Source organism: Coregonus clupeaformis, chromosome 14 (assembly GCF_020615455.1).
Source record: "Coregonus clupeaformis isolate EN_2021a chromosome 14, ASM2061545v1, whole genome shotgun sequence".
Lineage (NCBI taxonomy): Eukaryota > Metazoa > Chordata > Actinopteri > Salmoniformes > Salmonidae > Coregonus > Coregonus clupeaformis.
The window spans coordinates 37,627,821-37,699,909 of record NC_059205.1 but is presented as its reverse complement, the minus strand read 5'-3'; the positions used below and the strand labels follow the sequence as shown (position 1 = coordinate 37,699,909).

General features: G+C 42.0%; 1 protein-coding gene across 1 annotated transcript; it reads right to left on the bottom strand.

Annotated features, from left to right (window-relative positions):
• Window positions 1-26,860: 26,860 nt before the first annotated feature.
• On the bottom strand, window positions 26,861-59,379 carry LOC121580939 (cadherin-10-like). The gene is made up of 12 exons (XM_041896154.2): window positions 59,287-59,379; window positions 50,189-50,533; window positions 37,237-37,531; window positions 36,887-37,006; window positions 35,822-35,995; window positions 34,445-34,632; window positions 32,594-32,850; window positions 31,733-31,869; window positions 31,425-31,546; window positions 30,631-30,748; window positions 30,069-30,320; window positions 26,861-28,592 (listed from the first exon to the last, which is right to left on the bottom strand). Exons 2-12 carry the CDS (start codon window positions 50,414-50,416, stop codon window positions 28,093-28,095), a joined length of 2,391 nt encoding a protein of 796 aa, XP_041752088.2. The 5' UTR covers window positions 50,417-50,533; window positions 59,287-59,379; the 3' UTR covers window positions 26,861-28,092.
• Between the last annotated feature and the right edge of the window lie 12,710 nt (window positions 59,380-72,089).

Here is a 72,089-nt window from a genome sequence, read left to right as displayed (position 1 = left end):
CACTGGTCATCCCCAAAGCCAACACCTCCTTTGGCCGCCATTCCTTCCAGTTCTCTGCTGCCAATGACTGGAACGAACTGCAAAAATCTCTGAAGCTGGAGACTCGTATCTCCCTCACTAACTTTAAGCGTCAGTTGTCAGAGCAGTTTACCGATCACTGCACCTGTACACAGCCATTCTGAAATTAGCCACCCAACTACCTCATCCCCATATTGTTATTTATTTTGCTAATTTGCACCCCAGTATCTCTATTTGCACATCATCTTTTGCACATCTATCATTCCAGTGTTAATACGAAATTGTAACTATTTTGCACTATGGCCTATTTATTGCCTTACCTCCATAACTTACTACATTCGCACACACTGTATATATATTTTCTGTTATATTTTTGACTTTAAGTTTTGTTTACCCCATATGTAACTCTGTGTTGTTGTTTTTATCGCACACTTTGCTTTATCTTGGCCAGGTCGCAGTTGTAAATGAGAACTTGTTCTCAACTGACTTACCTGGTTAAATAAAGGTGAAATAAATAAAATAAAATAAAAATAAATACAATTGGTGTCCTTTAGTAGTGGTTTCTTTGCAGCAATTCGACCATGAAAGCCTGTTTCACGCAGTCTCATCTGAACAGTTGATGTTGAGATATGTCTGTTACTTGAACTATGTGAATAATTTATTTGGACTGCAATCTGAGGTGCAGTTAACGCTGATGAACTTGTCCTCTGCAGCAGAGGTAACTCTAGGTCATCCTTTCCTGTGGCGGTCCTCATGAGAGCCAGTTTCATCATAGCGCTTGATGGTTTTTGCGACTGCACTTGAAGAAACGTTAAAAGTTCTTGAAATGTTCCGTATTGACTGACCTTCATGTCTTAAAGTAATGATGGACTGTCGTTTCTCTTTGCTTTTTGAGCTGTTGTTGCCATAATATGGACTTGGTCTTTTACCAAATAGGGCTATGTTCTGTATACCCCCCCCCACCTTGTCACAACACAACTGATTGGCTCAAACACATTAAGAAGGAAATAAATTCCACAAATTAACTTTTAAGAAGGCACACCTGTTAATTGAAATGCATTCCAGGTGACTACCTCATGAAGCTGGTTGAGAGAATGCCAAGAGTGTGCAAAGCTGTCATCAAGGCAAATGGTGGCTATTTGAAGAATCTCAAATATAAAATATATTTTAATTTGTTTAACAGTTTTTGGTTACTACATGATTCCATATTGTCACGATCGTCGTTACAGGAAGCGGACCAAGGCGCAGCGTGTGATACAAACATGACTTTATTTTAATTAAAGTAACGAACAAAACAAAACACGACTCGTGAAGTCCAACGGTTAAACATACCGAAACGGAACAAAAACCCACAACACCCAAAGGAAAACATACAGATTAAATATGGCTCCCAATCAGAGACAACCAGCCGACAGCTGACACTCGTTGCCTCTGATTGGGAGTCATAGAGGCAAACATAGAAACAGAACAACTAGAATACCCAACATAGAAAACGAACACATAGAATGCACACACCCTGGCTCAACATATAGAGTCCCCGAGCCAGGGTGTGACAGTACCCCCCCCCTAAAGGCTCGGACTGCGACCGCGTCTAAACACCCCAAACAGGGGAGGGCTGGGTGGGCATTCCTCCTCGGAGGCGGCTCCGGCTCCGGCTTTGACCACCACCCCTCCATACTACCCCGTGGCGCCCCTGGTCCGGTCTGACCCCGCTGGCTGGATCTGGACTGGACATTGACGGGGCGGATTGCTTACGCTCCGTTGTGGAGCAGCTGACCCGGTCTTACCAGGCTGACGACTCGCACCCCTGGCTTGGTGCGAGTGGCAGGGAACAGGCTGGACCAGGCTGGCGACTCGCACCCCCTGGCTTGGTGCGAGTGGCAGGAACAGACCCGGGCCGGGCTGGCGACTCGCACCCCTGGCTTGGGTGCGAGTGACAGGAACAGGCCGGGCCGGGCTGGCGACGCGCACCGTAGGTTTGGTGCGAGTGGCAGAAACAGGCCGGGCCGGGCTGGCGACGCACACCGTAGGTTTGGTGCGTGGAGCAGGGACAGGCCGGGCTGGGCTGGCGACGCACCCCGTAGGCTTGGTGCGTGGAGCAGGGACAGGCCGGGCTGGGCTGGCGACGCACACCGTAGGTTTGGTGCGTGGAGCAGGGACAGGCCGGGCTGGGCTGGCGACGCACACCGTAGGTTTGGTGCGTGGAGCAGGAACAGGCCGGGCAGGGCTGGCGACGCACACCGTAGGTTGGGTGCGTGGAGCAGGAACAGGCCGGGCTGGGCTGGCGACGCACACCGTAGGTTTGGTGCGTGGAGCAGGAACAGGCCGGGCAGGGCTGGCGACGCACACCGTAGTTTTGGTGCGTGGAGCAGGGACAGGCCGGGCTGGGCTGACGACGCACCCCGTAGGCTTGGTGCGTGGAGCAGGAACAGGCCGGACTGGGCTATGGAGACGGATAGGAGACCTGGAGTGAAGAGCTGCCACAACCCGTCCTGGCTGAATGCCTACCTTCACACACTCTGTGTGAGGCATCAGCACAGGACGTACAGGGCTGTGTACCCGTACTGGCATAACAGCACGTGACACTGGCGCAGGATATCCGGGACCGAGGAGAGGCACTGGAGGCCGCGAGCGCTGAGCCGGCACACTCCGTCCTGGCTGCATGCCCATCTTCGCACAACACGTGCGGGGTGCTCGCACAGGACGTACCGGACTATGCCGGACCACTCGCGGCACAGTGCGCATCTCCGCATACCGTGGAACCTGCCCAGTCTCATGCTGCCATGCCTGAGTACGGGGAGTTGGCTCTGCTCTCCATCCAGGCTCCGCCAACCTGCCTTCTGGCCCCCAAAAGCCGGTGGCCTCCTCTCTTAATCTCCCGATTCGCCCTGTGGCAGCCTCCTGCTGCCCAGTCGCCCATGCCGTGTGCCCCCCCCTAAAAAATTATTGGGGGTGCCTCTCGCCTTTCCGATCACGGCCCGGTTGACGCCGCTTCTCCACTCCTGCCTGGGTCTCCCCCTTCATCGCCTTCCGGTACCGGACGGCCTCCTCCTCGGTAATCTGCCCCCAACCGAGGAGGACATCCACCAGCGTCACCTCCTGCGTGTGTTCCTGGACACGCTGCTTGGTCTTTGTATGGTGGGTTTTTCTGTCACGATCGTCGTTACAGGAAGCGGACCAAGGCGCAGCGTGTGATACAAACATGACTTTATTTTAATTAAAGTAACGAACAAAACAAAACACAACTCGTGAAGTCCAACGGTTAAACATACCGAAACGGAACAAAAACCCACAACACCCAAAGGAAAACATACAGATTAAATATGGCTCCCAATCAGAGACAACCAGCCGACAGCTGACACTCGTTGCCTCTGATTGGGAGTCATACAGGCAAACATAGAAACAGAACAACTAGAATACCCAACATAGAAAACGAACACATAGAATGCACACACCCTGGCTCAACATATAGAGTCCCCGAGCCAGGGTGTGACACATATGTGTTATTTCATAGTTTTGATGTATTCACTATTATTCTACAATGTAGAAAATAGTAAAAATAATGAAAAACCCTTGAATGAGTAGGTGTGTCCAAACTTTTGACTGGTACTATACATACATACACAGCGCATTCGGAAAGTATTCAGAAACTTTGACTTTTTCCACATTTTGTTTTATTACAGCCTTATTCTAAAATTGATTTAAATTGTATTTTTTCTTCATCAAGCTAAACACAATACCCAATAATGACAAAGCAAAAACAGCTTTCTAGAAACGTTTGCAAAGGTATTAAAAATAACAGAAATCACATTTACATAAGTATTCAGACCCTTTACTCAGTACTTTGTTGAAGCACCTTTGGCAGCGATTACAGCCTCGAGTCTTCTTGCGTATGACGCTACATGCTTGGCACACCTGTATTTGGGGAGTTTCTCCCATTCTTCTCTGCAGATCCTCTCAAGCTCTGTCAGGTTGGATGTGAAGTGTCGCTGCACAGTTTTTTTCAGGTCTCTCCAGAGATGTTCGATCGGGCTCAAGTCCGGGCTCTGGCTGGGCCACTCATGGATATTCAGAGACTTGTACCGAAGCAACTCCTGCATTGTCTTGGCTGTGTGCTTAGCGTGGTTGTCTTGTTGGAAGGTGAATCTTCACCCCAGTCTAAGGTCCTGAGCGCTTTGGAGCAGGTTTTCATCAGGGATCTCGCTGTAATTTGTTCCATTCATCTTTCCCTCGATCCTGACTAGTCTCCCAGTCCCTGCCGCTAAATAACATCCCCACAGCATGATGCTGCCTCCAGACGTGACGCTTGGCATTCAGGCAAAATAGTTTAATATTGGTTTCGTCAGACCAGAGAATCTTGTTTCTCATGGTCTGAGAGTCTTTAGGTGCCTTTTGGCAAAAACCAAGCGGGCTGTCGTGCCTTTTTCTGAGCTCTGTCAGAGTGACCATCAGGTTCTTGGTCACATCCCTGACCAAGGCCCTTCTCCCCCGATTGCTCAGTTAGGCTGGGCGGACAGCTCTAGGAAGAGTCTTGGTGGTTCCAAACTTCTTCCATTTAAGATTGATGGAGGCCACTGTGTTCTTGGGGACCTTCAATGCGGCAGACATATTTTGGTAACGTTCCGCAGATCTGTGCCTCGACACAATCCTGTCTCGGAGCTCTACGGTAAATTCCTTCGACCTCATGGCTTGGTTTTTGCTCTGACATGCACTGTCAACTGTGGGACTTTATATAGACAGGTGTTTGCCTTTCCAAATCATGTCCAATCAATTGATTTTACCACAGGTGGATTCCAATCAAGTTGTAGAAACATCTCATGGATGATCAATGGAAACAGGATGCAACTGAGCTCAATTTCGAGTCTCATAGCAAAGGGTCTGAATTCTTATGTAAATAAGGCATTTCTGTTTTAAAAACCTGTTTTCACTTTGTCATTGTGGGGTATTGTGTGTAGATTGATGAGGATAATAAAAAAAAAAATCCATTTTAGAATATGGCTGTAACGTAACAACATTTTGAAAAGGTCTAGGGGTCTGAATACTTTCCGAATGCTCTGTACTCCTGAAACAGTAGGGGCTATAATTTATTTTTGCAATGCAGCTTGCGATTTCATCTAGCAGTGGCTAAAGTTAGCTGAAGTTGGTAAGTTGGCTGTAAAAAATATAAAAATAAAAATAAAGATAGTTTCTCCTGGCCCATAGACTACTTTCAGGGTGAGGAAACATTTAACATTAAAGTTGTAAAACACTAAGCTTCCCCTCTTAACATTGAATTCCAGGGAGGACTCCGTGTCCTCTCATCATCCATACAGTCTCAGTACCATACCTGCTGAAGGGTATAATTCAGTGGCAAATCTAAACGTGAGACAGTGTTTGTCACCCAGCTAGCACATTTGGTTCCTTGGAAGTTGTGGGAATGTAAGTGTTTCGTTTCCCATTGGTTCTGTGAACGAAGCCATACATTTCCTGACCGGTAGAACTGAACATTTTCTAAATGTTCTGAGAACGGAAGTGAACATTTCACCTGTTCTGGGAATGAACATTTTTAGGTTGCAGAGAGGTTCTGAGAACGTTTTAGTATGGTTCTCTTTAAGTTTTCCTGGGAGATTTTATTAACGTTCTGTGAACGGAAATTATAGGTTATTTTGATTTTTTTTAAATACGTTTCTTAACTTTCACTGAATGTTTCAGTAATACTTTCAATAACACTGCTAGCTTAGTTTTGGTGAAAGGTGCAATATGCAGAAATCGCTCTGCCATTTCCCATTTGCTAATATTTGAATAGTTTGCCTAATTTCACTTTATGTGACAAAACAAGCAAGTGCAGAGAATCATTGTACTATAAACCGCTGTGAAATATATTTGCAATATCCAAAAATATTGTATTTTCAGCTGTTTGAAGCTGGTGTATAGAACCGAAAGTAAAAGACGTAAAAACAACACTTAAGAACGGGAAGCATAGAAATAGCACACATAGAACCGATCTACAGCTTCTTAGACTTGCTTTCAATGAGAATGACAGATCTTTAATTAATCATGCAAAAACATTTCTTTTTTATTGTGGCACAGTGTCAGTGAGACTAGAACCTATGCTCTTTTGTTATCTAACCATGAAATTAGTCCACTGCACCACCAGGATGGAGCTAGCATGCCATGGTTTTTTAACTCATGCAAAGGTGTTCATTTTAGTCTATTCAAACAAACCCCATTTCAAAGGAAACAATTACTCATTAAGATCAGGTGTGGCCAATTAGTGGGCACGGCCAACACACCTGAACACACTTAAATAGAACCATGAGGAAACCTGCAGAAAATATGCTCCTGTACTGAAATTCCCACAGAAGAACATTGTTTGTTGATATTTTCTGAACGTTCTGAGAACATGACTTGAAATTGAACCCTGCAGAAAACATTATGCTGAAGTACTGAAATTCCCACCTAAGAAACTCAGAATATTATATGCTAGCTTGGTATCCTGTACCATTCACACAACATAGTGGGAAGGTTGTATGCAAAAGAACACTAGGACAACCACGCTCTCACCAAGCTCTATGTGCTAGCTGGGCAACTTCTCGTGGCACTAAGAAGCTCTCTCTAGGGGGTCTGTTTCCTCTTATCCTCGCTCGAACGCTTTCTCCTCCACACTTATCTGAACTGCTGAACCTTTTATAGACCTTTGTTCTCTGCGAAAGCATATTCACTACATTCTACTCTGCTAAGTAATTCATTTCAATTACTGTATAGAACATGAAAGCAGGAAAAAGTCAATTCTTATTTTTTATGTCCCTAATTTCCATATGCGGTTGATGTACGGATTATGGTGTGCTATGCGCTCTCATGCAGCAGATGGGGGTGTTCTGTGTGCCATTCTAAGCTTTTCTCTAATAAAGAGAGCAGAAAAAGCATTATTTGATTCAATTAATGTTATTATTTTCTTAGAAGGTATTCAGTGCTCTGTGAACAGTGCTCATATATCGGCTATGTGGTGGACTAATGCTTTTATCAGAAAGTGGATAAAAGGCTTGAGTTCTACAGTTCAGTCATGTGTGTTCTCCTGGACTCAGTTGTTGAAATTGCAGCATATAGAAGTGTACTTGGGTCATCCTTGGTGGGTAATTTGACAGGATACAGCGTCACAGAACATTCAATAATCTCTCCACCACAGAACATTCAATTATCTGCTGAAGGACACTCTTGGTGAGGACACATCCTGTCAGCTGGTTTAATAAAACCTCACAAACACAATGCACCCAACTTCGTCATCATGCTGTATGTTAAATTGACATTTCAATACTATGAGTATTTGAAATTAATGAAAGAAACAAATGTATTAGTTACAACCCAACTGCCCTCAGTGGTAGGCCTAGTCAAAGCAACAGTAGGCCGTGTGATGGCGGGATATGAGAAAAGAGCAAGTGTATTTCAACATCATTAAATGCAAAGTAATAAAAGGCTAATATGGCATATTTTTCTGAGATAAACATAATTCTAGAAAAATTATAATGAATCACTGCTAGTTGACCTGTCATGGCCTGAATTTTCTGAGGATATCCAAGAGCTTAATATAATTTCAGAGGAAAAATGCGCCTTAAGATGCTTCTGTCACTATAGTGTACATTATCACCAACATCAATTGCATCCATACTACAGTATCAATATGTGCAGAGGAAGGGTGAGCCTGCAATCTCAACATAATGTCCCCCCCCGGGGTAGGTTCCCAAAGGTAGTCCGGCCATGTCTTTAAAGCATCGTTAAGTCATGCGGTGGGGAAGATTGGAGACATCACGCCCTTGCAAACAGCTGTTTAGCCTCTGGCTACATCACCCTTGGCTATCTGCTATGGTGGAAGCTATTTCTATTCTCTGTATGTGCAGAGAGCTAAACTGTTGAATTCTGCTCCTGCAGTAGTCTGGGCTGCATTATTCATTTTCAAATAGATTCTTGGGAATACTAGTAAGTGCTTTAGATGGTAGTGGTACCACACAATATGTGGTAGATAGGCTATAATTTTGACCATATGAGCTCTTATTCATTCCTGTTCAAGTTATGTTAGGCCTATATTGATCAAGTGCTCTCTGGTGATCTCTCTAGCTAAGAGCTCAATATAGACGGCCGTTGAAACCGTCTTTAGGAAATATTCATATTCAATCATATTTTTTATACAGCACAACTGTCCTGGAATGGTTATACCAAGTTAAAACAGTATCTGTGATAATGTCCTTGAACAAGACATTTTCATCAAGATGGCTGCCCTTCATCATATAGTCTCAGGGGTTTTCCGTAGCCTACCCTCCCTCAACTACACATGAAAGTTCAGACCACAATTTCTCTCATTCTCCCTGCAGCTAGGCCAGCTGTTTCCATGCTGTGTGTAAGTGTGACGAGATGATCGATTGTAAAAAGATGAAAACAGTGGAGCATGTTGCCTGGTGCCAGTTTGGTCCCTAAGGGACACGGGGCGGCACAGCGAAATGCCACACTAAGACAGGTTGTGATTTATGTCACATTGGAGTGGATGCATAGGTGTGTGTATGTGTGTGTGTGCCTGTGTCTGTCTTTGTTGGTGTCTTTTTCTTAGTCTTTGTGTTTATACTGTACTGTATGTGTACAGTAGAACTGTAAAGATGCATTGTTATTAGCCCCACTCCCTACCCACCTCCCTCCCAACTCACCGAAGATTGATAGATACCTAGCTGGCCAGCTGGAGCAGATACACCCCCTGCTCTGCTCAGGTGACAGAGGAAATACATAACACACAGGACATCATTTACACCTACAGTATTGACCCATCAGATCCCCCTCAACTGAAGCATGATTAAGGTGTTCAAAGACCAGGGCAGGGCTCTCACAGGGAACAGCTGGGTGGTAATCTTTGTTTTTATCTCTCTCTCTAACGTAATCTGGTGGACTCTCTTTCTCTCTCTTTGTAATTGTATTTCTCTCTCTCTCTCTCTCTCTTTCTCTCTCTCTCTCTCTCTCTGTCAGTGCCATGTTGGCTCCCAGACAGATAGATTTGTCCCCCTTCCATTTCTCTGTTCCCTACCCCATGTTGTTCACATTTGAGCTGCCTGTGGAGCTCTCTCCTGTATCGTCAATCAAACACTTCATCCTAATCTTTAGACCATGGATGGACAGGATTTGAACACAGACATTTTTCACTGCCTACCAAACAATATGAAATCAATTTTTCAGATTTAGTGTGTCTGAGGATCAAAGTCAGACATGTAGTTCTAGTTTTTTGTCCTAGTTTTTCTTCTGATGCAGACAGTCATGGTCAGAGGGAAAGGAAGTCTGTGATTGACTATAATACAGGTGTACGATCATCATTAGATCACTCTTTTGTTGCTGAGAATTTTCTTGCACGGGAGGAAATGCAGATGAGCTTCATAATTTACATAAATTCACTAAGCTCACGCTTAAACATGGTTACTGCATATTAACAGTATTTCACTTTTAATGAAGCACGCTTTCAGCCAGCTAATAGGCTGGTTGTTAAGAGCATTGGACCAGTAAACGAAGGGACGCTGGTTTGAATCCCCGAGCCGGCAAGTTGGAAAAATCTGCTGTTCTTCCCTTGAGCAAAGCCGTTAACCCCCAACAACTCCCCGGGCACCGATGACGTCGGTTAAGGCAGCCCCCAGTACCTCTCTGATTCAGAGGGGTTGGGTTAAATGTGGGAGACACATTTCGGTTGAATGCATTCAGTTGTGCAACTGACTAGATATCCCCCTTGCCCTAACCACAATCAAGCAACATTATGGACTAAACATTCAAATCCTGTTGCTGCAGGATTATTTTGCTGTGACAAAATAGGTCAAATTAAGATGCTACACCTGTACATACTGCCTCAACACTCCAGACTCCACTTCTACTCCCCAATCCGCCACCCACTACCCACTCTCTCTTACTGAGACTGTGTTGAGTGCTTGCACTCACCCATTAAATAAAATTGCAATTCATGTTGCAACCATTTCTATTCTAAAGCATATTCAGAACAGTTTTCCAGGCAGCCGACCAAGCCCATCATCACACATCACATAGAAATCCATCATTTTCATCTATCTGAAGCACATTTCTTGTCAAAGGGGACCCTTCAGTGGACGCTTTACCATTCCAAGCCACTAGACTCTAAATGTATTTTTATATTATATTACAAATATGCAAACATATACATGCAACAAATATGACCAATCAGTCTAAACTAATAGTGAAAGGCACAGGCACCATGTTAATGGAACGTTCCATCTTGGAACTCTGGAGTAGTCCCTGTGTAGCTCAAAAAAACATATTTTACTGTGAATTATACATACAAACAGAAATGTTAATCATGGTCCTCTGTAGCTCAATTGGTAGAGCATGGCGCTTGTAACGCCAGGGTAGTGGGTTCAATCCCTGGGACCACCCATACGTAAAAATGTATGCACATATGACTGTAAGTCGCTTTGGATAAAAGCGTCTGCTAAATGGTATATTAAGATAACCATCCTCTCTCTAGATCTCCCAGTCCTTTATCTCCTCTCTTCTCTGCAGCACTTCTTCTTAGACCAGCAGATCACACTGCCCTGTAGCAAGTTTGGGATATTATGAACAGCATGCAGTTGAACATCTGTAGAAGAGTTTGTGGCAAGACGGCAGACTTCAACTGTTATTCTAAATTGTAGAAAAAAATTGTTAGTTTCACTTTGTGAACTAGAATGTATTGTGTGTGGCACTATGCCTCAAATCCCTTTGCATTGATCTCCCTTGGTGTTTGATGGTTGAATGTCCCTCTAAGATCAGACCCCCCTTCCTGAAACCTTGATCAGGCTGCCTATCATTCCAGATGAGAATATATCCTAACTTTGATCTGCTTGCTCCTGAGACTCCATCCACACTTTGATCTATTCCCTGTTAACGGCACAGACAATAGTAGATGACAACATCCCTTCCAGAGTAGAGGGAGGAGAAGTGAAGAGTGAGCCATCTATGCATTATAGTAGTATAGAGGGAGGAATGAAAAGAGCAGGAGTAGAATAGAGGTGAATGGTAAAAGCTCTCCAGAGTCCGATAAAACTTAGAAAGGGCTAGGTTGTGATGAGAAATTGGCATTCTGCTCCTGCTCCCCCCCAGGTTGATCTCTCTATATCCCTCACATCCATATTCTTTATGTTTTTTTGCTGGAGGAGGAACGGCCTACTCATCTTCACTCGGCCTCCATAGGTGTGAATTGGTGGCTCCTATGAGAATAGAGGTGCATTTCACAACACACTCTCTCTTCTTAACTTCAACCTCTATGAGTTGGCTTGTTGCTATACAAAATGCCTGAAAATAGGAATTTGTAGATTTCAAGGAAACAACATGATCAAATTGACAACATTATCTAAATAGCACATTTAGTGTAAATTATACTTAGTTGTGTTTACCCGCTTGGTGGAAACAACGTAAAGCAATAGTATTTACTGTGCATTCATAACTAGCAAGCTAGAGTATGACTACCCCTTTATAAATTAATAGGCCTACTAGTCTCTTTTCATTCATCATTCTGTAGTTCAACCTCTCTCATCTCTCATTCTATTTGTAATATCCATTAGAAAGACCTGAATGAATGTCTGTATTGTAGATTTTTGAATAGGGTTATTCATTCACCTTTTATTCTCCAAGCAGGTACTCTGTGCTTATCAATCACCCGTCTCTCAAAACTGAATAGATGGGCAAACGAGAATAGAGAGGGCTTTTTCATGGTAAAAGGGCTTGGATTAATCAGACTAAAAATGTTCAGTGCAACATCTTATATTTCTCCATAAGTGGGACCTGCAGCTGAAAAGCATCATAACATGGAACCTATCCAATAACTCCTACGACTCCCCTATCCTATCCCAGAGGCTAGGAGAGGTATTCTAGATCAAAGTCACCCAGGAATTAAGACTATGGTTCCACTTCTCTCCCATTATAACCTCCCAACCCACACTCCCTCCTGGACCTGGACCTTGCCTCATCCCAAAGATTGGGTTTAGCGTTTGCGTCATTCTCCAAAAACAACAAACACATATTTATTTTTCTCTGTGTTCTACTCTACCTCCCCACAGCTCAGAGAAAAACGTGGTTATTTTTTAAATGTTCATATTCATTCATTTTTGGCTCACATTTTTAATGATATCTCTTTCATCTGGGGAGTTTTCATGTTATGTTTTTTTAAATCTATTATTCTCTCTGTTGCATCACATCACTCCTAATGATCTTGTTCGTCTTTGGAGAGGGCACATTTGAATATACTGCCTTATTCAACTAGATTTCATTAGTGAATATGGGACAGTCATATTGATGAAAGGTGTTATTTCCTTGTTGGTCATGGTGGCAAACCAACTATGTTAAATCAACACCCACAGAGAGGGGTAGAGATACATTAAAAGTTATATGAATTCTAAAGTCATCACATGACATCAGGATTAGCCAGAAAGAAAGAAGTCTAGATTCTGAGGCCCTTCTTACCCCCATCTTGTCAACAGTTGAAGAGGCGGCCAAAGGATTATGTTCTTGAGAGTTACCCATAATGCCGCTGGTCAGGAAGTACCCGATGGCCTACTCTCGACAGCCTTTAAAGGTAAGAACACAGGCATCTTCTGAAGCAGCTGAATAAAGCCCTCAGCGCCCCACGTTGAGGGTCCTCAAGGAAGACACTGACTGAGGAGGCTAAGGAGGTCATCAGCTCTCCAGAGTTTTGAGACAGAGAAGAGCTATGTTCGGTGTGGTGGTTTGGTTGAAGTACCTAGAAGAATTCTTAAAGGACGGACAAAGAGGGACTTTAGTTTGGAGTGCCATTAGTTGTCTGCTGCTTTCTCAGAGAGTGCACGCAGTGAGAGGGAGAAATGTGCTCTGACTTGGGGCCTTAGCATGCATGTTACCACCATGTGGGCATCTTGCGAAGTTAATTATAATCCTCCAGTGAATATGTTTCTCTCCTATCCAGATTATACTAGTTTGGTTTGTTTGAATATTTATAACCAACAAAAGAAAACAACATTGCTATGCGACTAGTGTCACTTGCCATTAAATCCGGTGTTATTTTAATGCAGAAAGTGTCGTACCACAGTATGCCAATTATGATCAATTTCCATCTCACACTAAAGCTTATGTCAAATTTATGTTGAGAGTGAGCGACATTCAGTTGGAATATATGATTGCTAGTCTGTTTATACTGGGTCTCAAGTAAGTGTAATACATTTTGTTCCCAACAACTAATCTGGCTAAATTAAGCTTTAACACTAGAAAAGCCGAGAGCGTCATGTGGATGCAAAACAAATTTGCAAATTAATTTTTTTTGTATTACCCTTACAGCCAATAGTTCATGGTAGAAGCCTAAAGATTGTTGTAATGGATTGCTACATTAAGATTTGCCTCCTTTAAGAAATGGAGGATAAAGTATAAATAGGTTGCTAGGCAGGTCAAAGTGGGCCCCTCCAGCTTAATCAATGAAGCTCTCGTCGTGAAGATCAGTTAAGTGGCCCTAATGGCCACACATGCTCTAACTTAAAAGGGCCGTGTCTCCTGAAAAAGATTAGCAATCCTGTTTGTACCCGACGTTCAATATGTTTTTTAGAATTGTTCTCCCATCGAGAGAGAGAGGGTTCTATTTGTAGACCAACCATGCAGAAAATGTGACACTTTCTCTCCTTCCTTTCTCAGAATTGAGAATCCAATTACAAAATAACTATGTTACAGTAAATGGGGTTAAAATTTCATTTTATGTACTTAAGATGCTGTGTTTTAGATTTACACATTAAGCGAAAACAAAAGTAATTCAATCAACAGTGTGTTTCCACATATTGATTCATTGATTAGAAATGTCATTCATCTGCTAATTGATCAACATTATTTTATCAATGAAACATAGTCAAGAATAGAATAAAAACACATTTCAAAACCATAAGTATGAAAAGGAAAGAGCAGCTTCCAACTTGAGGAATAACTAATGGAGATGGAGTCTCAGCTTTTAGATATCCCTCTGGAATACAAAGTGGGCTGCTCGCTATTCGTGTGGATGCCTTTTGAGACTGTGACCCCTTCCATATCTCCTCTACGTACCCTGTGATCTGTGCTCATCCCCTTCGCTTCATTGAATTATACATATACAGTATGTGTGTGTCATCTGTGCCATTGCTGTACTGACCTAAAATATCAATAGCATTAGTGTTGTTTTGACAGGACTGTTAAGACCGAAAATACATTTTACAGTGCCACATTCTGGTTTTGTTTGGCAATATCTCTGTATTATCATAGAGAGAGAATGTTCTCTGCAGACTAAATGGAACATGAAGAGAAAAACAAAGACACAATGATGAATCAATTCTGAGGACACTTTTCTCTTGTATCATCAAATGAATTAATTTTTATGACTAAATAATATTTGTACTGAGGCCAACAAGGTTACCTTTGTGAAAGATGGTCCGAGGCAAACATGGCAATTATTTGTTTTAGGATTGGTCTATGTGGAAAGTCCATCTTCCAACCCATTGGAGAAAGATGTTAGCACATTCAATGTGTTTAGTTTGATGGAGAACCCTGATCTGTTCAGACAGAAAATTGTGTTTGCTCAGTGATCTTGAAAGAGTTCAAAAGTTGAAGAAGCACCTCATATGGCACTTCTGTGGTCAGTCCACACACACCAAACCATGTTTATATTGATTTGTCCCTGTTTTACCCATTTACTGTATGCTCCAGTACACATTCACAACACAATACATGGCCACCAGCCTGCTCTCAAACACATATGAACTTCAAAATGAGCCCAAGATGGAGTGTGTGCCACTTCTTAAAATGGTGTAGACAAATACACTCAGTGTATCAGTGTTCCCTGGATGTTAACACACTGCAGTCAGTGGCTGCGTGTTCGGCTAAACAAGTGCTAAGCCTTGACAGTATTCTTGTCATGCCACTACATATACACAAATGAGAAAAGAACCACTGCAAAGTGCTAGACAACCCATGCCAGACATGATTTTGAGAGCCAAATGCCATACGTCCAACCCTGGGAGTTTATCATCTTATTCCACATAGATTTGGGTCCCAGTAACCCTAATCCAGCTTCCCTATGATTGACTGTATGTCAAAGTTTGAAAGTCTGAATGTCAACAAAATAGGATTTTACCACAGCTCTCTATTTGGAACTTAATCAGTATGTTATGTTTACCAAAACACAATGGAAATTCATACCAGTCAAAGCTGTTTTGTAACTACTTTGAATGTTTTGACAAATTCAGTAACATCTAGGAGACCCAATCCTTTATCAAACGTGACAAGCCACCCTGCTCTTCAATTTGGTGTAATTACCAAACCTTACTTGCTTCATTTAATCAGAATGCACAGACAGATTTGATTTGATCTCATTTCAAAGCTAAGTAAAATAAAAAGCTGTGTGAAATTGAGGAGAAAGACTGTTGAGACAGTGGTGTTTTAGAGAAAGAAAGGCATAACCAATATTAATTAAAGTAATCCATCAAATGTAGCCAACATGACAGTGCCTAACAATCCCTCTCCTTGGATGAGCTTCCATCCATAAGCTCCTGGCGAGTGATAACTGTGTCAGTCATAGAATTGAAATGCTCGTCTCTCCTCTCCCTGAGTCCTATTTCTATTTATCTTTGCAAAGTCACGTCATTCTTTTGCAGCTGTGACAATACAATGCATAATGGATTTCATTGTGAGTTGTTTAAAAGCTAAACTAGTCACAGGCAGCTTAATCTGAGGCTCACTCGGATGAGAGTGAACACCAAAACATATACAGCTTTCTCTGGCCCACTCAGCCTGTCAAAATTGAATGTGAACTAGATGTGTTATAAATGCAAAATAGATCTCAGCTTTTTTAATGTTTCAGTCTCCCTAACAAAGCCAAAATATGAACAGGGCAACCATGCTGAACACACTTAAAATACATTCTAAATAGCTTTTTGAAGACAAAAATAACACTCTACCAACAGTCATAGCACTTTATCACTATTTAAACCCCCCAAAATAACCCCCCAACTGTGTAAAACCTCACTGTACGGTATTAGTTTATTATTCCATGTTTCAAAAGGCCCATTGGAACCAAAACCTTCTGCCAATCCTATTGAGACTGGCGATTGATAGAGAACAATGTTGGAACCCATAGTTTGCAACCACATAGAAGTCACTTCAATAGTAGTCTCCTTTCTTTCAAGAAATAATAAAGAATTCGATGGCAAACCATTGACCGTATGTGTGTGAGGATCTGAGGACTTTTGCATAATAAAATCAAGCACTTAAACACTTGACTACTTTGTTAATACATTTGAAATGAACAATTTGGTGTAAGGTGATGGCTCCTCCTGGAGTTCTGAAGAGAATTATGCAAAGTGAACTTGCAAAGTCTAGTGATCAGGCAATTGTTCATGTTCAAATGTCATGTATGAAAATGTATGCACTCACTAACTGTAAGACGCTCTGGATAAGAGCGTCTGCTAAATGACTAAAAAGTAAAAAAAAATGTTTTTACTTTACTTTTTCACACAGGGGAATTGGGTGTTGCATAACTTTGTTTATGAAATAAATATGTAATTGTTGTGTTATTTGTTCACTTATGTTCCCTTTATCTAATATTAGGTTTTGGTTGAAGATCTGATAACATTCAGTATCACAAATATGCAAAAGTAGAGAAAATTAGAAAGGGGGCAAATACTTTTTCATAGCACTGTAAGTATTCAGACCCTTTACTCTGTACTTTGTTGAAGCACCTTTGGCAGCGATTACAGCCTTGAGTCTTCTTGGGTATGACGCTACAAGCTTGGCACACCTGTATTTGGGGAGTTTCTCCCATTCTTCTCTGCAGATCCTCTCAAGCTCTGTCAGATTGGATAGGGAGCGTTGCTGCACAGCTATTTTCAGGTCTTCCAGAGATGTTAGATCGGGTTCAATTCCGGGCTCTGGCTGGGCCACTCAAAGACATTCAGAGACTTGTCCCGAAGCCACTCCTGCATTGTCTTGGCTGTGTGCTAAGGGTCGTTGTCCTGTTGGAAGGTGGACCTTCACCCCAGTCTGAGGTCCTGAGCGCTCTGGGGCAGGTTTTCATCTGTACTTTGCTCCTTTCATCTTTCCCTCGATCCTGACTAGTCTCCCAGTCCCTGCCACTGTAAAACATCCCCAAAGCATGATGCTGCCACCACCATGCTTCACCTTAGGGATGGTGCCACGTTACCTCCAGACGTGATGCTTGGCATTCAGGTCAAAGAGTTCAATCTTGGTTTCAGTAGACCAGAGAATCTTGTTTCTTATGGTCTGAGAGTCTTTAGGTGCCTTTTGGCAAACTCCAAGCGGGCTGTCATATGCCTTTTACTGAGGAGTGGCTTCCGTCTGGCCACTCTACCATAAAGGCCTGATTGGTGGAGTGCTGCAGAGATGGTTGTCCTTCTGGAAGGTTCTCCCATCTCCACAGAGGAACTCTAGAGCTCTGTCAGAGTGACCATCGGGTTCTTTGTCACCTCCCTGACCAAGGCCCTTCTCCCCCGATTGCTCAATTTGGCCGAGCGGACAGCTCTAGGAAGAGTCTTGCTGATTCCAAACTTCTTCCATTTAAGAATGATGGAGGCCACTGTGTTCTTGGGGACCTTCAATGCTGCAGAAATGTTTTGGTACCCTTCCCCAGACAATTCCTTTGACCTAATGGCTTGGTTTTTTGCTCTGACATGCACTGTCAACTGTGGGACCTTATATACAGTGGGGGAAAAAAGTATTTAGTCAGCCACCAATTGTGCAAGTTCTCCCACTTAAAAAGATGAGAGAGGCCTGTAATTTTCATCATAGGTACACTATGACAGACAAAATGAGAAAAGAAATTCCGGAAAATCACATTGTAGGATTTTTAATGAATTTATTTGCAAATTATGGTGGAAAATAAGTATTTGGTCACCTACAAACAAGCAAGATTTCTGGCTCTCACAGACCTGTAACTTCTTATTTAAGAGGCTCCTCTGTCCTCCACTTGTTACCTGTATTAATGGCACCTGTTTGAACTTGTTATCAGTATAAAAGACACCTGTCCACAACCTCAAACAGTCACACTCCAAACTCCACTATGGCCAAGACCAAAGAGCTGTCAAAGGACACCAGAAACAAAATTGTAGACCTGCACCAGGCTGGGAAGACTGAATCTGCAATAGGTAAGCAGCTTGGTTTGAAGAAATCAACTGTGGGAGCAATTATTATGAAATGGAAGACATACAAGACCACTGATAATCTCCCTCGATCTGGGGCTCCACGCAAGATCTCACCCCGTGGGGTCAAAATGATCACAAGAACGGTGAGCAAAAATCCCAGAACCACACGGGGGGACCTAGTGAATGACCTGCAAAGAGCTGGGACCAAAGTAACAAAGCCTACCATCAGTAACACACTACGCCGCTAGGGACTCAAATCCTGCAGTGCCAGACGTGTCCCCCTGCTTAAGCCAGTACATGTCCAGGCCCATCTGAAGTTTGCTAGAGTGCATTTGGATGATCCAGAAGAGGATTGGGAGAATGTCATATGGTCAGATGAAACCAAAATATAACTTTTTGGTAAAAACTCAACTCGTCGTGTTTGGAGGACAAAGAATGCTGAGTTGCATCCAAAGAACACCATACCTACTGTGAATCATGGGGGTGGAAACATCATGCTTTGGGGCTGTTTTTCTGCAAAGGGACCAGGACGACTGATCCATGTAAAGGAAAGAATGAATGGGGCCATGTATCGTGAGATTTTGAGTGAAAACCTCCTTCCATCAGCAAGGGCATTGAAGATGAAACGTGGCTGGGTCTTTCAGCATAATATAATAATAATAATATGCCATTTAGCAGACGCTTTTATCCAAAGCGACTTACAGTCATGCGTGCATACATTTTTGTGTATGGGTGGTCCCGGGGATCGAACCCACTACCTTGGCGTTACAAGCGCCGTGCTCTACCAGCTGAGCTACAGAGGACCACGCATGACAATGATCCCGAACACACCGCCCGGGCAACGAAGGAGTGGCTTCGTAAGAAGCATTTCAAGGTCCTGGAGTGGCCTAGCCAGTCTCCAGATCTCAAACCCATAGAAAATCTTTGGAGGGAGTTGAAAGTCCGTGTTGCCCAGCGACAGCCCCAAAACATCACTGCTCTAGAGGAGATCTGCATGGAGGAATGGGCCAAAATACCAGCAACAGTGTGTGAAAACCTTGTGAAGACTTACAGAAAACATTTGACCTGTGTCATTGCCAACAAAGGGTATATAACAAAGTATTGAGAAACTTTTGTTATTGACCAAATACTTATTTTCCACCATAATTTGCAAATAAATTCATTAAAAATCCTACAATGTGATTTTCTGGATTTTTTTTTCTTCTCATTTTGTCTGTCATAGTTGACGTGTACCTATGATGAAAATTACAGGCCTCTCTCATCTTTTTAAGTGGGAGAACTTGCACAATTGGTGGCTGACTAAATACTTTTTTTCCCCACTGTAAACAGGTGTGTGCCTTTCCAAATCATGTCCAATCAATTGAATTTACCACAGGTTGACTCCAATTAAAGTTGTAGAAATATCTAAAGGATGATCAATGGAAACAGGATGCACCTTAACTCAATTTCGAGTCTCAGAGCAAAGGGTCTGAATACTTATGTAAATAAGGTATTTCAGTTTTTTATTTCTAATATATTTGCAAAAATGTCTAAACACCTGCTTTCGCTTTGTCATTATGGGGTATTGTGTGTATATTGCTTAGATTTTTATTTATTTAATCCATTCTAGTATAAGGCTGTATCGTAACAAAATGTTGAATAAGTCAAGGGGTCTGAATACTTTCCGAAGGCACTGTATATAGATATCTAGCTGTCAGGAAAAAACATATCCAAGGTGATTCTCTACATAAATAAAAATAGGTATACTGCTATAATGCCAGTGAGATTAAATGCATTCAGGTCACAAATCAGAGAGGCATGAGAGAGAGAGAGGGAGGGTTGTTCAGGATTTATCCTCACATGACAGTCCCATTAATGATTAACGGAGAAGAAATGGCTAGGCCCAATAAAACTCTCCTGGCAATGCACTGTTCTTTTAGCAACACAAAATTACATCTCTTATCACTAATGCTGGTACTAATGTGATATGTTGGCTAGAGTTGATGTGCTTTTGGCCAGCTCATTGTGTTGCATGGTATTTAGCTGGTGGAAACTGATGTGGGTCTCTTTCTCCTTTTAGTTCCTGGCAGATGTTGCAAATGTCTGGAGCTCCTATGGGTATGGAAAATGTGTTCAAGAGATTTCTATTAACGCATCACACAACATGTATGATGACTATGGTTGGCTTCTTTGTAGTTGCTGATGCCATTGACATGCCATGTTATCTTCTGTTTTTTAGACTTCTGAATTTGAACCCAATTCCTGAACAGGGTTTGGGAGTAACTGATTACATTGAATCAGTTACATGTAACGAATTACAAAAAAACAACTAATCTGTTACGTTACCAGCAAAAATATTGTAATCAGATTACAGATATTTTTGAAAAACTAGATTACTTCTTGGATTACTTTTCAATTCAAGAAAGGATGTTTGCGGAAAATAATACCTTTCTGTGTTCTCAATGACATTCCATTCAGCATTGGAATGTCACGGATGCCGCCGAGGCTGCTCCTCCTCCTTGCTCGGGCAGGCTTCGGCGTTCGTCGTCCCCGGAGTACTAGCTACTACCGTTTGATGTTTTCGATGTTTGTTTTGTCATGTCTAGTTAGTGCACCTGTTTCGTATTCTGTATTGATTATGTCACCTATAAGTTCCCCTATGTTATGTTTGTATTTTGTGTGTTATTGTCCGCCTGTCATGAATGTATAGGTTCGGTACCTTGGCATTTCGTGTGATTTTACGCACTCGCGTATTTGTTTCGCCACTTGTGTTTTTGAGGTCGTTTATTTGTGTGTACCTATAGAGGTGATTAGTAAAGTCGTCCTGACTTATTTCTCTGTGTCCTGTGCTTGACTTCACCACCGCATCCACATCAGCACATTGACATGGAAAAAGGCGCAAGTTTAAGTTTGTTCCACCTGAGCGAGTCCGACCACAAGTCAGAGATGACTACGATGACAAACCAAATATGTTTGATGGATCCATTTTGTCTTCTTCTAATGCCTCTTAAGGGGAAAGTAATCCAAAAGTATCTGAAAGTAATCAGGTTATGTTACTGAGTTTGGGTAATCCAAAAGTGATGTTACCGATTACAATTTTGGACAGGTAACTAGTAACTGTAACGGATTACATATAGAAAGTAACCTACCCAACCCTGTTCCTGAATGACAACTAGCAACAATAATTAAAACATGAGCAGCACATGAGCAACATATGGTTCTCGGTTGAATAAAATTATGCTTTAATCCATTGTGATATTTTCAACAATGGAACTGGCAGACTAACTGCCAATGGTAACATTTTCAGCATTGGCTGTTCATCTACAATTGGATGAGGCAAATTTAGCCAACACCATCAAATGAGGTGCTGTCACAAGTATTTACCGAATGGGAGAGAGATGGCTTGTACAATTCAATGAACAGGCATTGTCTTAAATGTCACCTTCTGCCTCACATCGGATCTGCTGAACCTACAGTGGGGAGAACAAGTATTTGATACACTGCCGATTTTGCAGGTTTTCCTACTTACAAAGCATGTAGAGGTCTGTAATTTTTATCATAGGTACACTTCAACTGTGAGAGACGGAATCTAAAACAAAAATCCAGAACATCACATTGTATGATTTTTAAGTAATTAATTTGCATTTTATTGCATGACATAAGTTTTTGATACATCAGAAAAGCAGAACTTAATATTTGGTACAGAAACCTTTGTTTGCAATTACAGAGATCAGACGTTTCCTGTAGGTCTTGACCAGGTTTGCACACACTGCAGCAGGGATTTTTGGCCCACTCCTCCATACAGACCTTCTCCAGATCCTTCAGGTTTCGGGGCTGTCGCTGGGGAATACGGACTTTCAGCTCCCTCCAAAGATGTTCTATTGGGTTCAGGTCTGGAGACTGGCTAGGCCACTCCAGGATCTTGAGATGCTTCTTACGGAGCCACTCCTTAGTTGCCCTGGCTGTGTGTTTCGGGTCGTTGTCATGCTGGAAGACCCAGCCACGACCCATCTTCAATGCTCTTACTGAGGGAAGGAGGTTGTTGGCCAAGATCTCGTGATACATGGTTCCATCCATCCTCCCCTCAATACGGTGCAGTCGTCCTGTCCCCTTTGCAGAAAAGCATCCCCAAAGAATGATGTTTCCACCTCCATGCTTCACGTTTGGGATGGTGTTCTTGGGGTTGTACTCATCCTTCTTCTTCCTCCAAACACGGCGAGTGGAGTGTAGACCAAAAAGCTATATTTTTGTCTCACCAGACCACATGACCTTCTCCCATTCCTCCTCTGGATCATCCAGATGGTCATTGGCAAACTTCAGACGGGCCTGGACATGCGCTGGCTTGAGCAGGGGGACCTTGCGTGCGCTGCAGGATTTTAATCCATGACGGCGTAGTGTGTTACTAATGGTTTTCTTTGAGACTGTGGTCCCACCACTCTTCAGGTCATTGACCAGGTCCTGCCGTGTAGTTCTGGGCTGATCCCTCACCTTCCTCATGATCATTGATGCCCCACGAGGTGAGATCTTGCATAGAGCCCCAGACCGAGGGTGATTGACCGTCATCTTGAACTTCTTCCATTTTCTAATAATTGCGCCAACAGTTGTTGCCTTCTCACCAAGCTGCTTGCCTGTTGTCCTGTAGCCCATCCCAGCCTTGTGCAGGTCTACAATTTTATCCCTGATGTCCTTACACAGCTCTCTGGTCTTGGCCATTGTGGAGAGGTTGGAGTCTGTTTGATTGAGTGTGTGGACAGGTGTCTTTTATACAGGGAACGAGTTCAAACAGGTGCAGTTAATACAGGTAATGAGTGGAGAACAGGAGAGCTTCTTAAAGAAAAACTAACAGGTCTGTGAGAGACGGAATTCTTACTGGTTGGTAGGTGATCAAATACTTATGTCATGCAATAAAATGCAAATTAATTACTTAAAAATCATACAATGTGATTTTCTGGATTTTTGTTTTAGATTCCGTCTTTCACAGTTAAAGTGTACCTATGATAAAAATTACAGACCTCTACATGCTTTGTAAGTAGGAAAACCTGCAAAATCGGCAGTGTATCAAATACTTGTTCTACCCACTGTATATCCATTTAGAAATGAATCCCTTCTCTCTAAATCAGGTTTCCAGTCCTGAGATATCTCCAGATCTCAATCCCAGACTGTCCTAACTAGGTAATGCTGGGACAGAGCCAGAGTGAGTCATTTGGCAAGATTACAGTAGAGTAGGCCATCGGTACTGAAATGTAGCCAGTCTGAGAAAGATAGTATTGTTAGCCTGGTGGAACCAGCCTGATTGCTGTATTCACCATTCCACACTGGGCTTATCATTCTGTTTAATTGTATGTGCAGTAAGGGCTGGATTCAATCCATAGTGCTGAACATCTGCGTTGTAGCGCGGTTAAAATGTAACAGTAATTCTCGATTGAGCCAACATATGCAGCGTTTACCGTGAATGCAGTCTCTGCGAATGCGGAAACATTGCCTTTAAATTTCAATCACTCTATAACGCTGATCTTCGGCTCTACTGATTGAATCCAGCCATAAAACAGAATTGTGAAAGTGATCAGGCTGATTCCTGCAGGCTATAGTGTTGTCGCTGGGTTACCTCTTAAATATAACTACATGTAATCTAAAATGTAATCCACAAAAGTAATTATTTATCACGAGAGGACCCTAAACAATAACTAATGCTGCATACTACAAGAAAGGTTAAAATCTCACCTTTCTGTTAAATTTTATTATAAATTCCTGAGATGTAGTCACTTTTGAGGACACAAGCTCAAGTACACAGTACAAATATGATACAAATATTAAAACATTACATTTTATTATGCATTTCCTATTAAACAAAACTGTATGAATAATGCTTAAAATGACATACGCTTTCTAAATATAGTATAATCAAATTATAAAACCACTAACTAGAAGATTTCACCTTCCTTATACCTGTAAAATACATATTTGTATGTTTAGTGTTAGTGATAATGTGCATATTTTCTGAAGGTCTCTCTTGATCAAAACATCTGTCCCCCCCATCATATTAATCTTGTCCATCTATGACAAAGTGTTTTTTGTTTTAAATTATTTTAGATTAATGGCTATACATCAATCTCTGAATGTGCTATAGTGATGAAACCACTCTCCCCTGCTGCGCTACGATGTAAGGATTGCAGGCATGTGCTTTATGTAGGGGTCAGCCAGGAGTTGATTGACAGTTGGAAGAGCGATTGAAATGGTAGGAGGGACATCCCAGCTTCAAGTGGTTGCAGATTTCACATCCTACATCACACAGGCACAACAAATATACTACTGTGTCCGTGGGAACCAGGGCTATCCATTTCGATCTACGGTGTCCACAGATCGATTTATAAGCGAAAATGTTGGTCGAAACCGGTACCAGAACCACTCACCCCTAAACAGGGAACTTTACAGCTAAGAGGTGTTAATGAAATAAGATTAACATTTCTTTTGTGGTTTACTGGAAAAGTTTATTATGATAAAATGTGACAATTGTTAATACATCATAGTATGACATGTACTGTAGCCTGTAGTGCCAACATACAATTGTACACCTTCAAAAGACATCAAAAACAGTGATATTGGTTGGACGCTTGTGTTTCAAGAATATTAATTCAGCATGTCCTATAAATATATATATATTTTTAAATCACAATATAAAAAGCAAAGTAATACATCATGAACATCAGCTACGCTCCAAAATCACTGCAACAAAGCACTGTTTCAACCACAGTATTTACCATTATTTAGTCAAACAATTTTACTGAGAAAAGTCCTAATGTCAAATCAGAATGATGTACCCCCTCCCAAAAAAAAAAAATATCCGCCAAACATTTAATGTTGAAACACAGATCAGCTGGAATTGATCCTTTTGTATCCCGTCTTAACGTCTTTAATGTTAAAGTTGTTTTGGAGTGACTGCTTATGTTCGCTTAGCTACTAAGTGTGATGAGTTCAGAGAGTGAAAAGCATCATCATCCAATATTGGCACAGAGAGAACAATTAGCCAACATATTATGGCTAAATGAAATATTTACGTCAGATGCTTTTTATAGTTTTGGTTCATTTCAAAGGTGTTAGTTAATTCTTAATGTAAACACTTTTTGTCTGTAGGTATAAGCTATACTATGAACACGGAAAGGTAAACTGTCTGCCTTTCCATGTCAATCAATCTCCTTCTCCGCTGTTGCTCCAAAATGACCTTTTCAATGGCTTTTTAAGATCCATATCTAATAATAACATGAAGTAATCTCTCCCCACCTAAAGATATACAGTTGAAGTCGGAAGTTTACATACACCTTAGCCAAATACATTTAAACTCAGTTTTTCACAATTAATCCTAGTAAAAATTCCCTGTCTTAGATCAGTTAGGATCACCACTTTATATTAAGAATGTGAAATGTCAGAATAATAGTAGAGAGAATGATTTATTTCAGCTTTTATTTCTTTCATCACATTCCCAGTGGGTCAGAAGTTTACATACACTCAATTCGTTTTTGGTAGCATTGCCTTTAAATTGTTTAACTTGGGTCAAACGTTTCAGGTAGCCTTCCACAAGCTTCCCACAATAAGTTGGGTGACTTTTGGCCCATTCCTCCTGACAGAGCTGGTGTAACTGAGTCAAGTATGCTTGGGGTCATTGTCCATTTGGAAGACCCATTTACGACCAAGCTTTAACTTCCTGACTGATGTCTTGAGATGTTGCTTCAATATATCCACATAATTTTCCTTCCTCATGATGCCATCTATTTTGTGAAGTGCACCAGTCCCTCCTGCAGCAAAGCACCCCCACAGCATGATGCTGCCACCCCCGTGCTTCACGGTTGGGATGGTGTTCTTCGGCTTGCAAGCTACCCCCTTTTTCCTCCAAACATAACGATGGTCATTATGGCCAAACAGTTCTATTTTTGTTTCATCAGACCAGAAGACATTTCTCCAAAAAGTACAATCTTTGTCCCCATGTGCAGTTGCAAACCGTAGTCTGGCTTTTTTTATGGCGGTTTTGGAGCAGTGGCTTCTTCCTTGCTGAGCGGCATTTCAGGTTATGTCGATATAGGACTCGTTTTACTGTGGATATAGATACTTTTGTACCTGTTTCCTCCAGCATCTTCACAAGGTCCTTTGCCGTTGTTCTGGGATTGATTTGCACTTTTTGCACCAAAGTACGTTCATCTCCAGGAGACAGAATGCGTCTCCTTCCTGAGCGGTATGACGGCTGCGTGGTCCCATGGTGTTTATACTTGCGTACTATTGTTTGTACAGATGAACGTGGTACCTTCAGGCGTTCGGAAATTGCTCCCAAGGATGAACCAGACTTGTGGAGGTCTACAAAATTTTTTCTGAGGTCTTCAGATTTCTTTTGATTTTCCCATGATGTTAAGCAAAGAGGCACTGACTTTGAAGGTAGGCCTTGAAATACATCCATAGGTACACCTCCAATTGACTCAAATGATGTCAATTAGCCTATCAGAAGCTTCTAAAGCCATGACATAATTTTCTGGAATGTCCCAAGCTGTTTAAAGGCACAGACAACTTAGTGTATGTAAACTTCTGACCCACTGGAATTGTGATACAGTGAATTATAAGTGAAATAATCTGTCTGTAAACAATTGTTGGGAAAATGAGTTGTGTCATGCACAAAGTAGAGTGCACAAAGTGTCCTAACCGACTTGCCAAAACGATAGTTTGTTAACAAGAAATTTGTGGAGTGGTTGAAAAACGAGTTTTAATGACTCTAACCTAAGTGTATGTAAACTTCCGACTTCAATTGTAACTCCCTTAACTCTCCGTATGAGACATACTGTATTTAGTCGTCCTTTCAAAAGCTGTTGAATAAGTACTTTGTGACGGCACTTCATATCCAATGCTGAATCTACATGTTGTTTTAGCTAACCAAATACATGACTCAGATATTGTGTTTATGAATGATTGTTTTCCTTGGTAAGTACTATTATGTAAGATAATACGAATGGTATGTTCATTCACCTTGAAGGCTTTTTGTGCAGACTTGGTGTAAGTAAGCCATATGTGTGTATATTGTTGGAACAATCACATCTAGTATGACTATGATTGAATGACTGATGATGGATTATGTTGATGTTGTCAGATGTTGCTGAAATTCACTGTAAATCTTGGAGCATCGTTCCTCATTTCCATCCATTTCTTCAGTCATCATGTACAGAGATAGATACATACAGTCCTTGTGTCAAATCATGTCTTCAGAGAGTTGCTTTTGGATAGTGAACTGTCTGTGTAACAGAAAGCTTGATAGAGGAATAGAGTATAAGTACAGAGTGGCTGCCCATTCTTCAGTTCCGTAAACATTCATGAAGCAATGTTTTATTTTGGTGCTGGGCTTTCCTTCCTTTCGAAGAATTTGGACATTTCAAAAGAAGGTGTGAAGAATATCTTAAGAGATGTTCAATTCCAGTTCCTTGTTCCTGGAAAAGCAAAGTTCCATTTCACTAAAACACTCAGATATACCAAGTACAACATACTGCACTTCAGTAACAGTACAGAGGAACTACAGGAGATATCACTTAAGAATACACGGAAGTATTCAGAGAAATGTGTAATCAGTGTGTCCTTCCAATGCAGCATAGAAACACAGACGTAAACAGAAATAAATGTATCTATTTATAGTTTGTTTTGACATTGAACTTCAGATCTTAACTTCAACTCAGAGACTGAAGTTCACCATCTCTTCAATGGTCAGCTTTGCAGTAAAACTGTTTTTTTAAATCCACACAGCTGCATAGTTTCTGTCTGGTCTGGCCATCAGAAAGAACTATGGCCTATTGAGTTAGAAGGAATAAAAGGGCACTTTGTAAAAAACACAGCTGCAACATCCTCTTTTCTGAGAAGACAGATTACAGTCAGAGTTCATAGGTCATCCTCCTAGCTCCCACCCAGAAACAGTTCAGGTGGTGTGTTAGGATTCACGGTCGCTGTCCTCAGCCCCATACATGTCAGCCAGTTTCCTAAAGCGGGGCCCCCAGTCACTGAGGTAGTTGTAGTCCTGGTCCCCTTCAGAGGAAGCTGACCCCAGGGAGCTGAGAGACTCTGCCACTGAGCTGGTTCCCTCATAGGCATATGTGGCCAGAGAGTCATAAGGGGGGGCAGTGGGGTTACTGTCGTTATCCTGCACCCGCTGGTTTATGAAGTCCCGTACGTCTTCGTTGTCCCGCGACGGGATGGCTGTCCGTCTGATAGGGGGGTACAGAGTGTCCGAAGGGATGATGTCCCGCCTCTGCTTGCTCTCCTCGATGGCCTCGGGGTTACGCAGAGCCCCGATGTCGAAAGCCTGGGTGTCCTCCTCTCCACCCCCCTCGTCATTGTAGCTGACCACGTTGTCTCGCACATCCTCTTTAGAGATGATCAGAGGCTCCTTCTTCTTCTGTCTCTTTAGAGCAGCAAACAGCACTATGATCACTGAGAGACAAACAGGGCGAGAGAGACAGACAGGGAGAGCGAGACAGATGGACACAGAGAGAGAGGGAGAGAGAGAGATGGGGATAGAGAGAGTCGGAGAGAGAGAGTCAGCGCTAGAGAGAGGTTTGCTGTTCAGGGCTGGTTGATTTCATATTATCTCGCTGCTCATGCTGCAGTGAACACTGCATTAGAACACGACCTGCTTCATGCATCCACAGCCCAGTAACAATTTAGAAACGACTGCAGTAGAGATGCTGAAAAATGTTTCAATTCCAACATCGCAATGAGATTGCAACTACTAAGTTATAAATAACCAAGAATGGTGCCACGTTTAAAGCTACAATATGTAACTTTTTGGGCGACCCGACCAAATTCACGGAAATGGGTGTTATAGATCTGTCACTCATTGAATGTAAGTCTAAGAAGTGGTAGATCTGTTCTATGTGTGCTATTGTCACGCCCTGGCCTATAGAACTCTAGCTAGTTTGGTCAGGGTGTGAATATATTCTAGGTTTTGTATTTCTATGTTTGGCCGGGTGTGGTTCCCAATCAGAGGCAGCTGTCGCTCGTTGTCTCTGATTGGGGATCATACTTAGGCAGCCAGTTTTCCTGCCTGCATTGTGGGATTTTGTTATGTTCATGTTTAGGCTTGTGTGTTAGCCTTTGGACCGTCACGGTTAAGTTTGTTGTTTTGGTTACTGTTTCGTGTGTTTATTAGTTAATAAACATGTTCGCCGTTCACGCTGCACCTTGGTCCATCCCGTTCCTTAACGTACGTGACAGCTATTTCTATGCTTCCCATTCTTTTACTTTTGGTTTTGTACACCAGCTTCAAACAGCTGAAAATACAATATTTTTGTTTATTGTAAATATATTTCAGAGCGGTTTAGATGGTACAATGATTCTCTACACTATAATTTGCTTATTTTGGCACATAAACTGAAATTAGGCGAACTATTAGTATTTTAGAAACTAGGAAATGTTGGAGGGATTTCTGCATATTGCACCTTTTAATAAATGTATTCCCATTATATGTAGTTAACGGTGCTGACGTAATATATATTGGGGTAATTGCATGACATATTTTATTAAAGTAACTCCTGGTGTATGAGGTTAATTTTACTGCCAGTCCTGTTGAATTACTATCTTGTCCACAATCTCAATCCCCTCAGACTTGTTTTGATCCTCTCTATATAAACACTTTTACTGTAGACAGCCAAGAGTGAAATAGGCTATCTACTGGGAAATGTAGGGCTTTTCTTAGATGCGCCTGTGTGTGTGTGTGTGTGTGTGTGTGTTGTGTGCCTTCAGGTAATATACAGAAGGGGCAAATTGAACTACACTATAACCTGTGGAATTTCTTATTAAATACATATTTTCCATACAGTTTCCACACAATAATATGAATGACTAAATTGGAGATGGAGATGGGTCAGAGACTGATGGACGGACAGACACACAGACAGCTATACTCACTGAGGAGGATGATGACACACAGCAGGATAGCCACCAGGGCCCCGGTGCTGAGTCCAGCTGAGCTGGTCTGGGCCTCGGCGTTGCACAGCTCCATGTTGCCCTCGCGGTCGCAGGTGCACACGCGCACCGTCAGCGTCTCCGTGCTGCTCTGAATGGGGAAGTCCCCGTCCGTGATCACCACAGGAACCAGGTAGACGCTCTTGTGCAGTTGGCTGTAGCTGGAGCGCCGGGTTAGGACCCCAGCTGTGTTATCTAGAGAGGGAAAAAACATACATTTAACGTACATGTTAAAGACTGATGTAACAGCCACATTATAATATATACAGTATGTTATGGCTATTATATGTAGTCAGCATGGGTGATTGTTTAAACACAGACTGAAGAACTGAAAGTATGTTCCTTTGTTCATCACATGCTTTACTGTCTTCCAGCCTGGTTCATTAGATTAACCATAAGGTGCCGTAAACATGTATGCGACTAGGTATTATAACTAATTCACTATAATATCAGGCGATTACTGGTGTGATAGAGACCCCAAAATATCCTACAGTACAGTACTCACCTCCATTGTCTTTGACTGTGAAGTTGCCTCTGTAAGCCCCCTCCATAGCCAGACTGAAAAAGAACTTGTGTCCACCCACCGGGTCATCCACATCCACAGCACTCACCGTCTGGATCTTCTGTTAACGGGATAAACAAACAAATTGATGAAAACAAATAATAATCTGTGTTCTCTGATTAGTAATAACAATTCATATGGTAAGGTGCTCTTTGGTTCCCCAGGCTTGTGACATTGGAGGACAAATTGGAGGCTAAACTTCTAGGATATAGACCATCTATATAGACCAAACAGATTGATTTGTTTATTTAATCGATGGCATAAATAAATAACCATTGTGGAAGATCTATTGTGGATGATTTTATTGAGTCCTCTCAAGGGACCTTGCGTGGTAAACAGGAGCGCAGCAAACACAAACACCTCAGTGAAATTATGATTATGAATAATGACAGAGGGATGACGGAGGGATGAAAGGCGAGGGAGTAGAGGAGCAGACGTAGGGTGGGCACCTATTTAAACATGCCTTTGATGTGTGACAGCTACTGTCACCTGCCTTGTGCTGCCATGATAGATTATCTCATCAGCCGCCACCCAAGTAGACCCCAGAGGACTGCAGTACTCATCATAATGCTTTATCACCATTTGCATACATGTGGTATTCCTGGGCATATATTGTAACCTATTGTAGCACCTCTAGATGTTACTAGAATATGGACGTAATTATAGCAGCGAGAATAATGAATTCATGGCAATCACTATCTATCATTGGACGTAAGTGGAGGATCCGTGTTCTGTACCTGTCCAGCCTTGGTCTTTTCACAAACAAATGTCTCGTAGAAAGAGGCGAACGTGGGTGCGTTGTCGTTGACATCTAGAAGACGGATATAAACAGGCACCCGACTGGTCTGCAGAGGTTTGTCTGTGTGTAGAAAACATACACATCACAACAATTATGTATAATAACTGTAATAAATAATTATGTGTAATTTTAGTTTTTTGATGTTTTAACAAAGGACAGAATATAATCATTGAACTCCATAGCCTTGGTAGAATTGTTTGTATTGTGAATTCATGTGCATGATAAAGTTGCCTGAGAAAGACTTACTGAACTCTGTTGCGATAACAGAAATGTTGTGCCAGGCAGCTTCTTCTCGGTCAAGAGGTCTTATGATAAATATGGACCCATTCCCAGAATGCACGTTGAAAAGCCTGTCTAGATCAGTACGACGATCAATGGAGTACCTGTAAAATATTGATATAAGATCGAATAAAAGCATGGACTATTTTCTTCCATTCCCCTACAACCTCTATTGCTGTACTTGACAACCCTTTTGCACGGAATTAGTCTCATACTTTTTAAATCCATTCATAGCTTTCCTGCCCTCTCTGTGTATTCACGAGATTAATCTGAATACTGCACACTCTGAGGATCTGCCCTAAACAGACAATGGGACTTATATCACTCTATTTTCATTCCTCTCTTCTTTACCCTGACTGGCCTGGAGGGAAAACAACCCTGAACAGAGGCACAGAACAGAACAGACCAGCCCTATCAGTTTGATCATCCAGCGGATTACGCAATGATCTAATTAAATGTATCCTGGAATGCCCTTTCAGTGTATTTCCATGAGGAGTGGTAATTAAGGGACTTTGGACATTGATAAGAACTCACTAAAAAGTTTGTGCGTGTGTGTGGAGATGAGCAAAACACACACCTTGTCCTTCACACCTTAGTCTTTCTATGGACACAACGTATTCTCGACTCCAAATTTAATGAGATGGCCGATTCAACTCTAATCATTCTACATTTAAAAAAATACTGTAACACAACCTTTAACACTAACAAAATGACCCCTCATACAAATTATTATTATAACCAATCTCCCCATAACCTTGGTGTGGGTGATAGGAACAGGAGAACTGAGTGGGTGGGCTGGAGGGAAAGCAAAGCAGTGCTATAACTAACCTGACTGGACTGTTGTATCCATCCGGGTCCATAGCCCTGACAGACCCTACCGCAGTACCCATGGCTGCGTCCTCCTTCACCTCGATCACGTAGCTGGCTCTCTCAAACAGAGGAGGTTCATCCACATCCTCTATACCGATCCTGACTGTGGCCATGTCCTTGGTGGGTAGGTACCCAAGGAAGCGAGTGTCCAAGGTCTGAGTGTTCTGTACCTGGATCTCCAGTGTGTAGGATCGGGTCTTTTCATAGTCCAACGGCTGCAGGGACAGGGACACAATAGAACATAGTAGATGGCTCATGTTCTGTACTGATGCAGTACAAATGTATTTTGAAGTATTGCCTTCATACAATGGAAGATAATATTGTTTCTGATGGTCTAATGACCTCAGGTCTATCAGGAGCTGATAATAGGGTATACAGTGCCTTATTATGTATTCAGACCCCTTCACATTTTCCACATTTTGTTAAATTACAGCCATATTCTAAAATGAATTAAATTGTAATTTTTTCGCATCAATCTACACACAGTACCCCATAATGACAAAGTGAAAACAGGCTTTTAGATTTTTTTGCTAATTTATTAAATATAAAAAACAGAAATACCTAATTTACATACGTTTTCAGTAACAATTCCCAAGACAGGATTGTGTCGAGGCACAGATCTGGGGAAGGGTACCAAAACATTTCTGCAGCATTGAAGGTCCCCAAGAACACAGTGGCCTCCATCATTCTTAAATGGAAGAAGTTTGGAACCACCAAGACCCTTCCTAATGCTGGCTGCCCGGCCAAACTGAGCAATCGGGGAAGAAGGGCCTTGGTCAGGGAGGTGACCAAGAACCCGATGGTCACTCTGAAAGAGTTCCAGAGTTCCTCTGTGGAGATGGGAGAACCTTCCAGAAGGACAACCATCTCTGCAGCACTCCACCAATCAGGCCTTTATTGTAGAGTGGCCAGACGGAAGCCACCCCTCAGTAAAAGGCACATGACAGCCCGCTTGGGGTTTGACAAAAGGCACCTAAAGAATCTCAGACCATAAGAAACAAGATGCTCTGGTCTGATGAAACCAAGATTGAACTCTTTGGCCTGAATGCCAAGCGTCACATCTGGAGGAATCATGGCACCATCCCTACGGTGAAGCATGGTGGTGGCAGCATCATGCTGTGGGGATGTTTTTCAGCGGTAGGGACTGGGAGACTAGTCAGGATTGAGGGAAAGATGAACGGAGCAAAGTACAGAGAGATCCTTGATGAAAACTTGCTTCAGAGCACTCGGGACCTCAGACTGGGGCGAAGGTTCACCTTCCAACAGGACAACGACCCTAAGCACACAGCCAAGACAATGCAGGAGTGGCTTCGGGACAAGTCTCTGAATGTCTTTGAGTGGCCCAGCCAGAGCCCAGACTTGAACACGATCAAACATCTCTGGATAGACCTGAAGATAGCTGTGCAGCGACGCTCCCCATCTAACCTGACAGAGCGTGAGAGGATCTGTTGAGAAGAATGGAGAAACTCCCCAAATACAGGTTTGCCAAGCTTGTAGCGTCATACCCAAGAAGACTCGAGGCTGTAATCGCTGACAAAGGGTCTGAACATTTATGTAAATGTATTTTGACGTTTGTTTTTATTTTATACATTTGCAAAAATTTCTAAAAACCTATTTTTGCTTTGTCATAATGGGGTATTGTGTGCAGATTGATGAGGGGAAAAAACTATTTTATCCATTTCAGAATAAGGTTGTAATGTAACAAAATGTGGAAAAAGTCAAGGGGTCTGAATACTTTCCGAATGCACTGTATATGCCCTATAGTTTTGGCTGACTATCTTTGTCATTCACAGGAATAATGGATGTTACCTTTAGAACAGTAATGATGCCTTCCTGTGAGTCTTTGTCCGTGATGATGTTGAACATGTCCAAGCCGTCCCCGCTGACAATGTTGTAGTACATCTCTGCATTCTTCCCAAGGTCTTTATCCACTGCTGTGATTCTCCCAACTGGGGTTCCAGTAATTATAGACTCTGGAACGCTGAGCTGATATATACCTGGAATCACAAACAGACACACATACTGTATTTAAATCAATGGATGTTCTATCAAATGAACTTTGAGATACTTCATATTAGACTATTTCTATTTGTAGCATTCACTCCCATTTCACCATTTGTGTTACTAATTATGTTGGAAAGTATAAGGAAAGTGTTTTAAAGAAACGGAGCCAGGACAAAATCAAATCAATGTATTTGTCACATGCGCTGAATACAACAGGTGTAGACCTTACAGTGAAATGCTTACTTACAAGCCCTTAACCAACAATGCAGTTTTTAGAAAGAATAACAAAAGAAATCACACAAAAAAATACAATATAAAAAATACGAAATAAAAGTAACAAATAATTAAAGAGCAGCAGTAAAAATAACAATAGCGAGGCTATATACAGTGGGTACCGGTACCGAGTTAATGTGCGGGGGCACCGGTTAGTCGAGGGAACCTGCCTGGAAACATGAGACAGAATTGCATAAGCTTGTCACAAATAGAAGAGGTTGTTTGTCTTCCTCTGGCACGGTGAGTGAGTGTTTTTCTGTGCCAGCTTCTCCTCAACACTTCCATGTTTCTGATGCTAACACATTTAACAATTCAGATTGTTAGGGAGCCTGTGAGCCTGTATCATTGCCCTGCAGCAGTGCTAGTGGTGGATTAACCTTGTGCTCATGGTGACCAATTAAACAGTGTCTGTTTCCACCTAGCATGGTGCTGACTGGTGGTGTAAGCCTCCTGCTGTAAGGTGTCATCAACTGACAAGGTGGCGAGAGAGATGTGAGAAGGCATATGTCACACTGTGTTTGTGGAGTGGATCAGAAGTTTTTTTCCCCCTTTAGTTTCCACCATCCAACCACTGGACTTCAACAGAATAGTAATGACTAAAGCAATCTGTCAAAGTCAAACAGATTCCGGGATGTTTCTCATTTGTGTGTGAGAGCGTGAGAACGTGACAGCGTCTGAGAGCGTGTGAGAGAGACACTCAGTATTACGCTGCTCATCTAATCAGGATTATCAAGCTGATTCACTTTGTGGGACCCGGCATTGCAGTTTAATCACAGCTAACCCTATATAAGATGGACACACTCACACACACAGTACACTGACACTAGCACTTATACTAGGACTACTATGAATACTTCAACTACCAGTATAATACCAGTCATTGAACCTCATTCTTAGCCTTCTACTCACTCTGGGAGAAGCGTGGGGGGTTGTCGTTGACGTCGGTCAGGGTGATATTGACCGTGGTGGTCCCGGTTAAGCCTCCCCTCTGGCCCGCCATGTCCTTGGCCTCAATCACCACCTGGTAGTGCTCCCGCTTCTCCCGGTCCATCTCTCCAGGCCCCAGGGCTGTCCTGATGATGCCTGAGGACAAACCAGAGGAATACAATATTAATGTGTCATATAATATAATGAGATGTATTGTTAATGAGTTAGCTAAGCACATTTCTCCTTCTCTGTACCTGTAGGGATTGCTCATGGTGCCACCATGTCAAACAGATTTAAGTGATGTGGGTATAGTTAGAGTGACCTAATTTATGTACGTGTCCTTTATTTAAATACTGTATCAGCAACTACTATAGTTACAACTACCAATGGGAATAATGTAACTAATAACTGTTCTAAGAAAGAAGCACCTCTTGCAAAGAAATGGTCACCACATCAGAAAATAAAAACAGTTTCACATTGCTAAGACCACATGCTTGGATTTAACGAGAAACATTTAATACTGGTATGTAACCTAATTATTTTTATGGAACAGTAAAAAATGACTGACCTTCCATAATATAGCACACAATACCATCTGGCCTTGCTTGTTTTGCTTCTGTGAATGGGTTCTATCATCTAAAATATGACTGTTTTCAGATAAACCCTCAGAAACATCTATTTTTTCCAAAGCTCTTAGGATTTCATGTTCTCTGGTGTGACTGGGACATCATCTTCCATGTCACATCAGGGATAAACCATATCGTTGTTAAGCCACACAATAATCTGCCAGTTGGAGGCTTTTTATTGTTTCCATTTGTTTAAACACAGAACCAGCAATGGGATGTCCCAGAGTGCACATTAGAAATGTTTCAGTGTACTTTGGAAAATGCACAGGGGACTGAGAGAATAGCAATGGCTCTGGCAGTCTGACTCTGAACATGACATTACCGTCTCCTCTCTCTCTTCATTGTAGTAATAATTGCTTTGAGGAATAAAAGAGTATTGCTGGTGGTTCAAACAAACACAAAAACAGATGGACAGACAGACCTGTGCTTGGGTCCACTGAGAAGTATGGATGCCCCTGGCTGATGCTGTATCGCAGTTTAGCGCTGTTCCCGTACATGCTGTCATCTGCATCCGTGGCTGTTACCTGGGTGACTGAAGTACCTGAGAATGGAAGATAAAAGGATTTGTTAATAGCTGAGGATGAATATGAACTCACATCAACTGTCAAATCCATTCATGGTTAAAAAACAAAGCAAACAAAATATTTGACACTTTAAGGCACCACTGACCTTGAAATCTTACTGATCTTTAATCATCAAAGGTTAAAACGTAAATTGAAAGGTCATGACCTTGACATGTCAAAAGTCAAATTAAAGTGAAAGAGCACATACCTTTATTGGACCTCTCAGGTACACTGGCAGTGTAAAGTTCCTTGCCGAATTTAGGCTCATTGTCATTGATATCGTGAAGTTTAACGATGAACTCTGTCTCTGGCTCCAGTTTCAGGCCTGTGTTCTTGTTGACTACTGTGGCTCGGAGGGAATAGAAGGCCTTCTCCTCTCTGTCCAGTCTCTTATTGGCATGGAGGTCACCATTGTTTTCATCAATGGTAAATATGTCTCCAGCCCCGTCCCCGGTTAGAATGTACTTCAGGGTTCCATCCCCCTTGTCCATGTCGGATTGGAGCTGCCGTAGAAAATCAAAAGCATAGTCAAAATATTTGTCTCCTTGGAGAAATGGGGCCTGAAGTCAGCAAGGCAAATACCAGATGTAAACTACAGATGTACAGTGCCTTGCAAAAGTATTCATCCCCCTTGGCGTATTTCCTATTTTGTTGCATTACACCCTGTAATTTAAATGGATTTTTATTTGGATTTCATGTAATGGACACACACAAAATAGTCCAAATTGGTGAAATGAAAGAAAGAAATAACGGAAAAGTGGTGGGTGCATATGTATCCACCCCCTTTCCTATGAAGCCCCTAAATAAGATCTGGTGCAACCAATTACCTTCAGAAGTCACATAATTAGTTAAATTAAGTCCACCTGTGTGCAATCTAAGTGTCACATGATCTGTCACATGATCTCAGTATATATACACCTGTTCTGAAAGGCCCCAGAGTCTGCAACACCACTAAGCAAGGGGCACCACCAAGCAAGCGGCACTATGAAGACCAAGGAGCTCTCCAAACAGGTCAGGGACAAAGTTGTGGAGAAGTACAGATCAGGGTTGGGTTATAAAAAATATCAGAAACTTTGAACATCCCACAGAGCACCATTAAATCCAAATGGAAAGAATATGGCACCACAACAAACCTGCCAAGAGAGGGCCGCCCACCAAAACTCACGGACCAGGCAAGGAGGACATTAATCAGAGAGGCAACAAAGAGACCAAAGATAACCCTGAAGGAGCTGCAAAGCTCCACAGCAGAGATTGGAGTATCTGTCCATAGGACCACTTTAAGCCGTACACTCCACAGAGCTGTGCTTCACGGAAGAGTGGCCAGAAAAAAGCCATTGCTTAAAGAAAAAAATAAGCAAACACGTTTGGTGTTCGCCAAAAGGCATGTGGGAGACTCCCCAAACATATGGAAGAAGGTACTCTGGTCAGATGAGACTAAAATTTAGCTTTTTGGCCATCAAGGAAAACTTTATGTCTGGCGTAAACCCAACACCTCTCATCACCCCGAGAACACCATCCCCACAGTGAAGCATGGTGGTGGCAGCATCATGCTGTGGGGATGTTTTTCATCGGCAGGGACTGGACAACTGGTCAAAATTGAAGGAATGATGGATGGCGCTAAATACAGGGAAATTCTTGAGGGAAACCTGTTTCAGTGTTCCAGAGATTTGAGACTGGGACGGAGGTTCACCTTCCGGCAGGACGATGACCCTAAGCATACTGCTAAAGCGACACTCGAGTGGTTTAAGGGGAAACATTTAAATGACTTGGAATGGCCTAGTCAAAGCCCAGACCTCAATCCAATTGAGAATCTGTGGTATGACTTAAAGATTGCTGTACACCAGCGGAACCCATCCAACTTTTAGGAGCTGGAGCAGTTTTGCCTTGAAGAATGGGCAAAAATCCCAGTGGCTAGATCTGCCAAGCTTATAGAGACATACCCCAAGAGACTTGCAGCTGTAATTGCTGCAAAAGATGCCTCTACAAAGTATTGACTTTAGGGGGGGGGGTGAATAGTTATGTTTTTTTTTGTCTTATTTCTTGTTTGTTTCACCCCAAAAAATATTTTGCATCTTCAAAGTGTGTTGTGTAAATCAAATGATAAAAATCAATTTTAATTCCAGGTTGTAAGGCAACAAAATAGGAAAAATGCCAAGGGGGGTGAATACTTTCGCAAGCCCCTGTAGGATCTTAATTTGATCACTTTTGTTGCTGAGAATTTTCCTGCACGGCAGGAAATGCAAACTTGTAGTGTATTCAAGGTTTTAAAAGGCTTCTAATGTCTAATTTCCACTTTAAAATGTGAGACTTGATTTAGCCTAATGAAAAATGTATCAACCTCTACCCAAATGTTTAATTAATTATAATCCACATAATAATTAACATTTCCTGTTGCTGCAGGATTATATTCCTGCTGTAGCAAACTGGCTCAAATTAAGATCCTACATCTGTATCTACTATACAATAACTGCGTTCAACAGACCTGGGGTTTATTCCATATATATATATATACACTCCAGTCCATTTAGGGATTGGACTAGCACGCAATGGGGAAATTCCCTATCTAATTTAAAATAAAAATGGACTTGACCCCAACTCTGGAGGTCAGCTAGCAAAACACCAACAGATTTACAGTTTGCATTAGATGGTGTGACAGTTGATGGGTTGTGAGGAGGAGTGTGAGTGACAGGTACGGCAGGTGACGGGTTCTGATGGTGAGTGACTCATTCTGTCTTTCTATAATATGGTCTTGCTTTGCTGACAATACCTTGATTTGTATTAGGACAAAAAATCTAAAAAGTAACGCTCCGGTTTCTCTGTACCGCCATAATTGGCTTGTAAAGGTTACAGTGAGGGAAAAAAGTATTTGATCCCCTGCTGATTTTGTACGTTTGCCCACTGACAAAGAAATGATCAGTCTATAATTTTAGTGGTAGGTTTATTTGAACAGTGAGAGACAGAATAACAACAACAAAATCCAGAAAAACGCATGTAAAATTTTTTGTAAATTATTTTGCATTTTAATGAGGGAAATAAGTATTTGACCCCCTCTCAATCAGAAAGATTTCTGGCTCCCAGGTGTCTTTTATAAAGATAACAAATTGAGATTAGGAGAAGTTACAGGTCTGTGAGAGCCAGAAATCTTTCTTGTTTGTAGGTGACCAAATACTTATTTTCCACCATAATTTGCAAATAAATTCATTAAAAATCCTACAATGTGATTTTCTGGAAAAAAAATCTCAATTTGTCTGTCATAGTTGACGTGTACCTATGATGAAAATTACAGGCCTCGCTCATCTTTTTAAGTGGGAGAACTTGCACAATTGGTGGCTGACTAAATACTTTTTTTCCCCACTGTATGATCTACCTTTTGTCTATCTACACTGCTAGAGATTATACAGTAGCCTACTACTACACCAGTCCAAACAGAGATTCACTGAATGAATCAGTGAACATCCCCGTGCCCTCTAAATGCCCTCTTATCACTGTCATTGAAAACACACAGCAAGCCAGGTAATTGTCAAAGTACAAGGCCGTCTCAGAACATGCACACTTGAATGAAACGGGAGTTGACAATGATTGAGGGAAAGAAAGGAGAGAGTCTTTGAAAATGAAAAAGCCAAGATGGTATGAAGCCTTGACATAACAAAGGATGAATGATTGAAGCCTCCCACAGATGTCTTAGAAAATCACCTAAATCCAACATGTAACACATAATACCTGCAATTCCCCTCTGAGCACATGTTTCTGTCTCATCTCATCTCTTATTCCCATGCCTCTAAATAGACATTATGCAACTCTGAGCAATGGGCATAGAATGTTTTTTTATCCTCTATCATGCTCAGTGTGTGTCCCATCTTTACTACATCACACTTATATGCACTTCAACCGTGATGTGTTGATGTTGGTGGTACACCTAAGCACATAGGCGGCGTTCCATAAGGCTAATGGAAGCTAAGTCTCTCCTAATGTAAATTTAATTCAATTGCCAAACTGAAAGACCAAAATTCGCTAAAGAAAATTGTGATGAATAAAAAAGTATACCAGTTTCATTTAAGGACCAAAACATTTACAGCTGCACCATACAGGTTGCAACGTAGTTGGGAAGAGATTTGCGATGTACTGATTCCATGGCACATGGTTTATGAACTGATCCATAAAACGACGCCGGATTCAAAACAGAGTTTTTCAATTAAAATGATTATACAAAATTCTTGCAACCAATATAATGTTATACACTACCAGTCAAAAGTTTGGACACACCTACTCATTCAAGGGTTTTTCTTTATTTTTACTATTTTTTACATTGTAGAATAATAGTGAAGACATCAAAACTATGAAATGACACATATGGAATCATGTACACTGCTAAAAAAAATAAAGGGAACACTTAAACAACACAATGTAACTCCAAGTCAATCACACTTCTGTGAAATCAAACTGTCCACTTAGGAAGCAACACTGATTGACAATACATTTCACATGCTGTTGTGCAAATGGAATAGACAACAGGTGGAAATTATAGGCAATTAGCAAGACACCCCCAATAAAGGACGGGTTTTGCAGGTGGTGACCACAGACCACTTCTCAGTTCCTATGCTTCCTGGCTGATGTTTTGGTCACTTTTGAATGCTGGCAGTGCTTTCACTCTAGTGGTAGCATGAGATAGAGTCTACAACCCACACAAGTGGCTCAGGTAGTGCAGCTCATCCAGGATGGCACATCAATGCGAGCTGTGGCAAGAAGGTTTGCTGTGTCTGTCAGCGTAGTGTCCAGAGCATGGAGGCGCTACCAGGAGACAGGCCAGTACATCAGGAGACGTGGAGGAGGCCGTAGGAGGGCAACAACCCAGCAGCAGGACCGCTACCTCCGCCTTTGTGCAAGGAGGAGCAGGAGGAGCACTGCCAGAGCCCTACAAAATGACCTCCAGCAGGCCACAAATGTGCATGTGTCTGCTCAAACGGTCAGAAACAGACTCCATGAGGGTGTTATGAGGGCCCGACGTCCACAGGTGGGGGTTGTGCTTACAGCCCACAGTGTTGGGCTGTAAGCACAACCCCCACGTGCAACCCCCACGTGCAGGACGTTTGGCATTTGCCAGAGAACACCAAGATTGGCAAATTCACCACTGGCGCCCTGTGCTCTTCACAGATGAAAGCAGGTTCACACTGAGCAACGTGACAGACGTGACAGAGTCTGGAGACGCTGTGGAGAACGTTCTGCTGCCTGCAACATCCTCCAGCATGACCGGTTTGGCGGTGGGTCAGTCATGGTGTGGGGTGGCATTTCTTTGGGGGGCCGCACAGCCCTCCATGTGCTCGCCAGAGGTAGCCTGACTGCCATTAGGTTCCGAGATGAGATCCTCAGACCCCCTGTGAGACCATATGCTGGTGCGGTTGGCCCTGGGTTCCTCCTAATGCAAGACAATGCTAGACCTCATGTGTCTGTAGTGTGTCAGAAGTTCCTGCAAGAGGAAGGCATTGATGCTATGGACTGGCCCGCCCGTTCCCCAGACCTGAATCCAATTGAATTTATTTGCAAATTATGGTGGAAAAAAAGTATTTGGTCAATAACAAAAGTTTCTCAATACTTTGTTATATACCCTTTGTTGGCAATGACACAGGTCAAATGTTTTCTGTAAGTCTTCACAAGGTTTTCACACACTGTTGCTGGTATTTTGGCCCATTCCTCCATGCAGATCTCCTCTAGAGCAGTGATGTTTTGGGGCTGTTGCTGGGCAACACAGACTTTCAACTCCCTCCAAAGATTTTCTATGGGGTTGAGATCTGGAGACTGGCTAGGCCACTCCAGGACCTTGAAATGCTTCTTACGAAGCCACTCCTTCATTGCCCGGGCGGTGTGTTTGGGATCATTGTCATGCTGAAAGACCCAGCTACGTTTCATCTTCAATGCCCTTGCTGATGGAAGGAGGTTTTCACTCAAAATCTCACGATACATGGCCCCATTCATTCTTTCCTTTACACGGATCAGTCGTCCTGGTCCCTTTGCAGAAAAACAGCCCCAAAGCATGATGTTTCCACCCCCATGCTTCACAGTAGGTATGGTGTTCTTTGGATGAAACTCAGCATTCTTTGTCCTCCAAACACGACGAGTTGAGTTTTTACCAAAAAGTTCTATTTTGGTTTCATCTCACCATATGACATTCTCCCAATCCTCTTCTGGATCATCCAAATGCACTCTAGCAAACTTCAGACGGGCCTGGACATGTACAGGCTTAAGCAGGGGGACACGTCTTGCACTGCAGGATTTGAGTCCCTGGCGGCGTAGTGTGTTACTGATGGTAGGCTTTGTTACTTTGGTCCCAGCTCTCTGCAGGTCATTCACTAGGTCCCCCCGTGTGGTTCTGGGATTTTTGCTCACCATTCTTGTGATCATTTTGACCCCACGGGGTGAGATCTTGCGTGGAGCCCCAGATCGAGGGAGATTATCAGTGGTCTTGTATGTCTTCCATTTCCTAATAATTGCTCCCACAGTTGATTTCTTCAAACCAAGCTGCTTACCTATTGCAGATTCAGTCTTCCCAGCCTGGTGCAGGTCTACAATTTTTTTTCTGGTGTCCTTTGACAGCTCTTTGGTCTTGGCCATAGTGGAGTTTGGAGTGTGACTGTTTGAGGTTGTGGACAGGTGTCTTTTATACTGATAACAAGTTCAAACAGGTGCCATTAATACAGGTAACGAGTGGAGGACAGAGGAGCCTCTTAAAGAAGAAGTTACAGGTCTGTGAGAGCCAGAAATCTTGCTTGTTTGTAGGTGACCAAATACTTATTTTCCACCATAATTTGCAAATAAATTCATTAAAAATCCTACAATGTGATTTTCTGGATTTTTTTTCTCAATTTGTCTGTCATAGTTGACGTGTACCTATGATGAAAATTACAGGCCTCTCTCATCTTTTTAAGTGGGAGCACTTGCACAATTGGTGGCTGACTAAATACTTTTTCCCCCACTGTATATGGCAGCTAGAAATCAAAACTGGATGGTCTTCAGAGACAGAAGGGAGGGGTTGAGGGTAGCTGAAGGCTTGGACTAAAAACAAACAAAAGATAACTAGTGTAAAATATAATGTGAAATGTATGTAGTATATATAAACTGGAAGTGGAAGCCTAAGTATTGTTGTCCATTAGATGACTCCAATTCGGGGAGGGGTGGTAGGGTTAGGGGAAAATATTAAAGAAGGAAAATATATTTAATTAGTTTACTCTAATTAGGGGAGGGTTTTTAATGTTAGGGGGAAATAATAATGAAGGAAAATATATTTTAAAAGAAAATATTTTAATATAATATTTATAAACATCTATATATGGGGGATTGGAAATTATGCAGACAATTACATTGATAGAAACCACAATCTATCTGCAATATTAAAGCTGACCTATCCCCCCCAAAAAATATGGCTTCTATGGCAAAATGATATATCCTAATTAGCCTACTCTTGTCTATACAGAAATAAATCCAATCATTCAAAATAGGCTACTACACCAGAAAGCATGATTTGGAAGATCAGAGGATCATTATTTTCATTTTTTTAAAATATAAACTGTCAATTTGTTTTCAATAGCATAAGCCTATTGGAAGGGCTGGCAAATACCAAATACAGTAGATGATTGTTGAGTTGTGAATATCAGTGAAAGAGAGGCCCAGCCAGGCATATCGCAACATTTTAAAAGTACAATCGTAGGAAAACATAGTTTGTAAAGCAAATGGCTATTGCTGTAAAGAGAAAACCATGAACATACTCTAATCTGTCATTTAGTTATCAAAATTATCAACTTAATTGAGTGAACAGTAGCCTATCTTATTGGCACCAGTGGAGCATTGGCCATATCCCCGGTGAGTGCGCTTATTCACTGTCTTTATCATTGGATCAGTGCCATTTCAAAGTTTGTTCTTGGACAATAATTTCCTCCTCCAGGTTAGATGGACGTCATCTTTTATTTGTGTCTCCCCTTTCTGTAGGCCTACTAGATAGTTGCAGACAACGTCGTTCTTATTAATCTGTTTGTCAGTTTCAGCAGAATATAGGCTACCCTGTAATTAAAAAGATTCTGCTAACGTCTCCAGTCATATACATTTTATTTAACCTTTATTTTGATAGAGAGTCAATGCTGACACCAAGGTCTCTGATATACAGTGCATTCGGACTGTATTCAGACCCCTTGACTTTATCCACATTTTGTTACGTTACAGCCTTATTCTAAAATGGATTAAATCAATCTACACACAATACCCCATAATGACAAAGCAAAAACAGGTTTTTAGAAATGTTTGCTAATATATAACAAATACAAAACTTAAATATCACATTTACATAAGCATTCAGATCCTTTACTCAGTACTTTGTTGCTCAGCTCAGGTCCTCTGTAGCTCAGCTGGTAGAGCACGGCGCTTGTAACGCCAAGGTAGTGGGTTCGATTCCCGGGACCACCCATACACAAAAATGTATGCACGCATGACTGTAAGTCGCTTTGGATAAAAGCGTCTGCTAAATGGCATATTATTATTATTATTATTATAAGCACCTTTGGCAGCGATTACAGCCTTGAGTTTTCTTGGGTATGACGCTACAAGTTTGGCAAACCTGTATTTGGGGAGTTTCTCCCATTCTTCTCTGCAGATCCTCTCAAGCTCTGTCAGGTTGAATGGGGAGCGTCGCTGCACAGCTATTTCAGGTCTCTCCAGAGATGTTCGATCGTGCTCAAGTCCGGGCTCTGGCTGGGCCACTCATGGACGTTCAGAGACTTGTCCCGAAGCCACTCCTGTGTTGTCTTGGCTGTGTGCTTAGGATCGTTGTCCTGTTGGAAGGTGAACCTTCACCCCAGTCTGAGGTCCTGAGCGCTCTGGAGCAGGTTTTCATCAAGGATCTCTCTGTACTTTGCTCCATTGATCTTTCCCTCGATCCTGACTAGTTGCCCAGTCCCTGCCACTGAAAAACATCCTCACAGCATGATGCTGCCACCACCATGTTTCACCGTAGGGATGGCGCCAGGTTTCCTCCAGACGTGATGCTTGGCATTCAGGCCAAAGAGTTCAATCTTGGATTCATCAGACCAGACAATTTTGTTTCTCATGGTCTGAGAGTTCTTTAGGTGCCTTTTGGCAAACTCCTGTCATGTGTCTTTTACTGAGGAGTGGCTTCCGTCTGGTCCCTCTACCATAAAGGTCTGATTGGTGGAGTACTGCAGAGATGGTTGTCCTTCTGGAAGGTTCTCCCATTTCCACAGAGAAACTCTGGAGCTCTGTCAGAGTGACCATCGGGTTCTTAGTCACCTCCCTGACCAAGGCCCTTCTCCTCCGATTGCTCAGTTTGGCCGGGCGGCCAGCTCTAGGAAGAGTCTTGGTGGTTCCAAACTTCATCCATTTAAGAATGATGGAGGCCACTGTGTTCTTGGGGACCTTCAATGCTTCAGACATTTTTTGGTACCCTTCTCCAGATCTGTGCCTCTACACAATCCTGTCTCGGAGCTCTACGGACAATTCCTTCAACCTCAAGTCTTGGTTTTTGCTCTGACATGCACTGTCAACTGTGGGACCTTTATTAGACAGGTGTGTGCCTTTCCAAATCATGTCCAATCAATTGAATTTACCACAGGTGGACTCCAATCAAGTTGTAGAAACATATCAAGGATGATCAATGGAAACAGGATGCACCTGAGCTCAATTTCGAATACTGAATACTTATGTAAATAAGGTATTTCTGTTTGTTTTTTTATTCTAAAAACCTGTTTTTGCTTTGTCATTATACGGTATTGTGCGTAGATTGATAAGGAAAAATGTGTATTTAATCAATTTTAGAATAAGGTTGTAAAGTAACAATGTGGAAAAAGTCAAGGGGTCTGAATACTTTCCGAATGCAAATGTAGCCTAGGCCTACTCCACTACGCGCTGCATTGAATTGTCTTTTTTGCGAACAGTGATTTAGTTATATTATTAGCCTAAATTATGACTATCCAATTGACTCATCACATTAGTAATAGTAAGCTATCTTACATAAGTCTGCAAATGCGATGATGCATGGAATGCTTTATTATAAAGGTGAATTTTTATGGTGACTCACACGCCGTCTTTGCCTAAACATCTAACACACAACAAGGCTGTTCAGTCACATCAGAGAGAACAGAACAGTCAACATCACATGTTATAGATAACATCTCATTATATGCATGGCAGCACAGAGCCAGGCTTGGTGGAGAAAAAAAATGAGGGACCTGACAAGGTTAATCATTTTCTACAAGGCATATGAAAATAATCCACCGCACAGCGTTGCTCCACTCCCCAGGGCTCGACAGAGTAACGTAATGCAAGACTGGTGGTGGTGGCTCCAGAATAACTTTCTCTCCGTCTCTCTCCCTCTCTCTCTCTCTTTCTCGTTTGCCCTTTTTTCTCTCAATCCTTGATCCTCTCCCTGCTCTGTGAAGCAGGGTCTCGCTGTAAGAGCCTGGAGGGTTACAGGGTACTACAGGGTACAGGTCCTCAGTAGCTCCAGTATTGATTATATCTCTAGACTTCTAAAACAGTCCCCCTGCTGTACTGCAGGCAGCTCCACATCTAGCTACTCCACAATGCTACTTCTGATTCATTGCTCTATCTATTGTGCTCTGAGATCTGAGGTAATGGTGGCAATTCATGCTGTTGTGGTACATCAGAAAATCCCAATCCTTGTGGGGGGATATACAGTGGGGAAAAAAAGTCAGCCACCAATTGTGCAAGTTCTCCCACTTAAAAAGATGAGAGAGGCCTGTAATTTTCATCATAGGTACACGTCAACTATGACAGACAAAATGAGGGAAAAAAATCCTGAAAATCACATTGTAGGATTTTTTATGAATTTATTTGCAAATTATGGTGGAAAAAAAGTATTTGGTCAATAACAAAAGTTTCTCAATACTTTGTTATATACCCTTTGTTGGCAATGACACAGGTCAAATGTTTTCTGTAAGTCTTCACAAGGTTTTCACACACTGTTGCTGGTATTTTGGCCCATTCCTCCATGCAGATCTCCTCTAGAGCAGTGATGTTTTGGGGCTGTCGCTGGGCAACACGGACTTTCAACTCCCTCCAAAGATTTTCTATGGGGTTGAGATCTGGAGACTGGCTAGGCCACTCCAGGACCTTGAAATGCTTCTTACGAAGCCACTCCTTCGTTGCCCGGCGGTGTGTTTGGAATCATTGTCATGCTGAAAGACCCAGCCACGTTTCATCTTCAATGCCCTTGCTGATGGAAGGAGGTTTTCACTCAAAATCTCCACGATACATGGCCCCATTCATTCTTTCCTTTACACGGATCAGTTGTCCTGGTCCCTTTGCAGAAAAACAGCCCCAAAGCATGATGTTTCCACCCCCATGCTTCACAGTAGGTATGGTGTTCTTTGGATGCAACTCAGCATTCTTTGTCCTCCAAACACGACGAGTTGAGTTTTTACCAAAAAGTTATATTTTGGTTTCATCTGACCATATGACATTCTCCCAATCCTCTTCTGGATCATCCAAATGCACTCTAGCAAACTTCAGATGGGCCTGGACATGTACAGGCTTAAGCAGGGGGACACGTCTCGCACTGCAGGATTTGAGTCCCTGGCGGCGTAGTGTGTTACTGATGGTAGGCTTTGTTACTTTGGTCCCAGCTCTCTGCAGGTCATTCACTAGGTCCCCCCGTGTGGTTCTGGGATTTTTGCTCACCATTCTTGTGATCATTTTGACCCCACGGGGTGAGATCTTGCGTGGAGCCCCAGATCGGGGGAGATTATCAGTGGTCTTGTATGTCTTCCATTTCCTAATAATTGCTCCCACAGTTGATTTCTTCAAACCAAGCTGCTTACCTATTGCAGATTCAGTCTTCCCAGCCTGGTGCAGGTCTACAATTTTTTTTCTGGTGTCCTTTGACAGCTCTTTGGTCTTGGCCATAGTGGAGTTTGGAGTGTGACTGTTTGAGGTTGTGGACAGGTGTCTTTTATACTGATAACAAGTTCAAACAGGTGCCATTAATACAGGTAATGAGTGGAGGACAGAGGAGCCTCTTAAATAAGAAGTTACAGGTCTGTGAGAGCCAGAAATCTTGCTTGTTTGTAGGTGACCAAATACTTATTTTCCACCATAATTTGCAAATAAATTCATAAAAAATCCTACAATGTGATTTTCTGGAGAAAGAAAATCTAAATTTGTCTGTCATAGTTGACGTGTACCTATGATGAAAATTACAGGCCTCTCTCATCTTTTTAAGTGGGAGAACTTGCACAATTGGTGGCTGACTAAATACTTTTTTTCCCCACTGTACTCTCAAGTCTATCTGGCCAGAGACATTGACATTAGGGTTGGGTGGTCTCCAGATTTTCATACCGTTCCTGTACCATCCCGGGGTATATGGTATTACCGGCAGTGCACACAAGGGGTGCTATTTTAATATGTTGTTGTTTTTACGCACAAAACAAATGTAGGCAGCAGGGATCTTGATCCAAGAGGGGATTGATTGTCTCTGCTGTAACCAAGAAGCTTGATCTTGCAAGCTAGCCAATTAGCTAGCAAGTTAGCAAACCAAATGCATAGCAGGAGCCCTGAGTTGGAGATCATTTATTTGGCACATCATAGATAGTTAACTTGGTCAATGTTTATTTGGATAGTCTGGATTTTCCATCTCTAGATGCTCTACAGATAGTATGACCATCAACAAACTATCTGTTGGTAAGCATGTAAAGTTAGGGTAAGGGTTAGAGCTAGGGTTGGTCGATAGTTAGTTAGTTAGTTAGTTAGTTAGTTAGTTGAAATGTTACTGATAGTCTGTAGAGCATCTACAGATGTACTATCCAAATAAAGTGTTACCGTTAACTTATAGTTATAAGCAGTGGTGTAGCACACACCCCCACAGCCGAGCTTTAGTGGGCCCCCAACCCCCCATAATTGTAAAATACATTGACTTTTTTGGTACGGTTTTGAAAATCTTACTGTCGGTATTTCAAAATACCCCGGTATACGTTATATACGGTATACCGCCCAAGCCTAATTTACATTTGATGCTCTGGGAGATTTCTCAATATTCATATCATCTTCGTGTCAAGGCCGGAATTCAACAGTTGCAGACAGTGGGGTTTTCCCCACACACTGAAGTGCATTGCAGCAATAAGACAAAAGGAGGCTAATGGACATACCTTGCCAATGTACTGTTTATCACTCCCAGTGTACTCCTCCTGTAGAAAGAACTGGTTCCACATCCATCCTCGTTTGAAACGCTTCAGTAGCTTCCCTCCCTTTGCTCCATCTCTGTCCTCCTCTCCTCCCATCTCTCCCATCTCCAACATAGTCTTTCTGGTAATAGACATGGCGTTCACATAGAGGGACAAGAACGCCCATAGCAGGGTCAGCAAGCAAGTCCTCATGGTGGAACTGTTGTATTTGCACAGAACGCCAATCCTCTATCTGCACTGGTTTTAACGTCCTATAAGGGAGCTGGGCTTCACCTTCATAGTCCTCTTCCTTGATGGCTGTGTAGAAACCTTGCAGAGGGGAAGATCAGAAACATTTATAGGGACACATTTTCACTCAGGCGATCATTTTGTTTCGCATTGCGTTTTTTCCCCTTCAATTTCCATCCATATTGAAAAGTAGGGTGTATCATGATCTGAATACAGATAATACAAACAATACATGAAAACAAACAGACAATCGAATAATGGTATTGAAAACCTTAATTGAAAAAAAACTGGAATGCCTTTGATTTCAATAAGCCTTTAACCCAGAAAAGGCTAAAAAGGATTTGCACTTAAAACACTAATACATTAATCAATAGTCCACATCCACATGAACTGCTCTATTTTAGAGAACAGAACACTTACAGAGCCAATATGTCACTTATGGCAATATCCTTTTCTGTATCTACTGTGAACAATATCTGCATTGGTGTTATGCAGCCTATTAACATGCCATGCTGACCAGATGAAATATAAACCACACACAGAAGCATCCTGCCACCAACATCATCTCCAGCAATCATCAGCTGCTTCACTCGTCTAGCCATACCTCTGCCCCTTTTCTACTTATCAAGAAAATTGCCAACGTGATTGCAGTGGAAAGGGGAGGGTAGTGCAGATGTATTTTCTACTCAGTGCATTTCTGTTTCCCCCTCTACAACGTGTGATCTACAGTGTCGGTGCTGGCATTACATGTGTGCCTACTCATCAGCATAGAAAGCTAAGGGTCAACACAGCTTCACTGATGGTGAGAGGGGTGGATGGAGAGGCCATGAATCAGTTAAAAGACATAATTAAGATGGGCGGATTGACTCCTGCAATCATGTCGTTGCTTTTCTACTGCTGCCATTCGACCTCTCAACCTGTCCTCCATTAGGGCCATTATGCCTGCTTTATGAATTAGACTAATTGAATAAGGTACCAACAGATACTAAAGTGTATTGATTTGCAGTCAGAATCAGTCAGGTTGAAAGGACAACAGGGGGTTGTAATTGTGTGCTAGGGGACTGGGGACTGTGTGCTGGGGGTTCTTACTATATGTTCAGTTGAGGGGACTAATCCCTGTGTATATCAGTGTGCAAGTGAGGCCTAGAAAGCTGCAAAGTAGAGTAGTGGGACTGGGAGCTAGCCTAGTGAAGCACATTAGTCAAAGTCCCAGCCCAGCCGGGAGCCATTTCCCTCAGCTTTGTGACCTGTTAAATCACCTGATAGTCTCTCGCTGGTGGAAGTCACCTGGATGTAGAATGGTTTTGTTACATACTACAGTCGTGGTCAAAAGTTTTGAGAATGACACAAATACTAATTTTCACAAAGTCTGCTGCCTCAGTTTTGATGATGGCAATTTGCATATACTCCAGAATGTTATGAAGAGTGATCAGATGAATTGCAATTAATTGCAAAGTCCCTCTTTGCCATGAAAATGAACTTAATCCCCAAAAAACATTTCCACTGCATTTCAGCCCTGCCACAAAAGGACCAGCTGCCATCATGTCAGTGATTCTCTCATTAACACAGGTGACAGTGTTGACGAGGACAAGGCTGGAGATCACTCTGTCATGCTGATTGAGTTAAAATAACAGACTGGAAGCTTTAAAAGGAGGGGGGTGCTTGAAATCATTGTTCTTCCACTGTTAACCATGGTTACCTGCAAGGAAACACGTGTCGTCATCATTGCTTTGCACAAAAATGCTTCACAGGCAAGGATACTGCTGCTAGTAAGATTGCACCTAAATCAACCATTTATCGGATCATCAAGAACTTCAAGGAGAGAGGTGCAATTGTTGTGAAGAAGGCGTCAGGGCGCCCAAGAAAGTCCAGCAAGCGCCAGGACCGTCTCCTAAAGTTGATTCAGCTGCGGAATCGGGGCACCGCCAGTTCAGAGCTTGCTCAGGAATGGAAGCAGGTAGGTGTGAGTGCATCTGCACGCACAGTGAGGCGAATACTTTTGGAGGATGGCATGGTGTCAAGAAGGGCAGCAAAGAAGCCACTTCTCTCTAGGAATAACCCCAGGGACAGACTGATATTCTGCAAAAAGTACAGGGATTGGACTGCTGAGGACTGGGGTAAAGTAATTTTCTCTGATGAATCCCCTTTCCGATTGTTTGGGGCATCCGGAAAACACCTTGTCCGGAGAAGACAAGGTGAGCGCTAAGAACACAGCCATGAATAAAGAATGGTACCAACACATCCTCCGAGAGCAACTTCTCCCAACCATCCAAGAACAGTTTGGTGACGACCAATGCCTTTTCCAGCATGATGGAGCACCTTGCCATAAGGCAAAAGTGATAACTAAGTGGCTCGGGGAACATAACATCGACATTTTGGGTCCATGGCCAGGAAACTCCCCAGACCTTAATCCCATTGAGAACTTGTGGTCGATCCTCAAGAGGCGGGTGGACAAACAAAAACCCACAAATTATGACAAACTTCAAGCATTGATTATGCAAGAATGGGCTGCCATCAGTCAGGATGTGGCCCAGAATTTAATTGACAGCCTGCCAGGGCAGATTGCAGAGGTCTTGAAAAAGAAGGGTCAACACTGCAAATATTGACTCTTTGCATAAACTTAATGTAATTGTCAATAAAAGCCTTTGAGACTTATGGAATGCTTGTAATTATACTTCAGTATACCATAGTAACATCTGACAAAAATATCTCATAACACTGAAGCAGCGAACTTTGTGAAGACCAATACTTGTGTCATTCTCAAAACTTTTGACCACGACTATATATCAGAGGATACAGCCATACAGCTTCCCATCCATTCCTGCTAGAAAATGTCTACTAATTCATTCACAGCTCCTGCTGAGAGACGGGTCCGTGTAGTGAAGCCTGAATTTCAACTTGAAATTCGTGTGAGACGAACGAACAAGCCAGTGGTTAAGATTCACTGGAGCCTACCTCTGTACGTTAATAAAATAACACATTAAAACCATCCAAAGGCTGCTCAATATTATTAAACATTAAGCTGAATAATGATTATATTAATGACACATCGTATTTATTTCAGAGACTGTATTTGCGTTGTGTCATGTGGTGGTGGTGAGAACCCAACGCAGCATCTCAGACCCCCCTGTTCTGCTACCCTGCAGACAGCATCAACCACAGCGAGCCTGATGAGACTGCCTCAGCCACTGCCTCCGCCTCAGCCACAGCCACAGTGGGCCTAATGAGTCACACAGGAGCAATTAGAGGTGAAGAAAGGAGAATGTCAGCCCTGGGCTGTGTGTGTGTGAGGAGGGAGAGGGGGTAGGCGGTCAACAGGTGTAAGAACTGCTACAACAACAGGGCAGAGCAGTCTTATGAAGGCACCTAATGGGTTCCTGTGTCACAGAAACATGCACACTGTCTGCAGACTGCTAATGAATAAGTCATGGAGGTGGAACTATCAGCTGTTGACTAACTTTGGAACAGTTTTAATATGTACTGTATTACAAAAGCGTATGAATTTGGTATGGTACAGCAGCTAAGGCTGATATAATATAATAGAAGCACACTAAAAGCACCCAAGGCCAGAAAAACTATATCTATTCCACAGTATTCAACTTACCTATTAAAAAAGGTGTCTGGAAGGTAAATTGCATTTGGGTGGTGGATGTTAGGAGGGGGCCTGCTATCAGGTTGCCACCACTCGATAGGCAGCCAAGCAGCTGACTGTCATTCCCCAGGGGAATTGCCTATTGTTCTGTCTGTTTAGGGAGGGGAGTCTGTCTAGACTATAGACTTCAGGATGCCATATTATCTATCACTTTGCTTGGCTCTGCTTGCAACACTCTTTGACTTGTCTGCTCTAAGTGATAAAGATTTCCTCCTCTCATGTAACATCTGTTGTTTCTTTGTTTTGTACCATTGAAAACAAATCAATGAGGCAAATCAAATGATGAATGATAACCTGACATATCTTATTCAATATAGCAATCCTCCCTTCGGGAAAAAAACAAAAACACTCCATTTGCATTGAGCAGTCTGATTTGAGCTTGTTCAACTATTATAGTGCTCATTCTCTGAGTAGAGAAGACTGTTACACAACATGGGTGCTAATCCCTGCTCCCATCTCCCCCCTCTCATCTCCCATCACTTACAAGGGTCCCAGTCCCTCTCCACTCCCACTATAATCTCCCCAGCAAAATGTGTGCACTAATCTTAACAAGAGGATATAATAGATGTTGAGTGAGTGCGTTTTCCTGAATGGAACTGCCATGTGCATCAACACAATTACCGTCAGGGAGCGTCGGTCGCTGTCACGCTCATACCAGATGGGACCTCTTAATTACGTAACCAGAAAAGAGGCATGATGTGATTTGGAGGCAACGTACATTACATTGTGCCACCTCTGATTCTGTATGTATTGGTCCCGTTTCCGTCAGTCTTTGAATTGCGGCATGCATGTCAGTTCTACACCATTGCACCTACAGAAACTCTTCTTACATGATTGCATTTTGAGGACAAATAAATTCTGCCCAAACATAGATAAATAAATACGTTTGTGTGTGTTTGTGTTGTTTAGACCCCGCAAAGCTGTTTTGTTTCCTCAATCATCCATGCGTGTGTAGTGGTTCATTGCTTTAGTGTTGGATACTAAAGAAGATGACACCTTCTTAACCTGTGTGTGTCTTTCATTTATGGCATCTTCGTCAATGGGGCTTCCTGTGTAACCCAGTGTCTCCCAGTGTTTGTGTGTTGTGGGTGGTTGTTTGGGGTTCCTCCTTGGAGGAGGAGAAAGCGTGAGAACGGCAGCTTTATGGTCTGCTTGGGCAAAGACCCAGCAGGAGTCTTCAGGTCAGAGCTTTCCCTCTGCCATTGTGGCCAGGCACTGGAACGTGGCTGCCTCTCTATTACAATGCAAATGTGCCAGCGTCTGGTGGAGCTACTGTTTGTGTGTGTGTGTGTGTGTGTGTGTGTGTGTGTGTGTGTGTGTGTGTGTGTGTGTGTGTGTGTGTGTGTGTGTGTGTGTGTGTGTGTGTGTGTGTGTGTGTGTGTGTGTGTGTGTGTGTGTGTGTGTGTGTGTGTGTGTGTATAAGAGAGTCTCCCACTGCGCACACACTGGCTGAATCAACGTTGTTTCCAAGTCATTTCAATATTTCAAATTACATTGAACCAACGTGGAATAGATGTTGAATTGACGTCTGTGCCCTGTAGGCTTGTTCTATGGCCGTGTTCCAGCTTCTATAATGAACCATAAAGGAATCACGACACTCCTAGCCATTGCCAAAACCATATAAATATAATGATATAATATAATCTAATTCTATGGCCAAAACCATGTCCATATTCAACCGACTCCTACTGTCCTCATGCAAGAGAATAATTTGCCTGGGAGTTGGGCCGAATGGATATTCAATATTTCAAGTCTAAAATGTTTGACCTTCCACTCCCTGTTCCATGTTAACAGTAAACACCCACACATCCGAAGAGGGAGCAGCATTAAGATGAATCCCCTGGGAGAAAGCAATGCAGTGGGAGGAGGGCAGGTCAAGCACTGGATAACCCCCAGAGGTCAACATGTGTCATCATGGTTAAGATGTATGTGAAAGAAGCACTGGCCATCTTGAGTTATGCCACAGGCTTGGTCAATAAACTACTTGATGTTAGGCCTAACAGTATACACAGCTAAATGTCCTGCAAATGGTCAATAGGAGAGCAAATACCTATATTGTCTCAGTTAACACAATGCAGCTGATGGTTACAAGGGTTAAACTATAGCACAAAATAAACATTTAAATGTTACTTTTCATTTTTACCAACCAATTCTCATTCTTTTCCACACTTCTTAAATTCAATAATTGAAATGGCAGACACAAAGAGTGTTTCTGAAAACTAAGCTGCCGTTCTAATAGAGCGACTGGTGCCATTAGAAATTCTGTTTCAAACTAGCTTTCCTACATCAATGCCCTCTTTTCAAATCTCTTTCTGTGAAGTATTTACACCTTCAATTAAGCTTGACAAAGCCTGAGAACAAACCAAACAAATAAAGCTAATATTTATAATGGAAAGAAGAGATTGCGTGTGGGTATAACACCAGGGTGTGTGTTAGACTCTGGGTGGGGATTCTGCACTGGGAGGAAATAAACTATCTATTAGCTTTAACAGGGAAAGAGCTCCTCTCTATTTCAAACACCAAACTCGCATTTACAACCAATCCTTCAATGATACAAAATAAGGCCTGTGGCAAATAACACTCGTACTAGAGGTTGCAACTCTCAATCTACAACAAATCGATGGGCTTGTTTTCATTGTTGGTAGTACACCAACATATCTGAAAATAATACATCCATTCCCTTGCCTTCACTGATCTTAGCAGACTATTTATTGTCTTTTTGTTGTGTTAAATGTACAGTAGTGGGTTTTTTCAGTCCATTGATATGTTATCATGGGAATGTAAGTTGTTATTTTAGACAATTTTTTCCTTGTCATTCCAGGTACAGTAGTGTTAAAAAACAAAGAGATTCAATGACAACATTAGGCCTTGTTATAGACATGCTGACTGCAAATAAGGCTCCCTCTCAAGTAAGCTATAATTGCCATGGCTGTCAAACAGTGCATGAAAATGTTTGAAAAGGGGCATAAGTTGTCTTCGAAATAATTTAATACTTCTATTCCAGACAGAAGAGCGGATTTTGTTGTCAAAAGTAATTGTTAATTTGAATGTAACAATTCTGCAACTCATTATAGCTCTGCCTATGCTATTCAATGGCTTGGATATAGTACATTGTTCTCTCAGAAAGACCAGTATTCATGGTGTGATCCAACATTTCAGGAGTTTGAGCTATAAAAATATCACAAACACCTTTATAGGTAAGTTCCTGTGAAACTGATAACACACCTGTGCTAGTCAATGCAATCCAACCCCTCGCTAGCTTGACAAACACACGGGACAATGGCCCATTGTCAAATGAGGTAACACACAAGCTAATTAGCATACAAAACTATTTACAAACTCTAGGCACATTTGAATACAGACCTCATATAATTCTGTTTGATTATGCTGTTTGACAAATGTGAGTGCACTCGGATTACGTCATGTTAAAATAAAACTGCTGATGGATGATATGAATAAAGAATAGGTCTTCTGAGAATACAGTGGATGGCATTTACTATTCACACTCACTCTCAATAACACTTTTAGATATGTAAGATGAAGATCGTTAAGAAAAGGGCTATTCCAAGAGACACATAGGTGTGAAAACGTAACTGTGTGATCAATATACCCATATAAGAACATCCATTCCTGTGTGCATGTTCCTCTGTGACCACATGAGGGCACAATTAAAGAGATGTGTGAATTTTCCAAATTAGACTAAATTGGAACACCCCACATAGTGGACATAGAAATGAATCATAATTCCCTAAAGTGAAGGTTCACATTATTAAAAAAAAAAATCTAGCTTTAAGACAGTAGGATAACCAATAATTTTCTACTGGAGTAATCAGTGGAAAGCAGTTTGTTCCAAAGGTCACAGTGACCTGGGTGGGTAGTGGGAAACTAGAGTAGAGCTGGGCTTTCTATAGTACTGGAGACACTCAGAATGTTGGGTATATTTACAACATCCATACAACAGTCATTTATAAGATAATATAATTATCATCAACCAATAGTATTGCAAGCTTCTTACAACAGCATTTCAGTATTTCAGGCTTCTAACATTCAGAGAAATTGTTTTTGACCCATTGCCTGTCTTGGTACAGTAGGCTATGCAGTACTATATGCTCAAGAAGGTATGTTAATAATCAGTCATGTTTTACCGAAATAAACACTTACAAATATTTGACAAATTTAAACAGGCTTATTGTTTCTTTAACACAATGATTTTTTTTTTCAGTCATTAAAAATGCTCTTTAGCAACCACCTGGAATTCATGGGTTAAATAGATGATAATTATTGCTGTGGAAAATAAAGGCTTTTTTTTGAATTTATAATTCACAAACTCCTTGGGCATGCACTGCACATATGGATGTAGCAGTCTGAGAATGGTAAGTTACAGGAGTCTTGCCTCAGCTCTGTACTAACCGGTGGACTAGACTTGCATTTAGGGTAACACCCACATCTACATTAGAGTATGTCCAGGCCCACAGCAATAGAGTGCCAGTGTCTAAACAATAAATAAAACAATACACACCAAGCATTTCTAATAGGACATACAAAAAGTTTACACTGTTGGCTATGAGTACTTTACCACTAATACAATGCCAATATAAACAGTAACCTACAGTAGTCTACTATATCATGAGACCTTCCATGACCATTCAACAAACATGGTCATCATAATCCATTTAATCTAAAAAACAATTATATTTTACAAGGGAGCCTTGATTTAATTCCCCGACATGAAAACGGGAACCCACACCTTGAGCCACCAACACTACCACTAAAGACATAACTGCCACTAAAGATACAAATAAAATAGATAACATTAAGTCTGGTTAAATTAAGTTAAGGGGTCTGAGTTTATCATGACAGACTATTCAGGGAACATGAAAATATGCAGCTTTTTCCAAGCATGGCAAGTGCATTTTTATTTTCGAGAAAACATTCATTATTTACATGAAATCAGGTTGTAGCGTGATAAGATCAATTACGACCAATTTATGAGATAGTTTAACTCTAAATTACCCAATGAAAGCAACTTTGTTGAAGTTATCAGCTATTTTTAACTAACTGAAGGAAGCGTAGCCTACCGAACAATTGAATGCTTTAAAGTGTAAAAGACCGTCAAAACGACAATATTTCAAGACCGCTATTTCAGCATCCACAGCTAAATAAAACACCCATTGACACTTACCACGGTTTGACGTAGCAGAAAGTTCAATCAATGTGCGCCTGTGTGAATCGGTTGTATGCGACTGACACACTGAACGCGAAGTGAGCTCTCTCTCTCTCTCTCTCTCTCTCTCTCTCTCTCTCTCTCTCTCTCTCTCTCTCTCTCTCTCTCTCTCTCTCTCTCTCTCTCTCTCTCTCTTTCTTTCTCTCGCTTATGATGAGCATCCCTCCCTCTGGAAGTTATCGGACCTTAGCTGCTTCTGATTGGGTGTCACGCGCTGGTCCACGATTAAAGGGACAGGCTGAGGTGAAAATTACGAATTTATCACCAATATTTATGAGGGGTTTTTCCAACCTATTTCCAACAGGGGCACATATTTTCCCTCTGAGCCATTCTAACAGGATACTGTTGTTCTCCTGCCTTTCAAAGCTGATTAACATCTGAAAATAAGCTAATATTCCACAAGCACTGAAACAATTAAAGATACAAAGATAGTTTGACAATGCTTTGATAATGTTTTGAGAGCATTTCAATAATGAAGTTTGTTATTGCATTGGACAAAATGTCCTTCTGTAGCCTATAGCTATACAGCTGCTACCACTGAGTTTAGCCACGTAAATGTCAGATATCCCACACTATGCACTATTTTCCACCTGCCCTAAATCAAGCTGTCTTGATCCACATAGACTGGGGTTGTTGTTTATGAAATAATGCAGGAGGCATTTTGTAATGAGAGGAAAATGTCAGCATTTCTGAGACACTGGGTGGGTGGTTGAGGAAGGCACCTGAGCACTGTCACTGCCTGATGGTTAGAATGGCTAAAGGGTCATAGGGATGTGCTTCTCACTCTGACAGCGACTTCATCACAGCTTCCATGTGATGTCCTATGAAGTCTCATCAGTGTGTTGTGTGAGCTCTGGGGCTCTGGGCTTTGACAGCCATTGTTTTAGAGAGGGGTATCACTTGTTTTAAAGAGGGGTATCAAGCTCTGTAACTCTGTTAATATTTGAGGAGGAAGGATTCTCTCTGGTGACCTAGACACACATTCCTGTTTTCACATTAACCTTTTCCCTGAAATATTTGATTAATATATCATTATACACACACCAAACAATCAAGATGTAACCACCTGGTAATACAATGTTACTTTTGTTATTACAGTGTTACTACACAGGTATGAGAACAACGGAATGTAGTGTTACCTGAGAATATGTTACCTAGTGTTATCTGAGAATATGTTAAAAGTGTGACATGTGAGGTGAATGCAGAGATAGGAGACACAGCCTCACAGTGACCATGCCTGGATAACTTGTAAAATAAATCCATCTAAAACAAAGTAAACATTTTATTGCCCAGTTAATGCAGGTGGTTCAACAGTCACACATGTACACAATGATCATGTAGCAGATCGATAATAATAATAATACACATAACCCAGTTGATATAGCAATTCCCTTCCAGCTAGCTGACCCAATGGTTGAGTCCCAAATGGCAACATATTCCCTATATAGTGCACTACTTATGACCAGGGCCCTATTTGGCCCTGGTCAAAAGTATTGCACTATATAAGGAATAGGGTGCTATTTGGGATGCACAAATGTCTTTCTAATTAGGATGCCCACCACAGGCTCCGGCAGAGCCAGGCTCATTTATTACAATGTTGAATGGACAGTCTGAAGTCAGAGCACACCCCTACTGATCCCTACCCCCAGGCCCACTGACTGGCTCTTCAAAACCCCTCTCTGGTCCATGCCCCAGTGCACTGGGGATAATCTACAGTTATCGCCTCAACAGGGAATGGCAGTGACAGTAGACTAAACATAGCGTGGCCATATTAGGGAATATTAGAAAAAGTTTAAGTTTGTGTTTAAGTTTAGCATCATCAAACTAAAATCGTCGACATAGTTGCACGTGATCAAAGGCTACATGTTAGCTGTTCCCATTACGTAACCTGGCACATTTAGCCATTATGCTAACTTCACCAGCTTATTAAAATTGTTGACGTAGTTGGACGTGATCCAACACTTGTTGTGACTTGTTCACTTGTTCAAGCGTCCTTAAGAGAAGTTAAGTGCTGCCGATGCCAGAGCCACGCTCCACCACTTTTCAGAATGGTGTTCGTTTAATAAAGTTTGGATCAAAGCCGAATCCATTTCTCGCAAGATCACTTATTGATTTATTAGTATTTTACATAGGACTAACATACCAAATATAATAGTATAATGTTACTGTTAGACCAAAAACATCACTTAATTTCTTATGTAGGCTACAATTACATGTACAACGTTTTAAGGTGGTTTCACATATAGGCCTCTTTAGAAGAACCGATCTCAGTCCTCTTTTAAAGTGAACTCTCTGTAAAAAAAGCAAAATAACTCAGTTCTCCTTTGTGTTCACACTGCCCTTGCCTTTGAATGAGGACTCAACTCTTTTGCCAATTCACTTCACCTATTTTGTGGTCTGAGTCCTCTTTGCATTCACATTGCTATGTTTAGAAAGAAACCAAGATCTCTTTTCAACATTCCCTCAATGCACTCTGGGTTTTAACAGGGTTTTAAGAGTGCAGGACAAGCCATTCTATCAGAATGTGTTGTCGGACAGCTAGATATACCTACTTACATGTTGGAAGCTAATAGATTGCATTTAGTTAAAAGATGAGACATAATAATTGTAATTAGAAGATAATATTAACATGTAAATATAATTGGTAACAGAATAAATAGCAGAAGAATAACTGCAGATGAAATAATGCTGTAATTGAAAATTGTACACCCCGTCTAGGCTGCTGCCCCTTAAGAGCTAGAATAGATTTTGTACCCTATGTTGTGATTCTCACCAAATATGTCGTCTTCTCACACTATTCAAACCCCACAATCGAATGAACAGCTTATGAAGCTTTCTTAGCCTATAGATCACATATTGCAAACAAATAATCTTGAGCTATAAACTACACACATATTTTTGAATTTCTGTGCAACCTTGACAATCGCTAATCAATATCCAAAAACAGCACACGTTTTTTCCTCGAACCTGCACATCATCATCTTTTCTCTTTTGTGGCACCAATGTGAGGGGTTATGGCAGGGGAAGCGGTGTTGTGTTGCAGTATTCTAGTGTGTGGTACGGGAATAATGACAAGCGAACCTGGGGAGCTTTGTGTTCACATTGCCCTAAAAAAGGGAACCAGACCACGAAATTCAAGCGAACCGAACTCAGACCACCTCTCGACATGGTATCAGTTCGGCTCTTTTGAGGGGTCTGAGTTCATTTGGAGTGTTCACACTGCACAAACAATTAAGCCAACAGCACTGAGTTCAAAAACATTGTCTGAAAGGGACCAAGTGTGAAAACACCCTTATATGCATTATTATAATCATCCACTTCGTCACATATGCGTAATTTGAATCGACCATCGCATTGATGATCGGTGGTGAACAGTTCTTTAACAAAAAGCCTTGACAGGAGGGGTGTCGAACCCGTAGTTAAAGTGTATGTGAAAAGGATAAGCAAAAACTATGGATTTTGTCTTATATGCGAAAACGAGCTTTGTCTAACGTAACGTTAGTAAGTAGCCTAGTCAAGGATGTGATGATCATGCAATATTGGCACTCTACACTTGAAACAGACCAAGTGAAGGGAAACAAAAGGAAATCTTGAATTTGGAAGTTTAAAATATATCCTTCTGGTGGCCAAGTTGACCATAAAACAAAAGCCATTGGTTTGTGGATAAAAAGTTTAAGATCATTGATAGTCTGATGCAGAATTTGTTACAGGAAATAATCACTGCCACCTGGTGAGGTTAGCATAGGGCTAAATGTGCCAGGTAACATCTAGCCTTTGATCACGTGTACTACTTTTAATTGGCTGATGCTTAAACTTAAACTAAGTTGATTTTTTTGTATGTGATTTAATCCTGACATGACCTAAATGCATTATTTGACATGCCTGAGGTACATTCTACTCCACTGCTTATGATGACACATCATTTCTTAAATCAAAGAAGTCAGTGTGGTGGGTGAGTTCAGTTCAGAAAAGCTGCATGTACCAAAATATTTTTTTAAGCCCTAAAAGTGGGAGTCACTGGCCCTTGAACTGTTACACCACACACACACACAGACACATGGATGGCTGAACAACAGTTGGGCTGGTGGAAAGTTAATAGATGCATACTGGCTAGACCAGAGCCATCTCATGCATTTATAAACTCGAAAGTATGTTGAACGGCTTGAGTTGATTTCAAATGTATATCAATGAATTCACAAAACAGCATATTACAGTCTCAATTAAGCCATCAGCCAGTATATCCTAACTAATTAAGGATATACACATTATACAGGTAATCATTAGGTAATCACAGATATGTATCTCCTCTAAGTTGTGTCCTAAGGACACTACATAACCAAAAGTATGTGGACACCTGCTTGTCGAAAAGCTCATTCCAAAATCTCATTCCAAAATCATGGCCATTAATATGGAGTTGGTCCACCCTTTGCTGCTATAACATCCTCCACTCTTCTGGGAAGGCTTTCCAATAGATGTTGGAACATTGCTGCGGGGACTTGCTTCCATTCAGCCACAAGATCATTAGTGAGGTCAGGCACTGATGTTGGGCGATTAGGCCTGGCTCGCAGTCGGCGTTCCAATTAATCCCAAAAGTGTTTGATGGGGTTGAGGTCAGGGCTCTGTGCAGGCCAGTCAAGTTCTTCCACACCGATCTCGACAAACCATTTCTGTATGGACCTCGCTTTGTGAACAGGGGGGCATTGTCATGCTGAAACAGGAAAGGGCCTTCCCCAAATTGTTGCCACAAAGTTGGAAGCACAGAATCATCTAGAATGTCATTGTTTGCTGTAGCATTAAGATTTCCCTTCACTTGAACTAAGTGGTCTAGCCCGAACAATGAAAAACAGCCCCAGGCCATTATTCCTCCTCCACCAAACCTTACAGTTGGCACTATGCATTCGGGTAGGTAGCGTTCTCCTGGCATCCGCCAGATTCATCTGTCGGACTGCCAGACGGTGAAGCGTGATTCATCACTCCTGAGAACGCGTTTCCACTGCTCCAGAGTCGAATGGCGGCGAGCTTTACACCATTCCAGCCGACGCTTGGCATTGCACATGGTGATCTTAGGCTTTTGTGCGGCTGTTCTTGTACAGTTCTTGTGCTGATGTTGCTTCCAGAGGCAGTTTGGAACTCGGTAGTGAGTGTTGCAACCGAGGACAGATGATTTTTACACACTTCAGCACTCTGCGGTCCCGTTCTGTGAGCTTGTGTGGCTACCACTTCGCGGCTGAGCCGTTGTTGCTCCTAGACATTTCCACTTACGTGGTAATGCCAGAGAAGCCGGTGTTTGGAGGATATATTGGCACTGGTGCGAGGGCATTATCACTTTTATACAACGGGTTATTAAAACATATTCAAATAATGATAGACATATTTTCATTGAAAAACGTTGTTTTGATGGATTTATTCATACTATTTAATCCTTCCACCAGATATAGTCCAAACACAAATCTAGGGTTGCTACCCAAGCCGGCTGATCGGTCGTTCTATCGGTTCGTTTGCCAGAGACACGACCCAGTCGTTCAGTCTTTTTGTTCTGTACCTATGGATGTACCAGTCGTTCGTTCTAAATGTTCCATTGCCATACTGGCTGGCAACGTTTTTATCCCTTGCTTGCTAGCTAGCCAACAATGGCTAACTTATAGTCACGTCAAACAGTGCAGCCAGAATAACAACAGTAGCTGCATTTTCATTTATTTAAGCTGTTTTCTAGTGACATTTACTTGGACACATCCATAACAATGAGCTAATGAGGTGCGATTTCGCCTGCCAGGACACTGTTTTTCAGAGGAGCTAGCCAACAACACAGCTAACACAATCACTTCAAACTGAAGCTGGAAAGACTGCAAACTAGCTGCACTTTTGCAAAAAATATATATTATTGACATTTCTTTGTATATATCCATAAAAATGATGCCAGCTGATTCATGATTTAGACTGGCTGAGAATTTGAATATTGAAACAATGTTGCAAATGTCAGAGCGACAGACAGCAAGGTTTATACAAATCTCCACTGTTGAAATCTAAATGTTAGTCTAAAAGAAATGTGAGAATGTCTAGATGCTTTTTATAGTGGAGATCAAGTTTATAAAGTGCCTGGCTGGTCTGATGAGACAGTGGATTGCGCAGTCAGATGGAACAAAGTAAAGGCATTTTAACGTCATAGAGTTAGCCGATGGTAACTTGTGGAATAGACACTGGCTGGAATGTGGTTTTAACCAATCAGCATTCAGGATAGAATGGCATTCAGGATATAATGGCGCCGGAGGGGATGGCTGCCTTTTTTCGGCCTCCTAACCAACTGTGCTATTTTATTAGTTTTTTCGTGTTGTTTGTAATTAATTTTTTATCTTATTGTGTACATAATGTTGCAGCTACCGTTTCTTATGACCAAAAATAACTTCTGGACATCAGAACAGAGATTACTCAACTCGAACTGGACAAAAATATTTAACGAGTCCGACGCGAAGGATATACTGCTTTCTCGGGAACGGGCCCAAATCCCCGTCATTTGCGTGAAGAAAATATGGCGAAAAAGGGGGCGGAGGTCGGGCTGCCTTCTGAGAATTCGTAGGCGAGTGAGTAAACCTCCACTACCATCCGTTCTATTGGCCAATGTGCAATCATTGGAAAACAAAAAGGATGATCTACGATCAAGAATATCCTACCAACGGGACATTAAAAACTGTAATACCTTATGTTTCACCGAGTCGTGGCTGAATGACGTCACGGATAATATAGAGCTGGAGGAATTTTGCATGCATCGGCAGGACAGAGAAGCTACGTCTGGTAAAACGAGGGGCGGGGGTGTGTGTCTATTTGTCAGTAACAGCTGGAGCGCGATGTCTAATATTAAAGAAGTCTCGAAGGTAGAGTACCTTATGATAAGCTGTAGACCACACTATCTACCAAGAGAGTTCTCATCTATATTATTCGTAGCCATCTATTTACCACCACAAACCGACGCTGGCAATAAGACCGCACTCAACGAGCTGTATAAGGCCATAAGCAAACAAGAAAATGCTCATCCAAAAGCGGCACTCCTAGCGGCCAGGGACTTAATGCAGGCAAACTTAAATCCATTTTATCTAATTTCTACCAGATTGTCACATGTGCAACCAGAGGGAAAAAACTCTAGACCACCTTTACTCCACACACAGAGATACATACAAAGCTCTCCCTCGCCCTCCATTTGGCAAATCTGACCATAATTATATCCTCCTGATTCCTGCTTACAAGCGAAAACTAAAGCAGGTAGTACCAGTGACTCGCTCAATACGGAAGTGGTCAAATGACGCGGATGCTACGCTACAGGACTGTTTTGCTAGCACAGACTGGAATATGTTCTGGGATTCATCCAATGGCATTGAGGACTATACCACCTCAGTCATCGGATTCATCAATAAGTGCATCGACGATGTCCCCCCAACAGTGACCGTACGTACATTTCCCAACCAGAAGCCATGGATTACAGGCAATATCCGCATCGAGCTAAAGACTAGAGCTGCCTCTTTCAAGGAGCAGGACACTAATCTGGACGCTAATAAGAAATCCCGCTACACCCTCAGATGAACCATCAAACAGGTAAAGCGTCAATACAGGATTAAGATTGAATCCTACTACACCAGCTCTGATGCTTGTCGGATGTGGCAGGGCTTGAAAACTATTACGGACTACAAAGGGAAACCCAGCCATGAGCCGCCCAGTGATGCGAGCATACCAGACGAGCTAAATGCCTTCTATGCTTTCTTCGAGGCAAGCAACACTGAAGCGTGCATCAGAGCACCAACTGTGTGATAACGCTCTCGGTAGCCGATGTGAGCAAGACATTTAAACAGGTCAACATTCACAAAGCCGCAGGGCCAGACGGATTACCAGGACGTTTACTCAAAGCGGACCAACTGGCAAGTGTCTTCACTGACATTTTCAACCTCTCCCTGACCGAGTCCGTAATACCTACATGTTTCAAGCAGTCCACCATAGTCCCTGTGCCCAAGGAAGTGAAGGAAACCTGCCTAAATGATTACCGCCTGTAGCACTCACGTCGGTAGCCATGAAGTGCTTTGAAAGGCTGGTCATGGCTCACGTTAACAGCATCGTCCCGGATACCCTAGACCCACTCCAATTCGCATACCGCCCCAACAGATCCACAGATGACGCAATCTCAACCGCACTCCACACTGCCCTTTCCCACCTGGACAAAAGGAACACCTATGTGAGAATGCTGTTCATTGACTAAAGCTCAGTGTTCAACACCATAGTGCCCACAAAGCTCATCACTAAGCTAAGGACCCTGGGACTAAACACCTCCTTCTACAACTGGACTTCCTGACAGGCCGCCCTGTGCTTAGTCCCCTCCTGTACTCTCTGGTCACCTATGACTGCATGGCCAAACACGACTCCAACACCATCATTAAGTTTGCTGACGACACAACAGTGGTAGGCCTGATCACCGACAATGATGAGACATCCTATAGGGAGGAGTTCAGAGACCTGGCAGTGTGGTGCCAGGACAACAACCTCTCCCTCAATGTGAGCAAGACAAAGGAGCTGATCGTGGACTACAGGAAAAGGCGAGCCTAGCAGGCCCCCATTAACATCGACGGGGCTGTAGTTGAGCAGGTCGAGAGATTCAAGTTCCTTGGTGTCCACGTCACCAACAAACTATCATGGTCCAAACACACCAAGACAGGGCACGTGTAGCTATATTCAATCAAATTCACAAGTTGATTTAAAACCTATGTTTAACCCTTTATCATGGTTGGTCTCTTGACGGATTTGTCCAAAATCGTGTGACATAAAACATTACTTTTCTGTCCTTGCATTTATGGCAGTGTAAGTTGTCGTTATATCATGTATTAAGCATTACTCAGTTAAATTTGAGATTGATCTTGAACCCTGTAATAATCCTGGATCTAGCTGTCAGACAGTTTTTGTATAGAGATCTCAGATATGCAGTGTAATATGCAACATTTTGTGTCTCCTTATGCTACAGAGGGAAAACAGTTATCATCGGCACACAAATCCAAAATGATGTATGCCAACGCAAAATCTAATGCTTCTAACCGAAAGAGTCACCTTACCTTGATATTGTCATTAACATGGTTCTTCAATAATTATCAAATCAAATCAAATCAAATTTTATTGGTCACATGCGCCGAATACAACAGGTGCAGACATTACAGTGAAATGCTTACTTACAGCCCTTAACCAACAGTGCATTTATTTTAAACAAAAAAGTAAGAATAAAACAACAACAAAAAAGTGTTGAGAAAAAAAGAGCAGAAGTAAAAATAAAGTGACAGTAGGGAGGCTATATATACAATAGAATAAAGTGACAGTAGGGAGGCTATATATACAGGGGGGTACCGTTGCATAGTCAATGTGCGGGGGCACCGGCTAGTTGAGGTAGTTGAGGTAATATGTACATGTGGGTAGAGTTAAAGTGACTATGCATAAATACTTAACAGAGTAGCAGCAGCGTAAAAAGTATGGGGTGGGGGGGCAGTGCAAATAGTCCGGGTAGCCATGATTAGCTGTTCAGGAGTCTTATGGCTTGGGGGTAGAAGCTGTTGAGAAGTCTTTTGGACCTAGACTTGGCACTCCGGTACCGCTTGCCGTGCGGTAGCAGAGAGAACAGTCTATGACTAGGGTGACTGGAGTCTTTGACAATTTTGAGGGCCTTCCTCTGACAATTATGCATAATACTTGATGTGTGCGCATTTGGTGTCCAGCTGATTAGTTACACCGTGATATTTTCACACATCATCATCATCTGTTGATGTTTTACAGCTAGTTTCCTGCAATTCTACACATTTTTCCATAGGGTGGAGAGAAATGTTTGCAGTTTTAATATATCTGAGTGAGACTTGGGGGCCCCCCAGCCGGTAATTCGTTTAGCAAGCTGGCCGCTAAACTAACTTAGCAATAAAACATTAAATAATAGCTGACATGGGACTATCAGTGACTGACTAAACAAGAGAAAAACATCTGATGCACAACCAAATTTCAAAATTGCACCTTGTGTATTCTACTATTCTAACTCGCAACAGTAAATTCAGACCCAGACTGAGTTCCTATTCAGTCTCAATCAGATATCATATTAAAACTGCAAACATTTCTTTTCACCCTATGGCAAAATGTGTAGAATTGCAGTGGGTACGGATGTGGGTATGCTGACCTGCTAGTAACTGCGGCCCCTCATGATGAGTTCAAATTATGGGTGGCCCCCACCCCCAACAACGTTGCCCATCCCTGATGTCGATCATCTGTTGTTGTCTGCTTGATTTACGTCAGGATCTCATTAGATTTATCAGAGATAGCATCAAGGTAATGAGTTTGTTTTTGTGCCTCGGATTGTACACCCGAGTCTACTGTGCGCAATTGTATAGGACAGACTATTGCGCAACACCCAACACTATTCCTATTAATTATTCTGGATATACTGACAACAAATTACATAGCCTAGTACCCTTACTCACAATATGATCTGGTAATGAAATAAAACGACACATTTTGTTTTACATGTTACACCTGCAATTTTAAACAATAAAAGGGGCTTGAAGTAACATTTACATTTACGTCATTTAGCAGACGCTCTTATCCAGAGCGACTTACAAATAGGTACCTACTTTAACTTGAATTTGGAGCTCAGCAATTCAAGTACTGGAATAGGCCTAAATTTCCTCAATTTGGTGCTTGAAAAGTCCTTGTAATTATTGAAGCCAATTAAAGGTTCCACTGCTCCCTTGTAATTATCCGTGATTTCATTCGTTTTTGTGAGAGATGTGGCCACTTTAGTTTGTTTCCCGACGCTTCAATTGAATGGTGTTGCGCTACTCTTTTGTGGTAAACCACTTGCGGTTATTATGAGGAAGACAACATCTAATGTTGGCTTCAACTTGGCTTTCCATACAAATCCTTACATTAAAAAGGAACCTGTTTTTTGGTCACTTGCTCATAAAAACATTGATGGTGAGATTCAAATGGTGAGATTAATGCTACCGCTATGCATGGTTTTATTCTGTGTGCCTTTGTCGGACACATACGCTACAAAAATCTATCTATTTAGTCAGGCAATGCCCACATTATTCTTACATATTTTAGAATGTAATTATCATTTCAATATCAATGCATTGGCAAGGCCTAAAAAAATGATTATTATTAAAGTTGTAATGACCTACTTTTATGACACTTTTTGCAAGCTTTTTTATTAGGCCCTATGTACAATTATATCAATCATACAATTGTATTACACTGAGGTCCTTGAAAATTACAAAAGTGTTAGAAAAAGTAACTGAAAGTGCTTGAATTTGACTTGCCAATGTCTGTAAAAACCCTGCTGAAAGGATGTATAGTCTTAGGCCTATGGTGGAGTTATGGGCCAATTTGCATTTATTCACTTTTATTCCTCTAAGTACACATGTGGAACTGCATGAAAATCCTTTTTATTTTTGTTTCAACCCATTTAGAAATGTTGATTCCAATGTCACACATTGGCCCCACTATTTATAGAAACACCCACATACAGTATGTCAACAGCCAAGCTTTTTACTGAGTTAAATATTACTTGAATAGTACGTTTATATGCTGCAGAGACTGTGCATTGTCGACTACTGCTATAAAACCATTCATACACCCAACAGTATGTTATCTCGGACAACTGTACACATGAGGCTCTGGATATTTCCCGGTTTAAACAGCCAATAATATGTTTTACATCTAAATAATAAATAAAAACATGAAAACATAGTAATGATGTGTGTTAAGTGCCACTGATTAAGTGTAGTGCCAAAGAAGCTGTACAAACCAAAGTGTGGTCACAGAGATATAGCATAATGTGGTCAGAATGGCTGTTGTTACTTTTCTCAACCCAAAGGTCTGTTCTCCATGAATATTTTAGAGGATTCACCCTAAGCTTAGGACAGCAAACCATAATCCGCCTTGAATCAGTAACAGCATATTGGCTAGGGTTTATGCTTTCTACAACCAAAGACAAGTCAAGGATCATATCGTGTGATAAGGCTGAATAAGTAGCACAGATCTTGACAGGCACTCTATTTATGTAACATAATGAAGGCCTGCTGTATCTTTAATGTCCATCAATGCTTCCTATATCCTATACTGTATGTAGGCCTATGGAAACCTATACTCATATATCAGTAAACAGAGGATTGTTTTGAGTACACACCACCATTAGATCAACTCCCATGGCTATAGCCATATACTTTTCCCAGTTTTTTACGACTGTGTTATAAGCACTGTATCAAAGCTTTATCCCCTCCAGAATCCCCCAGCTAGTCGTCATTGAGGAGAGAGGCAGTGACTAGTGGGATTCGGTGACGAGTGGGACTTGCTGAGCGCGGATAATCGCTGGAACTGACCCAGCAGCCGGCTCCTCAGATAGAATGTGATTTCCACTGTCAGCAAGAGCAGAGGCCAGCAGCGACCTGGGGCGACATTACTACAGCAGGGGGAGAAATGTATTAGACACGCATCTCAATAGACTTTGTCATGTCACATTTACTAAGAGAATGTAGGGGTGAAACAGGGGGAAGGGAAGGACCTTCTACAAAGGAAGAACAAGGTTAAGTAAACCTTGTTTAGGAATGTGTCAGGACTCTTTTTTGACAAAAACTGAGTCTCTGAGTCTGAACGCAGCCAGCCCAACAGTGGGTCTGTTTTGAGCCAGAGTAATATTCCTTTTCTGAGAAACTCAAGAGAGTTGATTTTCTTTCACAGTACATGTTCGATCCACATTT

Bases quoted from the DNA above. Each gene is read 5' to 3' on its own strand.
- LOC121580939 (XM_041896154.2), bottom strand. From the start codon at position 50,416: ATGAGGACTTGCTTGCTGACCCTGCTATGGGCGTTCTTGTCCCTCTAT. The intron at 31,870-32,593 runs GTTAGTTATAGC...AATATTTTACAG, and splicing joins GGATACAACAGTCCAGTCAG to GTACTCCATTGATCGTCGTA. The intron at 30,321-30,630 runs GTGAGTACTGTA...TTCCCTCTCTAG, and splicing joins CACAGTCAAAGACAATGGAG to ATAACACAGCTGGGGTCCTA.